Source organism: Rhododendron vialii, chromosome 6a (assembly GCF_030253575.1).
Source record: "Rhododendron vialii isolate Sample 1 chromosome 6a, ASM3025357v1".
NCBI classification, from domain to species: domain Eukaryota; kingdom Viridiplantae; phylum Streptophyta; class Magnoliopsida; order Ericales; family Ericaceae; genus Rhododendron; species Rhododendron vialii.
The window spans coordinates 31,823,209-31,879,577 of record NC_080562.1 but is presented as its reverse complement, the minus strand read 5'-3'; the positions used below and the strand labels follow the sequence as shown (position 1 = coordinate 31,879,577).

The window sequence follows — 56,369 nt, the reverse complement described above, 5'->3', positions numbered from 1 at the left end:
TTCCGGGGCTTCGACAGAGCTCCATTGGACTCCGCTATCGCTCCGTTTATACCCCATGGGTCCCCGAAGACCGAGAGATCAGCTCATGGCGTAAAATCCGCCTTATAAAAGAAAAGAGCCTGCAAACACCATAAAAAGCAACCTTTGCGCAATATCAATCAAAAACATAGAGTTATGCGCGCGCGCGAATCAAAATGAGCGAGATAAGCCCAAATATAACCACAATTGTGGGCTTATCACCCCCCCCCCCCAGTTGCATGTAATGCGAGTCATATGAAGAGGCAACATTGCGTTATAACTCAAGTTACAGATCATGTAATAAAAAGATCCAAACTGATCGGTAAATTAGTTGCACGTACACAAATTCGGGTTGTGCATAGCACATGGATTGCACGAATATAGCACGTGCATTGCCTCTCACGCGCCTACCCTTTTTCCCTCTCTTTTCTCTCCCTACCATGTGCCCACTGCACACAAGTACAGTACTGACAACACTCCCTCCCTCTCTCTCTCTCTCTCTCTCTCATCTATTTCTTCTTCTCTCTCTCTCCCCCTCTCTCATGCCTCATCCCCATTCCCCTCCCCCCTCTCTCTCTCTCATTATAATCTTCTAATATTTGTAACTTTTTTTTTTGTAAATATCTATTTTTTATAAAATTTATATTTTTGAAATCTCCTCAGCGATATGTATCAAATAAGACTAATATTGAATGTAAAATTATGTGTAAAAAATAATTTTTAAGTTTAGGTTCTTTTTTTTTTTTGGTGTTTTGCACTATGGATTGTTGATTGAGAATTTACACCGTCAGTTACAAATTTACACTATTAATTATTAATTGAACATTATTAACTATTAATTACTATTTTTAATTGAACATTATTAACTGTTAATTACCATTGCTAACTTTGAATTTAAACTATTAATTAAAAATTTAGACAAAAAAATGTACATCAAAACAATAAAAAAATTACATTTTCATAATTTTATATCTAATATTGGTCTCATTAGTTAGATCTCTACGAGTAAATTTAAAAAATGTAAATTTTATAATAAAAAAAAGTAAATGTGTAAACAAAATTTATAAATATTATAAAATTTTAAGCTTTAAAATCATAGAAGGAGAGAGTAGAGAGAGAGAGAGAGGAGAGGAGAGAGGCAGAGGAATTCGTAAGAGAGAGGAGAGAGTGGGTCAAACGGAAAAAGAGTGAGTGAGGAGAAAAATATAATGCGGTAAAGTGGTGCGCGCACAGGAGAGGAGAGAGAGAGAGAGAGAGGAAGATTGGGCGCGTGCAATAGGACTGTATGGAAAAAGTACTTGTGGGCATTTGTGCACAAAGACTTGATGGAACATAATTCACTCCCATATGACAGGCCCGGAAGAACCCCATTCGTCATTCATGACAAATTAAAAATTGAATCAAATAATCAATCTTGGTTCATGACAAATTTACCCAGCATTCATCATAAATTTATGAAGAACCTGTAAAAAGTATAAATAAACAAAAACAAAAACAAAGCTAGCTGTTATTGTCTAATTTGCACATTTGATTACAATTCATCCCCCAAAACTCTTGATTGATACGAAAATCAATTGATGGTAGTTGTTCCAATTTCTTTAATAAATTACTCAAACCTTACTTGCCTGGTCTAATATTACATCCTATGTGAGAGTCACTTCCAAAATTTGAAGAGTGAAGGTCTATAGGCCGTCGCATCTGTCATTGTTGAGTATGCTTCTGTTATTTTTTGGGGTTGTTTACAGAGTTGTGTTTTATTGTCATGTGTCTCTATATAATTTGATTCTCGGATCTTTTTGATGATGACAATGACATTAATCTTCTTCTCAAAAGGTGACTCTAAATAATTAAATGTGCAAAATATTGGCTATGATGCTTCCCAAAGGACCAATTTGAAACCATGAGAGGTTCTTATTAGGGCTGTCAATGGGCCGGATCCGATCCGGATCCAACAGATCCGGATCTGATAAGATCCAAATCCGATAATGATAATCCTGATTCGAATCCGAAAACTTCGGATCCGATCCGAAAATCTGAATCCGATCCGAAAACTTTTTTTACTTCAAAATTTTTAGCAAAAAAAAAAAAAAAAAATTTCAAAAAAAAAAAATTTTCCGAAAAAAAATTTTAAAAAAATTAAAATAAAAAGTAAAAATAAAAATACAACTTCTTAAACATTTTTTTTTTTAAAAAAATAAAGTTCGGATTCGGATTGATAACGGATTTAATCTGAATCCGTATTTGAATACGGATTCGGATTATCGGATTTCGGATTGACATTATCGGATTTGGATCCGGATCCGATCCGATCCATTGACAGACCTAGTTCTTATACCGAGTTAGGTGGTAACACGTCAGATCGGCCTAAATTTTGACCTGCCGAAATCATGTGCACAAAACATGGGACGATTTTGTCCATAATTAGTTGAAATCTAATAGTTAAGTGACCAAATATGAGCAATTAAAAACTAAGAAGTACTAAACAATATCAGAATTGTACAGGGTCTATAAGTGAAATTGAGCCGTAATTAAGCCGCTTCATTTCTTGTCCTATTAAGTCTTTACATCAAATCGGAGCGTCGGTAAGAGCCGTTTAGCATCCAACGGCCAAGGACGGAGAGCGGATACTCAACGTCTACTTTTTTCTCAACGGTCACAAAACTCAAATCATAGAAATTCCCCTATTGAACCCCTTTCCCTGAGATTCTCTCTCTCTCTCTCTCTCTCTCTCAAGAACGCTCCAAGATTCCAACCTCTTTCTCCCCATCTACGAATTCTTCACACCCGTTTCAAGAAAATGAGTGTTCTCCAATACCCAGAAGCCATGAACGCTTCAGATCTCCAGATATGGAACAACGCCGCCTTCGACAACGGCGAGTCAGAAGACACTTCGATTACAAGAAGATCTTCTTTTTCCCCATTGAAACCCATCTTCGTTAACCGGTCCGAGTCTCTCGATTCCGTCTCGAGTAAAGAAAATCACAGCCCTGTGCCAAGAAAGCCCCTGGTTTCCGTCAAGACCCCGTTACCGGTCAAGCCACTCCTTTCGAACGGCGTTCTCGGAAACTCGCAAGGGATCCCGAAAAAGCCCCTTTTGAAGAACCCTGTCTTGAAGGTTGATAAAAAGGAAGAAGAAGTTCATGATGAAACGAAGATCGATGCGGAGATTGAGGAGATTCAGGTGGAGATTACTCGGTTGTCCTCGAGGCTAGAGGCGTTGAGGCTTGAAAAAGCTGAGCAGAAGCTGAAGTTGTTGGAAAAAAGGGGAAGGGTAATTTCGGCAAAGTTTATGGAGCAGAAACAGATTGTGAAGAACCCAGATGGAGTGAAAAAGATTGAAGAAGTTTCGTCATTTAGTAGTACAAGAAAAGTGGAGAGAAGGGGGTTCAGTTTGGGTCCATCTGAAATTGCTGCCGGGATCCGAAGAGGGGCGAGTCTGGGTCCATCGGAGATTGTGAAGCAATTGGGTAAGCAAGAAATTGTGAAGCAATTGGGTAAGCAAGAAATTGTGAAGCAATTGGGTAAGCAAGAAATCATCATCACTCCTGGTCAGTCCATAACAAATAGGAGAAAGTCATGTTTTTGGAAGTTGAATGAGATTGATGAATTGAAAGTGACAAAAGAGAGGGGGAAGAGTTCGAGCATTAGTCCCAAGTTGAGGAAAACCATTCCCAAGACTCAACCTTTGAGGCAAGCAGTTACAACGGTGGGGTCGAAAAAGGCGGTGAAGAAAGAGGATGGGGTTATTTCTGCAATTCAGCCAAAGAAACTGTTGTTCAAAGATGGGGAGAAATCAGTTCCTAATAAGAAGGTATCGAAACCGGGTAGGGTGGTGGCTAGCAGGTATAGTCAGTCTAGTGGGAGTTCAGTTATGAGGAAGAGGTCATTACCGGAAAATGAGGAGAGTGAGAGGTGCGAAAAGAAGAGGGCTTCGTCGATTGGGACACCACGGGGGTCTGATTCAGACATAATCCAGAATCAAGGGACTCAGAGCAGGGTGAAGAAGCGGTGGGAGATACCAAGTGAGTTGGTGGTGGTTTGTAGGAATTTGGTGAACGAGGAAGAGGAAACACCGTTATCGGTTGCGAAGATTCCTGAGATTCTCCCAAGGATTAGGACTTTGAGGTGTCCCAGTGAGACTCCAAGGGACTCAGGACCAGCTAAAAGAGTGGCCGAGTTGATTGGGAGGAAATCATACTTCTGCGACGATGAGATCGCGGAGGAACCAGTTTGTCAGGCTTTGAGTTTTGCTGAAGATGGTGAAGAGAATTGATAAATGGGAAGTGTAAAAATAGAGTTTCTTCCTCCATTCCTGGTTGGTCTAACGGTGGTGGGTAAGCATTCTTTTGCTTCCTCTAGGTGATATGGATGAAGTGTCTAGTTTTTTTTTTTTTTTTAACCCTCTTGTAATATGCCATAATGGGATATGATAAGCTGTTTTCTTATGATTCTATTTTGGGTTGTGGTGTTGTTGCTGGGGGAAATGAGGTGAGCTTACTTTTGCTACCTCTTAGTGATTTCTGAGATTGGGTTTTTGTATTCTTCGGTATTGCTTAATGCAAGAAGTTTTTTTTCTCTAAATTGACTCATGTGATTCATATAATGACAACAGAGGAGCAATTCCATGTCTTGTGTTCTAATTTTGTTTGGTGGCATTGAGTTCTTTTCATCTTTCATGAACATTAAAATTCAAACTTGACAAGTACTGTACTTTTTTTGAGGCCATGTGATTGATTGCAGTTTTTCAGGCAAGGCTTTGAGTCTTTTGAATGATTGGTTTAAGGGTCCCATTTTGACCTAGCTGAGAAGTAGGTATTTTTTTGAAGTCGCAAAGGATGCCACTGATACTACTTTTCATCTTTTGGGAAAAAAAATACTCCTTTTCACCTGTTACTTTATCTAATCTTCAAAGGTAAAGGCCAATAAAGGGTAACCCTGATGTCAAAAGTAAATTTGTTCCAAGTTCGTATCAAGTTATGAGGATTTTATAAGAGAGATGTCTACGGAATAAAAATGGGGAGAAGTTCCAACGATGACTAATTCCATCTCACACAAGCATATAGCTTTTTCATATTGAAGAAAATAAACTTTTATCTGACTTGAAGAAAATTGTTCAATACCTTATATGTTGTTTCAGTATAAGAGTTCCAACGATGACGAATTCCATCTCACACAAGCATATAGCTTTTTCATATTGTGTGAATACAAAGTCCATTGCAGAATTGCTGATTGTAAAAATGTTCCATGCAGAACCGTGGGGTATTTCATATTTCATATTGGAGAAAATTGTAAAATACCTTAATATTTCATTGGAGAATATTGTAAAATACCTTGATTAGGTGAATACAAGTCCACTGCAGAATTGCAGAATGCTATCTGTTACAGGAAAAAACTTCGATTTTTATAGTTAAGAGGATAGATTTCTGCGACTCAATTTGTTTGGATTTGACACAGCTTGTGAATTTACCCCCAAAAAACACAGAGCTTGTGAAAGGAATAGTCTCAGTCACACATAGCAAATACGTATAGTGGCAGTAAAACTATATTGATCTAATACTCACAGGCTGCAACAACCGAGTTCAATATCCGACCAAGGGAGAAGTTGAAAGCAGAATGAAGTGTGTAAGAAATATTAATGAAATACATAATCCAGGAATGTCACACCAATGGAATTGTAACTGCTGATATAAGCTTGACAAAAAATTTAAGTATTAATCGCAGTCAAAATTTTAATGTGAAATGAGAACAAAATTTGCTTTACTACAGCTCTGTAACAGCTCGTGTGATCGAATGAATTTTATTGTATTAAGCAGTGGCTGTGGTCTCAGATTCGGCTTGAGTCCCTTCCAAAAATAAAGCGCCTTCCCCAGTCAGATATTACCAGCATTCTTGTGCGCCAGCTGACCAGTTTGCTGGATGTCAAGAGAAACAGTCATGGTCACAATATCATCAGAAAGAGTGTACAAGCATGTTAAAGACACAGTGCGATACTTCAGGCACAGTAAACATATTTTGAGGAGTGTTTTGATTATGACTTTTTACCTTGCATACACAGAATACCAAAGCCACTGGGTGCTATGACCGATTGAGACCCAATCCCCAGGAAGTTGAGCTGCAGTTTGTTCTCCACCCAGCGGAGCAAATTGGCCAAGATGCTTGTACCTAGATCATAAGACAGACCACAAGAAGTTCAATCATGGAACAAACAGATTTTCTGGCTTGCCACGAACATAAATAAGCAAATATATATGCAGTTCATGGTTTGTGCAAGTCGCCAGCATATCAGAATAAGAAGGGATTCAAGAGAACCAAGAGTTTTTACATGCAAAAAGCACATTATCCAACTTGACATTTCTCTTCAGTTTTCCTACACCAATGCTACGCCATAAAATCTAAGAGTAGACATTTAGGAACTAAACTTTAAGTTCAAGAGGCCCAAAAGTTTTTTCCTTTTAAAATTTCAATATCCGCAGCAATTTGCTCAGAAAAGCAACCAAGCCTCATTCTTTGGAAACCAAATACTGCTCTTAGATCAAAATCAATCTGCAAATGTATAAACCGCTTAAGCATTTGGTGTCCAGTACTTCAATCTAACTGAGCCAACGATTTTCCTTCTCAGTTTCCGAAATTTTTGGCAAGAACGGCCTTTTTTAATATTTTGGCTAGATGATGCTCAATTACCTTTTTCTTTCATCTCTTTTATTCCTGCATTTATGTTGGGACAGGTGGCATTGGGACTACAAGCAGTCACATTCGTACTACGCAAAAAATGTACCTGAAGGGATGAAACCTATGGCGTCCAGACCCCCTGAACCTTAGTGGACCTTCAGGATACGTTTCACACCTTTCCATGCGGTTAAAACAGTTGGCAAGGTAAGCACCTTGTTGAGCAGCAACCTACAATAATAGATGCATAAGAGAGAGAATGAAGTTGCAGAACAATATCAGTACAAATGATTCTGCACTAGATAACCTGTGCAGTTGCTGGAAGATTTTTCATTTGTGCATCCACTTCAGAAAGAGCTTCTTTGAACAGTTCGATATCAATGATTTCCTTTTGGGCATTTCCTTGATAGTTCTTCAGTAAATTAACAAAATTCTTCAACTGCTTCCTCTTCAAATAGATTTCCACTTGAGGATACCTTTCACATATATCTTTAATGACATCTTTAAAATCTGCCACAGTTAGCGTACCAGATTGATTCTTGTCTGCCTTACTAAATATGGCCATAATGTCTTCCTGAAGAAAACAAAAAGCCAGGATTCAGGACATTGTAGTGTTAACTCTGGCAAAACACTTCCTTGTTTACAAACTTCACAGAGGTTGGAACCATAGATGCAAGAATACTATTGCATTCTGTGGCTATCATAGACTCATATATGCTTCAGGGAATAGTAAACATGTTAGAAAAAAGAATATCTGACAAGAAGAAGGCGAGCAACCCCCACTTTGCAAACAAAAGATACTGAGATTTCGTCCGAGGGCGTTAATGCAATCTTAACTAGCTTCATAAGCGCACTTTAGTTCTGGAAGCAATGGGCATGTTAGAACTATCTCAGAATTTGTTCACACAGCGTAACAAAAGTCCTCTATTAACTCTATCGTTCCATTGGAAAAGAATGATCATTTAGGAATGGAGTGAACATGAAATATCTGTATCAATGTGACACAGGATGTCAACGAACTTATGAAGATTAGCTTCAGTTGTCAAAATACAAAGGCAATATGAATATCACAAGATTCAGAACAACGTTTGGTAAAAGAGCTGCATCAATTGCAAGGGACACTGCAACATACATGTGGTGACTGGTGAGTAAGGACCATCATGTACGAACTTGCAATATGCAATGATATCTAATTTGCAGACCTCATGCAAGCGGTTTAAAAATAAGGCAGATGATACATACCATGACTCTGCGTTGGTTAATTGTAGCACAATCACCTAGCGCATATATGTTATCACATCCTTCCACCCTGAGCCACTCATCAGTTGCTAAAGCACGCCTGTTACCCTGAGCATAAAGGAATAGATTCCTCACATTAAGGACAGCTTAGAAAATGGGTACTCGTAAATGATCCGAGAAAGACAGGTTCAGAGAACCAACCTGACCAATTTGCTTCATAAAATCCATAACGACTGGGCGAGTTCCAATACCAGTTGACCAGACGACCATTCCATATGGTATCGACTGGTTCTCACCAGTTGCTCTTTCTTTAGTAGAGATTTCACTATCAGTTACTTTAACAACCATTGACCCTGTTTTCAAATCAATGCCATCTCTTTGGAACTTCTCTTCAGCAAAGGCAGTAATTCTTTTGTCAAACCTGCAAGGTGAAAACAAGTGAAATCTTTAGACAAAATTACCCTTCCAAATAATTGCCCTTTATGCGGAACAAAGAAAGATACAAACCAAAAGAAAAATGATGACAATACTAGTCATCACTCAAATATCGTGAATCAATCACCCACACTTTGTAGTATTCGTTTTTCTAAAGTTTTGGGATCATTGAAGACGTCATACTCGCTAGTTCTGAGTCCTGCAGATAGAATTTCATGTATTATTTTCTAGAAGGCGGTTCTACTATGCTTGTAAATTTACAATGGCAGCCAAATAATTGGATGACGATGACACACATACTAAATGTGAAATCCCACCTGAGAGAGTCCCACAATGGATGGGAGTCCCAGGCCAATATGATTTCTAAGTGACACCTAGGCCTTGTCAACCTGAGGTTAACCTTGTGAGGCCACGTGGCTCAGGCCCAAGGAGAGTGCTGGTTGGCAGTACCAGAACCCCCAACCTAAGTGCGTAGCAGGTCCCGCGAAGAAAAGTTACAAGGGACAAGCTTGAGGTGCTTGTCATGCTTGGGCTGGTCCCCTATAAGACGAGCTTGACGTGCTTAAGCAAGTACTTGTCCAACATTGCTTGGTGAGTGAAAGTTGTTGGACCGTGGGGCGCAACCATGATGTTTCGATCTCAAGTATGGAAATTTGTGAAATCCCTCCTAACTCCTAAGAGAGTCCCACATCAAATGGAAGTCCCAGGCAAATTTTGGATATAAGTGACTCACCTAGGCTACTTGTCAACCGGAGGGTAACCTTTTGAGGCGCGTGGTTCAGGCCAGGGGGTAACTTTAGCTAGGGTGCAGTTTGTTACACTAAAGTTGCATTTGTTTCACCATCAGTTTTTAAACATGTTCCCGCATTTATCTCTTGATCCTGTCAAGATTTCCCTTTACAATGCACATAATTCCAAGTTCACGACTACCACCCTTGGTAAGCTGCCTTATAGAATCTAGTTATGAAAGCAGTATCAAACATGGATAGCCACTTTCCCTTTTGGCAATTAATATTTATAACTTCTTCACAAAAATACTATGAGTATATGACATCAAATTGTATGAATTACTTGATATGTAGAGTCTCGGAAAACCAAAGAGTCTAGGAATTACATGTTGAGTATGTGATCTGCAGCCTCAAGAAGTGTTATTTTGACATCATCTTTGGCTGTAGGATATAACTTGGCCAAATCTTCAGTGACGAAGTCATGAAGCTCAGCCGCAAACTCCACCCCAGTAGGACCTCCACCGACAATTACAAAATGTAGAATTTTCTTCCTCTCTTCTTCACTTATGGATGGAAGGGTTGCCTTTTCAAAACAATCAATCACTGTCCTTCGGATTTTCTGAGCATCTTCTACTTCCTGTATGAAGACAGCTTTTCTTTAGATCTAGCCACAAAGTGGGTTTTAATGTTTTATCAAACTACCACATGAAACTGTTAAGGATGTGAATAACTGATAAGACTTGGAGTTCTCTATATTATGGCCTAATATCATAGCAGTCGTTTCGTTCAAGAGGCATTTAAATTGAAAGGAAGCGATTGATTAGTTTGAACTCAGTAGGTCAGTCAACATACCTTCAAGAAGTGGCAATTCTCCTCAACTCCAGGAGTGTTGAATGTATTTGAACGGGCTCCCATAGCTATCACCAGGTAGTCATAGTCGACTGTAAAATTTTGTTCCCCACCCAAATTGTTATCTGGATTCGATCGACAATAGACTTTTTTGTTCACTGCATCGATTTGGAGACATTCAGCTTCCCTAAATTTAACATCTAAACCTTTCTGCCAAAATAAATACAAGAACCAGGTAAATATTCATGGTTATGTAATAAAAGAGAATGATGACCCAAAAATGTATCAAATTGCTCAAAAAATGCATGTAAGTATGAAACTGATTCCTTCATTGCTTTAGAGTTTAACATCATGGATACTGTGCACTTTATAAGTAAACAAACATATTAGCAGATTCCAGTCTTTTATGAGACAGCAAGGAAACATCTGAAAAACAAGTGAAAAATTCCAGGTTTTTCCCCTTATATGTAACTTGACATGCCTTGAAACCCCATGTGTTCTATGTAAAATGTTGCACCTAATTTCCGGGGATCATCATGTTTTGCAACATTATATTTTTGTTCCCCTTCCAAATGACAACATCCATTTCTGAGAATGGGGCAGGCAGCATGGATAATTAAAGCCTTGAAGGAAATCAAATGACAACATCCTTTTTATATTCACACGCCTCAAGGCATTTGTTGCCAAGAGGTGAACCGATCAAACAATGCACTCCATAGGTTTTCGGGATTATTGGAGACAAAATTACTTCGCCGCAGCCTTAATTGGATAATTGGGGATGGACCGATGGAGCTTAAGTTAAATACAAATTGCCCAAAATGGAGCACATTGACATGAATTGTGCTACTGGTACCGAGGATAAATTCAGCTGATACAGACATTAATAGTTCAACAATGCATGTGTACCTTCTTAACAATGTTGCGAACTGGTTCAACAATGCTTCTTGCTTCCACTGTACCACATGTAACACTAGGTAGCAGAGGAGTAAATGCAAAATAGTTACGAGGTGACACCACCTGAACTTCATATGAAGGATCTTTCAGATTTTTCAAAAAACTTGTGCCAGCCCAGCCAGTCCCAAGTACAACCACTCTCTTTTTCTTGTGATCCACTGGAATGGCATCAGCATAAGCACCATGGAATGGTCTGGCATCAGAAAAAGCCAGAAGACCTCCACCACTGCACAAGCCGGAATAAAGTAGATGACATGTTGAACATACAACTATGAAATAGATGTTATCAAGAGTACAAGAAACATGACAGTGTAGTGAGGCAGAGAAAGCCAGCCTAGAATTTAATGACAGAATCAAAAGAAAAGAGGTTCCTCAACTCCAAATCTAGAACCAAACATTAAAGTAAAGCACTTACAATGACTGGTATACCAGGAATAACATCCACTAGTAAACATGTCATAAATAATGAACTTGCATGACTCATACAACTGATAAGAGTGAAATAAGTAACAAATGATTCAAATGGATTCATTGTCTCCAGTAGGTTATGGGCAGTGGTTATTAGCTGTAACACTGCATTGAGTATAAACATATTGAAAATTCTCACACTAACCCCTTAACCAGTCAATGAGAAAATTTAAAAAGATGGAGACAATCACAAAAAAACGAGTAACAATTTCTTCCCCAATGAACATCAACTTGCACAATCTACCTTTAACATCTTCTTCGTAAACAAATTGCGTAACCGCTTGTGAGATCTAATTCAGCTGGGTGTCAAATATGTAAAGATAAAACAGAACTCAGTATTTTCACAAAAAAAAAAAAAATCTTCAAGCCATCTATCCTGGTGTTCACGACATATTTGACAGTAAGCCAATAAGCATTGAAGTGAAGTAGAGTAAATGAAGGCATGTTGGATCCACCCCAGGATGGCAAGACGCATTTAAATCAAAACTTAAGCATATTTATCAAAAAATTACACGCAATCAACTATAACTTGGAGATGGATATCTTGTCGTAGGATATGTAAATGAAACAGAATAAGCTCAATTAATTCCACGAAATGTCCAAGTGGCCGAAAAACCGTAGGGTTACTTGGATTCATTATGGACACATTTCAAACCAACAAGTCATCATAAATGTTGGACACATAACCACGCATGCAGCTCACATTAACCATCGCATTTATATGTACAGCTTTGGTAAGTTATCAAGGCAAAAGCACCGACTCTGCATCGAGGCGGTGCAAATTGATCTACACAAGTTGAATCTCAGTTCTCCCTTCAACTAAATTTTCACACTTAAATCATGGCCAATCGGATAAAAAATACCACTGAGTCACTGACAGTCCTCTGTAATCTATGGTTGCGCTAGATTATCATTGACTAATTGAGTGGAACACACTGAGTCAAGTCCTCATATCTATCTTCTTCTTTATTTTATTTTTTGCTAAGTTTGTTCTCGGATAGATCACTTCTACAGAAAATATGAATAGCAATGTAATCATTTGTTTTTTATTCATTCGCCTCATTCAATTGTCAGATTGTTAAATAAAAGGAAACAGAGTTCTTCAACAAACAAAAAAAATTACAGGGACTTTTTTTTTATTCTATATATTCAATCCAAAAAAAAAACACATACAGCGTATAAGGAGAAGAAACTCAACAGAACCCAAGCAAAAAAGAATATTGAAATAAAAATGCAGTGCATAAGAAATCAACTCGGAGTCTCGGACATATTCCATTTTTAATGACATTTGGCCTAAAATTTCTCGGACAAAGCTAAGCCTGAAAATCTGTGCTACTACATCACAACAGATCCATTTAAACCAACAAAAACATCTCACGAAAATACCAATAACCAATAAGTAAAAACAGGGCATACAGAGCGGAGATCTACAAAACGGAGTCATGAGATTCAAAAAAACCTGACGGTGAAGAGAACGGCGAGTTTCGTAATGGAAGGGTAGTCGTGAGAGGCTCTCGAGGCCCTCTGGTAAAACGCGTACCAACTCATTGCCGGCCACAAACCCTAGTTTTTCTCTCTTTCGTTCACGCAGAAGAGAGGCAGAGAGAGATAGACTCCAAAATGGAAACTCTGTTTTTTAGAGAGAGAGAGAGAGAGAGAGAGAGAAACAAATGTGGTTTGCGATTTTATATGAGGCGCGGGGGCAGTGGAGTAACTGTCAAGTAATGTAAGGCATTTTGTGAGCTGTTATTTTATTTTATTTTATTTTATTTTTGTTTATTTGAATTGACTTGTTAAACTTGGAAAGTGGGCACGTGTCTTTTTGGGGAGGAGGTGATCTCCTCTTTTCGTGGAGGAGTGCTAGTTGGCTTCTTTTCGTTGATTTTTCCGACCACACAGAGCGAGCTGATTTCTCGGCAGCCGTTGATTTCGGTGCCGGGTTGGAAGAGCGTTGATCGGACGGTTACTCGTGTGGTTACTGTAAGGATTCCGTGGGACCCGCTGCGAATGAGTCCGACAATTCCGGCCGCGTGCTTTCTGATGCTACGTATAATGCATAATAATTACACTACACGTTACACTATATTTTATATAGAGTCTATTTTGGGTCTTATAAAAATTTAAAAAAATATTCATAAATTTTAAAATATTATTTTATGATGTCCTTTAAAAACTCAGCTCCAATGGATATCGATAAGTATTACTATTTGATTCATGGAGATGAAATTGCTCAATTATGCAGCAGTTTCGCTACTACAAATCTAGAAATGATATTTACCGATATTTGTTGGAGCTAATTTTTTACAGGACCCCATAAAATAATATTTTAAATTTATTTGTATTTTTATAAATTTTTCTAAGATCCGAAATTGATACAATGTAACTATGTAGTGTAAAAAGACAGTATACCTATCTTTAGTGTTCTCTGTTTTTGTAAACCTTTAAATACTATAGAATCTTCCCTTCGTAAGGCTGTGTGTGGCTGAGCGTGATATTGCATGAATCTTATTTTATTTTTGTTAAACCAACTCTAGACCATTCAGCCTTTTTTTTTTTTTATTCAGCTTCGTAATCCCAATTTATTAAATAGATATTATGTTATCATTATTACACATTTCATATTAAATTTTACCTACACTTTTCAAAATTATCATTTGCTTTTACGTATTAACTTTTACTCATTAACTTTTCAAAATGAAAAAATGATAATTGTACAATCTTTTGCCCATTAACTTTTCGAATTAACACTAAATAAGGGAAAACGCAAAATAAAATACCTGACTCTTATTTTGCGGCGTTAGGTAACATTTTTATTTTCTATTTTTTTATTTTTGTAAAAACCAGAAAGTAGAATCATGTTTAAAAAAAAATTAGTCGGCAAAAGAAGATATTTTGATAAGAAAATAAATTCTTTCACTTTTCCACCGCCGCCTTTTTCGATCCTCGTACTGTGTGTTAATTGTTAATCTGAACCGTTCATCTTGTAGACCCCACATAATAATATTCAACGCAAAAAATGAATTTGATCGAATATCGATAGGAGTATCAAAAATTGAATTTTACTTCGCAAAATGGACAGTTTATCGTTATTATTATTGATGACAAAATCAAATCGTCCATTTTATAAACCAAAATTCAAATTTTGATATATCTATCAACTTCCGATCAAGCTGATTTTTTGCATGATAATACTAGACTATGGGTCTTAAAATATAAACGGTTCAGATTATAACAATAGACGTTCGGTGGAGCCAAGAAAGGACAGTGGTGGAAAAGTGAGATTTTATACTGGTAATGGATAGAATTTATTCTCTTTTAATAAAAACAACGGTCTTGCTATTGTGAGCTGACGATAAGCACATTATAAGATAAGGAAAACACGTATTTTTGTGTATTTTGTATACCCTTTAATACACATTCAGTTTATGGGTGGCAAATTGAACCCAGACCCATTAACAAATTCAGACCCATCAACTAGAAAATAGACCCAACCCAACCCATTTATTAGTTGAGTAAGAATGAGTTCAAACCCAGCTAACCCATTATTAATTGGGTCATAATTGGACATCAATTGGGTCAACTTAAATGACCCAATGGGCAATGAAAGTAACCCACCAAATTTCATCTCTTAATTTGTCTCTTTTGCAATTGGGAAGTGGAGGAGTACGGCCCCCCCCTCCCTCCCTCTCTCTCTCTCTCTCTCTCTCTCTCTCTCCCCGCCTCCCCCCCGCACCCACCCCCCCCCCCCCCCCCCCCCCCAAATCTCCTGGAGCGCTCTCTCTCTCTCTCTCCCCCCATCCCAACCCAAATCTCCAGGAGCTCTCTCTCTCTCCCTCTCTCTCCTCCTCCTCCTCCCCCCCAATCTCCAGGAGCATGGCTTTCTCTCTCTTTTATTAGATTGGAGAATGGCTTTCTCTCTCTTTTATTCAATTATTTTGTGTTAAATCACACGCGTCCAAAAATATTTTGAATGGTTCGAATTAAAAATCAATTGTAACCGGTAATAATTAAAAACACATCTCATCCATTAATTGTGCGAATGGACCCGTGAAATTGTGTTTCGCCATGAATAAATTTCTCTCATGGTACTCCCGCAAAAGGTTTGGATTAAAAAATTGACTTATTTTTTTGTCCTTATTCAAATTTTTTTTGCATTTTTTTTGTTTTGTGTCGTATTTTTGTGACTTATTAATTTGTTTTGATGAGAGGAATCAAAAAAGTAAAAAAATTTGATCGAAACTTATAATTTTTTGAATAAAGACAAAAAAAAATCAATAAGACAAAAAAAATTACTTATTCTCGTCTTTTTGAAAAAATTTATGAGTTTCGATCATAATTTTTTTTTACTTTTCTAATTTTTCGATCATAATTTTTAGTATATATGTAATTGGGTTAATGGGCGGGTCGGGTTTGCTTTAAAATAAATGGGTCGGGTTGGGTATGAATAATTAGACTTATAGTTAATGGGTCTAAATGGGTCAATGACCCATTAAAGACCCAACCTACTAACAACTTACCCAATTTGACCCAAACCCGCCCGTTTGCCACCCCTAACATTCACACACTCACTATTGTCAGCCCATACGGCTGATTTTAGAATTTTCCGTGAAACCTAAAAGGGAAAATGATGGCCCAGAACGTATTTTGATAATTAATACCCGTCAAAGACATGCTAAGAATATTTGTTAATGCTAAAAATGTTCTTAACATAAATTAATTATCAAAACACGTCCTTGACCGTCATTTTCCCAAACAACCTTTGCCGCTACTCTAACCCTAACAACCCTTGCCGCTACCATCTCACCACCGGCCACCACCTGCAGAAAACCTACCACCACCAGAAAAACCCATCATGGCCGAGAATAAAAGAAAACAACCGACGCTGGCACGACGGCCATAGACGCTGCAGACCCACACGATTCCAATGATGACCGTCAAGATCCTGCCGGAGCAAATCTCACGAATGACCTGAGAGAGGGCAAAACACAAAAAACATGTTTGGTAACCTCCGTCTGCATTTGTTTGTTCATTTTCATTATTTCACACACCTTAAAAAATTGTACAAAAACATAAAACTTGTTTGGGAATATTAAAGTGTCGAATTCCCATTTTCTAAAGTAGTTATTGATCTAATAAATATAGCAATCAATATTTCAAATTGTTCACAACACACGTCACACGCTATACATAGCGATATAAAAAGTTGTTTCCTTGTAAAAGAGATCATGACTAGTCTATATAAATTTTAAAACTTGATTTATAAATCTCAATATTCTAAAAATTGATTCAACGATTGTACATATCTTATGAAGTACCCAAGCATTTCATTCTAAACTCATGACCCAATTGAATGGAGATCAGTTATTAAATGATATATTGCTATGGCACACAATTAATAAAAAGGCATAAATAGAGAAAATTTATTGGAGACCGTGTCCAAAAATTTTTGACATTCCAAAACGAACGAAGGCATGATTCTATCAACTAATTTTTTGAAAATATGAAACGTCGTTTGGGGCTTGTTTAGATTAAATTCATCACACATCCAACACGTAAGATTACGTAAAATAAAATTAAAAAAAAAATCATTCATGAAAATTCCAATACCTAAGATTTTATGTCAGATTTTGACCCCGCTATGCAAGATTTTCACCTCGGCCGTTGCTTTTATGGACCCTTTTTGGAGGGCTCATTTAGATGTTTGGTCCCCAATGTACTGGGCACGTTTCATTTTGGTCTCTAACTTAACAATTGTAAATATTTGGTCTATGAAACTTCTAATTTCTGTTTAATAGGTCCCAAACCAAGGCACCATTTATTTTGCCCGTTTCATGCAGGAGCAATATAGGCATTTTGAAATATAACTCATCCAAGAATGACGTATTTACCTTTTCGGTCCCTAGTTTATAAGGCGAGTGATATTTTAGTCCCAGAAACCAATTGTAGAAATCGAGTCCCGAAGTTTGGAATTTGCGGTTACGAAGTCCTAACTCCGAAGGAGTTGGGATTCTTTCTGTCAAACGCAGCAGCATTTTGGGGATCCATCACAAATTATTGGAGCACATAAAGGCGCATCTTTCTTCTCCTCGATGCAAACACCTCCTTTTTAAAAATCTCGAAAAGTTTATTTTTTCTCAACATCTCAAATTCACCCTCCCCGCCGCGACCTTTGGGTGGTGGATTTCTCTCTCTTCTCTCTGTGTTCTCTCTACCCTTGTCTCATGTACAAACATGGCAGCAACGAATGAGGAGTTGAGACTGCTAGGGCGGAGAAGAGAGGTCACAACAGAGGCAGCAAAGTATTAGTACTACAGTAGCTTTTGTTGTTTCCAAACAATTACTTGTAATGCAATTTTCATAACCAAATTGAAATTTGCACAAAAGAGTTTACACAACTCGTTACATCATTATTCACGACACTTGTGTTTCATTTTTCCGTTTTCACAACGCAACCTAAATGGAAGCGAAAACAGCAAGAACCAAATTTTCCAGATAACGAAAAACTTGAGTGCTCACAAACGATTTTTACGAACACTTGTAATAGAAAACTAGAAATCAACATACTGACTTCAAACATAGGCTATCCTCAACGAAAAAGGGAAGAAAAAAAATTACTAAATTATCTCATGCAATAGCTGCTCCTGAAAAATGAGTACCCGGAAAAAAAACGAAAGGAAAAAAATATCGAAATAGCAGCTGAGTACGCTCCTGAAATCCGTTAAATGTAGGGACTAGGGATGTCCCCAACCGTAAATAAGAGGGAACCAAAACTAAGTCGGTTAAATAAATGAGTGCAAAAACCCAAAAAATCATTGTGCATGTAAATCATGCTTCTCTAGTTCTGAAAGAATGAGAGATACATAGGTAGATTTCAACACTAGTGGGACTCGAGTAAATATTGTTCGAGTAGTTACATAACTCAAACTAACAACAGAAAACTCCGGACAGCAAACAGCGCTGTGTTCATGAGCATCATTAACAGCATCATTTTTGCAGTACGGGCATTACAACTAATCGTAGAAAATAATTGAGTGCATTGCACGACACCTACTTGTTGAACACTCAATGAGAGAGAGAGAGATAGAGAGCATATACATCGGATTGGGAGCTGGATTTTCTCTGCACATGCGCGAAAACAGCATGCCTCTGGAAAAAGAAACTAGAGTTTGATTGTCACCTCAGAATCTCAGATACGGCTTGAATCTCTCCCGAAAATGAATCTCCTCGTCCAATCAAATACCACTAAGATCCTCGTGCGCCAACTGACTTGTTTGCTGAATGTTGAAAAAACAAAATGGCATAAATGAGTTAGATTCACTAACATTTTCTGCTCTAGCTCTAACGAAAGCACACGCAATTCAAGCTGCAGTAAGTGATCATCACCTTGCATAAACAGAATACCACAGCCACTGGGTGCTATGACCCATTGAAACCCAGTCTCCAGGCAGTTCTGCTGCTGCCTGCTCTCCACCAAGGGGAGCAAATTGGCCTAGATGCTTGTACCTTGTGAGCAAAAGTTGCCATCAAGCCACAAGTTATGAAATAATAAAAGTAAATGGCAGGGAAAAATATATGAACAAGATTTTGTCATGCATATACGGTTTAATGAAATTTGGCGCCATAACCTTTAGTGGAGAATGAAAAGAACTAAAGACAAGAAAAAATATATGAAAGTTGGCTTAAAAGCATTTTCCAAACTCGTCTAATCCTCTGTTGGAGAACACGAAACAGATGGCTCGCCGGCCTCTGCCTAACAGTGATTGACAGCGCTTACATCAAGTCGTACTACACAGTCAAGGGGAAAAAAGGCATCCCATTGAAAGTAAACAATAAGACTGCAGCATACTTATGATGATTCAACCCAACTGCTTTAGGTCTTTCAACGAATGACCAAAGATCTGAACAGAGGACTAACCGACTAAGAAATCACGTTAACCAGAGTAAATTATATAGGAAGTTCTTGGCAGATTAATCTGTTAATGATCCCTTAAACAAAAGTACAGTCAAAATGATAATCCAAAAGCAATTGATAATCCAATAGTATGATTACCGAAAGGGACGGAATTGATGCCGTCCAACACCTGTAAAGCGGCGAGGGCCTTCAGGACTAGTTTCACACTTCTCCCTAAGGTTAAAGCACCTAGAAAGATATGCACCTTGTTGAGCAGCAACCTAAGATGCCAAAATCCAGCAGGATCAAGAGGTTTCCACATTCTCCTTGGCCACAGAAAGCGACAAAACACTACGGCAGTGTTTGAGAGGTTGACTGGAATGAAGCTGGAATGGAATTATCATTTCTTGCAACACTTGTTTCGATGTTTGACTTGCTAAAAATCAACTGAGTGTATGCCAAGATGGAATCGTCATTCACCGATTAGCTGAATGGCCATTCCATCTGGCAAGCATTCCATTCGTGCCCAAATCATTCTAGCGCACCAAACACTAGCATAAGAAGTTATTAGCAAAGAAATCAACAGCTAAAGACCTGAGCAGTTGCCGGAAGACTCTTTGTCTGAGAGTCAACAAGACAAAGTGCTGACTTGAACTCTTCGTAATTAACTTCTTCTCTTTCATTTCCCATTGTAGCTTGCAAGAGACTTCTGATATCAGGTAGGTGGTTTCTCTTTAAATAGAGGTCTACTTGGGGGTACCTTTCAAGGATGTCATCAATCACGTCTTCAAACTCTTCCATGGTCAGGGTGCCAGAAATGTCCTTGTCCGCAGCCTTAAATATGTTCAACATATCTACCTAAAATGGTAGAGATATCAAATAAATGCAGCATTGTAAGAATATGAAGTACAATGATCGAGGATGACGCGCTCGATTAAGCGTAATCTCATTTCAAGGACAATGAACCAGAATAACCAGAAGAGACTTCTGAATGTACGAGCCATATGTGGTTCATTCATATTGTCTGAAATATCACCTCCACATCCTTGCAAAAGACATTCGTGTAGAATAACCTATGTTTCTGAACCATTCATCTATCTAATAAAACAGAAGGGTGTTTGTCCTATGTGGCACCTTTGTCCTATGTGGCACCCATGTGGCACCTATTATGCACATGCACACACGTTCACACATGCTGGTACACACGTTCACAAATGAAAAATGTTATTAAAAAATTAAGTGCTTTATTTTTTAATCCGGTTGAATCCAGTGCGAAGATTTTATTATCCTACTTGGTCATAATAAAATTTTGTTTCTAAGTCCTTTCAACGAGCATCCTAAGACTTTTTATTTAGTTTCATGACTCTCTTAGGGTGCCCATTGAAATCTCTTCGAGCCAAAATTCAATTATGACTATTTAAGATAAAAATTATCAGAAAAATAAGATTTTCGCACTGGTTCAATCGGATTTTGAAAATTAGAACACTTAATATTTTAACTATATATTTTTAATATATAATATATTAAAAATGTGATTAAAAATTTAAGTGCTCCATTTTTCAATCTGGTTGAACCGGTGCGAAGATTTTGTTTTTATGATCATTTTATCCTACTTGGTCATAATAAATTTTTGTCTCTAAGTCCTTTCAATAAGTATCCTAAGACTCTTTATTTAATTTCATGACTCTCTTAGGCAGCCTATTGAAAGCCCTTCGAGCCAAAATTCCATTATGACTATTTAAGATAAAATTATCAAAAAAACTTCATCCAAAATTTGAACCTCACCCATCCCCACGCGTATTCTCCTCCCTTGAACACACTCCACACCCCCCCCCCCCCCCCCCGAAGCAACCCGGACTCTCCCTAATGTGCCACGACTACGTATTGGTCTCTAGCGACACCACCGTACTCTTTCAAATCGTTCTCTAGATGAAACTGGGAGTCTTCGTTGTTGAGGTTTCGAAGCCCCTAGCTGTGGTTTTTGTGAGGTTTGAATTGCTCCTTATTTTCTGTCTTTTTTTTCATTTAAAGGACGTTCACATCGATTTCGCCACTGTCACCACTTCCATTGCTCTCAGAGGAAACCGGGAGGCTTGATTTCTTGGACTCCATTCAGCCCATTGATTTTGTGTCGGATTCTCAAGTAAGAAATCGGTTTCTATGGTTTTTGTGAGGTTTGAATTGCTCCTTATTTTCTGTCTTTTTTTTCAGTTAAATGACGTTCACATCGATTTCGCCACCGTCACCACTTCCGTTGCTCTCAGAGGAAATCGGGAGGCTTGATTTCTTGGACTCCATTCAGCCCATTGATTTTGTATCGGGTTCTCAAGTAAGAAATCGGTTTCTCTCTCCTCTTCGTTAAATGAGTTCACTTGAGGTTGTTCTCGAGTTTTCAATTGATTGGAGATTTTTTCTTTCTTTCTTACTGTTTGCTTGGAATTTGAAGGAATTACAGATAAATGAGTACTCACCACCTGTTTGTAAAAAGGCCACTTTTACGATTGAACATACGTGATGGTCTAGCCTTGGTCTGTTTGGTTTGTGATTTCTGGAAATAAGTTTCTCCTTATTTTAGAAAATAATTTGATTTATCTTATTTAGTTTTTCTATTCTCTTACCATTTCCAATCAGCAAAAGAAAAGGCCTAAGAGTGAATTCTGTAAGCAAGTTGATAGTTCATTGTAGCTAGCTTAAATGTATAGTTGGGGGAGTGCCGTAAGTACGGGTAATTCTCTTTCGTGCCACTAAAAAGAGGATCACATACTACACACTAATGAATCGATAGTGTTTGAGCCACTAGCTAGCAAGTGCCGTAGGCACGGGCAATTCCAACCGGCGTGCGTAGTGCCGTAGGCACGGGTAAGCACTAGTCTTATATAAAACAGGGCACAGTATGACACCATAAACTGTGCTCTCGACATGTTATCATGGTTCTACTTAGTTTGATATGGTCTTCTGACAGCATATTAAACCCTTACTCTTGAGGGAGGTCATGATATATATGTATGCATGAACTTTTCGTAGACATATCTGCAATTATATGCGGAATCGCCATAGTTCGTGAGATTTAGTAGAAAGGTAGTGATCGATTTATGTCACAGACTCGTGAATAATCAGGCGCGTCATTTGGCATTTTAGCTAATCGAATAACAAATGAAGTACAAGCTTACTCACCATTATTTTACGTTGATCTATAGTAGCACAATCTCCAAGTGCATACACCTCTTCGCATCCTTTTACTCGTAACCACTCATCAGTCGCCAGAACCCGTCTGTTACCCTGCAAACAGACAAAACCGCAAACTATAACTAAGAAAATTTGCCTATTCACAAATTGTCAATGTACTCAGCCGTACAAAATCTCAGAAGATGTATTGCCATGCATCAAGAGAAGCTAATCTTAGAGACCGAAAGATTGGTAATGAGTGGATAAAGACATCTATAATCCAGAAAATTTGAAGGACAAAATAACAACCTGGCCAATTTGTTCCATGAAGCTCTTCACAACTGGACGGGGACCAACGCCAGTTGACCAAAGCACCATTCCATGGGGCACAGAAAAAACCTCGCCACTTGACTTCATCTTCATGTTTATAAATTTATCAGAAACATTTACAACGCGAGATCCTGTCAAAACTTCAATGCCATCTCTTCGAAATTTTTGTTCAGCAAATGAACTGATTCTTTCATCAAATCTACAGAGACGGGAAAAGGCTTGGTCAGTTCTGAGCTCAACTTTTATTGCAAGATTGCACTTTAGAGTAGAGAAACAATCATGTGAAGAAAATTAGATGAGCTACACTAATTGATAAGACTTAAGAAAACTTGACTGGATCATGGATTTGATATACACCTTATATATAACAGATACTTGAAGTAATACTAATACACAACGGAAAATCCCAAAGGGAGGCTGGACCAGGAAAAGTACTTAATAATTACAGATGTACAAAGCAAAGGAAACCTCATAATTTACTTTTTGAAATTAAATAATCCTAATAGTTCAAATATATAGCACGTGATAAATGATATAGGACTATCTCATTTTCAATGCATTCAAGAGAAGGGCCAAAGAAGTCGTTGATCAAAGTAGTAGTAAGATTGAGATCCAAAAAACAAGTAGTACTAGTAAGATTTATTAGGATACCATAGTGCTCATTTTGAGAAAATAAAACACCAACTTAAAGCTGGTAATCTTCAATTCTTACGTGTTTAAGATATGATCTCCAGATTGAATCACTGATATTTTCACTAGATCTTTAACCGAAGGATATAACTTGATCAAGTCTTCCCGGACAAAGTCATGCAGTTCTGCAGCAAATTCCACTCCAGTTGGACCGCCACCGACAATAATAAAATGGAGATTTGTCCGCCGCTCTTCCTCACTCAGGTCCGGGAGTACAGCCTTTTCGAAACAATCTATCACAGTTCTACGGATCCTTTGAGCATCCTCTACCTCCTGCAGGAAATGTTGTATTATCTTTTTAGTTTTGGAAACCTCCAAACTTGCAAAAGAGCTTAATAGGATTTCACCATTATTCTCTCATCGAGAGTTTTGGTCTTACTATCATTTCAAAATAAGGGGCATATAACAAGTTGGAGGGAAAATAAAGAGGATCCATCTCTAATATCATACATGTACATATAATGGAAATTCTGGATAAACCATCCTCAATGAACCAAGGATACCTTCAGAAAATGGCAATACTCCAAGACACCAGGTGTGTTAAAAGTATTTACTTCTGCTCCTATCGCAATGACCAAGTAGTCATACTCTAAACTGAATTCATTATTTCCCACCATATTCTCATCCAGATTAGACTTGCAGAATATTTTTTTGTTAGCTGCATCTATTTTGAGACATTCTGCTTCCCAAAAGTTGATTTCTCCGCTTCTCTGTCAGGTAAGAAACAGAAATGCATCAGCACTGTAACGTACGATAAATTGTGCACAAAATATTCTGAAATTTCCATGCAGCAAGGTCAACTTAACCCAGAGAAAACTGTAGCGAGCACTCATCGTGAGCTCAGGAAACCAAAGGGTGTTGACTAGAGTGCGAGTATAATTTTCCCAACTTTCTCCAAACAATATGCATGAAAACTGAAGCTGAGTTATATAGTTGATTTGTTTTCTCAGTAATCTTATGCAGAATATATACCCACCAAAAAATATTTGTACTGAATCATGGTATCCAATCATTTCCACCAAGAATGCTCTGAAAATTTTCTGATGCATAAAGTCAAACTGACCTTCTTTATCATATTCCGAATGGGCTCCACAATGCTTCGTGCCTCCACTGTTCCGCATGTGACGCTGGGGAGCAAAGGAGTGAATGCGAAGTAGTTACGAGGGGAAACTACCTGAACATCATATTTTGAGATGTCCAGATCTTTTAGAAAACTGGTACCAGCCCAGCCTGTCCCAAGCACCACCACCCTCTTCTTCTTGCATTCTGTTTGGCTAAGCTCAACATTTGGTCTATCAGTTTCTGCTTGCGACTCCGAATATGCCAAGAGACTTCCACTACTGCAGTGATTACCATTTATAAGAACTAAGAAGTGAAATGCAAAAAACAGATGACTAAAACTGAATCGTAGATTCTCCATTCACCGAGAAACTGGCTATTAGTATTCTTGCCTGTCAAGTTCAACTGGAATATCAAATCAAGCCAATCTCCTCAGCAAGACCCAGCAGGGCAACACATTTTTTTAGGGATAAAAATGTTTTATATTATGAGACTTCAGCTATTAAATCAACCCAGTCCTCTTTAAAAAGAAAATTTTCAGTAAAGAGGTACGAGGGATAAGGTAGACCATGGATTCTAGCTCTTTCAAGGTAAGTGAGACTAACGTGGATAGAGCTATCTTATATCCGAAACCACGAGGAACATATAATAATCAAAAATCTCCAATTCCATGAGTCCCCACGAAGGAATGAAAAACTAAATAAAAATCATCCACTGTCAATGTGATTTCCTTTTTCCGTGTCTATTGCCTTGATCTTTGGGGCATCAAGTGGTCGATTTTCATGTCTGCATTCAGGAGACTTACCTTCGAAGTTGGACACTATGTAAACAGTTGATTTAAGCAGAAAATCGATGTGGTCCTCTTCAAAGAGAAACATACATCCAAGTAACAAATCTTCATCTAAAGGAGACTGAAGAGGAACTGGTGCTTGCACCAAGGGATAGAAACTCAGACACACAGAAACAATGAAACAAGTTGAATGGCAGACCAACCAAATCGGTTCTTGTGGCCTTAGGCTAAAGTATTTTATTTGGGATTAATGGAGGGAAAGGAAAGATAAAGGAAGAGACGAAAAGGAAAGGACTTAATAAATTTTACTATTCTTTGGTGACCCCATCAATATCTTTTTCCTTGAAAATCCCTCACATTGATCCAAGTACAGTTTGTTGTTCTACCAAGGACATGCCAAGGCTTTGGTACAGATCTATCACATGTTATAATGTATTACAAAATGCAAAAGGAAAAGGAAAATTTGTGGTCAAACAGTACCCCAAGAGAAATAATAAACAAAACCAATTTGAAGCCGGATCAACTTCCATTGATGGCTCACATGACTAATTATCCATTTTAAGAAAAAAAAACAATATCCACTTCGCAAATTCAAGAGGGAAAAAATTACTTCTGTTTTTATAAAACAAAACATTATTTAACTCACACAATATTTCTGTTTCCTGCTAATTAGATGAAGATCAAAACTCTAAACCATCAAACCTCCCATCGTGGTCTTCCAAGTACAGAAAAAGATTCTTACGAAAAAGTAGATCTGATTAATCCCTTTTGACCCAACTGAAAAAATAAATCCCATCACATCACTAGGCATTACGTGTTGAAACATCAAAACGGAGAAAAAGAATCAAACAAAAGTTGAGCGTAGAACAAAACACGGGTATTCAATAACGAAAAGATTAAGCAAAAAGAAAGGGTAGATCTAATAAATTTGAACAAACAGGAAAAAAGATACCATCACTATTCATGACAGGGTGAAACTTCAAAAGCCAGAAAAGAAACAAACAAAAGTGGGTCTACAAACCAAAGATAGGTGTTCCAATAACGAAAAGAAAACAACCCAACTACTCAATTCACATTGGAATATCATGAAAATGTGGATCGGATTAACAAGAAATGAAAAGAAAACAAAAAGGGATCAGGAGATTCAGAACCTGGCAGAGAAGAGAACCAGGAGTTTAGAGCAGGTGGAGTTGCCATGGATCACTCTGTTGATGAACGAGAAGACAGTCATGTTTTCGTTTGCCTGAATTGTTGGAGAGCTCCTCTTCAGAGGCAGAGACCAAAAGTGTATGAAACGTAGATGCAGATGCAAAATGCCTTTTTTTTTTTTGGGTACTTCGGGATATAAAAATGTAGTTATGTGTGAATCTCGGTTTGGTTTAGTTTATGGATGAGAGCTGTTTTTTCAGACCTGTTTAGATTAGATATTTCTGCTTCTGCTAACGTGGGGCAAGCCTTTTTAGTTTTGCTTCCACACTGTCAGGACTACTACTCTACTCCTTATTTAACTGGAGTTTAAGGTGGAGCATTTTTTTTTAGGGGGGTTGCTCCTGAACCGAGGGATCCCGCGGTGCAGTCTGCACTGCACGGCTATAGGTTGGCGATTCTATTATTCATTTTGGTGATGGACGGCTTGAATTTTAATCAAAAGAATGTACGGTTCAAATCAATATAAGTTTAGATTAAATTCAAGTCATCGATGCTGAAATGAACGGCCGGATCGGCAGCCTAACAAACCCTGTAGGATTTCTCATTCTGTGGCTCCTCTGCAGTTAGAGGTGGTTCTACACGGGCTACAGTTCCACCGTTTCGGACACAATTTCGTCTTCACATCGATGGTCGAATGCACTCATATTACATATCTTGGTAGGTAGAATGACCGTGTAAGAAATCAAGTTGAGCAAATTCCATCGAATACTCAATCGGAGAATATTTATTTTGACAAAAATAAGTTGTCGGCACAATAGTTTAAATTAAAGAACCATTTTATAAGATAAGTATGCTTTCATCAGTTATTGAATGATATGCAATCAACTTGATATTTTATGTCAACATTCTACTCAATGAAATTTATAAGCTTGGAAAGGGTGGAACATTATTAAAGCAACTGCTCTGGATAGCATCACCGTTACCCAAAGATGAGGTCAAAGGGAAGAGTTAAAGTTTAGATAAAGGTCGCTTTCCAAATCGTTAGTGTTCACTGCCTCTTTTTAGTTCCACAAATCTATACTCCCCCGTTTACATTTAATAATTTCTTTCGAAAGTTCGTACCACTTTTCAATAGATTATATATTGTAAGTTATAATGTATTATGTGATTTTAAAAATATTATCTTATAGATTATAAAAATTTAGCAAACAAGATTTACGGTTGTGCTATTATCCGCCTTCTGGGCGGAGTCTAAAATTAAACTTTCTCGCCGTCCAATGCATAACTGACACCCCAGTCTTCTGTCTTCTTTTACCCTATTTAAAACAAGTCATTCATGCTTCTGAACTAACAATTATACCCTTTACTTTTATGTTAATCTTATAAGTGAACTAGAGTTTGTCCGTATCTGAAGGCACGGCGCAATATGAGATCTAATTAGTTGCAATTGTGCAATTAATATTATTGAGAGAGAGAGACGAAGAGCCGTAAGATTTATGGAGCAAATCAATGGTTAGAATTTATATAGAGATAAGATTCAAAAACCGTTCTCCCGTATTATAAGTAAATTGGCGAAATGATTGTGATTTAGGCACTCCAAAATTTGATGGAGGAGCTTCAAAATTGAACGGTGTTAATATACAAAACGACATTGTTTTAGAACATTTTCATCAATTTTTGGAGTACTAAAATCAATTTCTTTAGTGAAATTCATACACTATCGATGCGCAGGTGGGTTCGGATTAAAAAGTTGAGTGACTTATTTTTTTGTCCTTATTAAAAAAAATTGCATTCGTTTGTTTTGCGTCAAAATTTTGTGACTTAATCGAAAAAGTAAAAAAAAATTGATCGAAACTCATAATTTTTTGAATAAAGAAAAAAATAAGTCAATAAGACAATTTTTTTTTTACTTATTTTTTTCTTTTTTAAAAAATTTATGAGTTTCGACCAAAATTTTTACTTTTCCGATTCTTCTCACCGATATGAATCAATAAGTCTCAAAAGTTTGATTCAAAACTAACAAATACGATTTTTTTTTTGAATAAAGACAAAAAAAATTACTATTCTACTTTTCAATCCAAATCACCATTTAGAGTCCCAACGGAGCGATTCAAAAATTGAATGGGTCCGTAAAAAATCAGCTCAATCTGCTATGGGAACCGATGGGTTGAAGTATTGATCCCCTTGTTCGCCCACCTTAAATCTCACATAAAGAAATTGAATTGTCAAATAATTTTTTGACGTTACTTTAAGAAATTAACTCAATCGACTAATTATAAGCGCTTCAATCAATTATTCATTTCTTCATTTAATGGTCTTCAAATCTTAATAAATTTCCAACTGATTTAATTGTCTAATTTTTTTAATTAGAATTAGAAATATAAATTAAAACTAATGATGAAACTGATTTTTGTGGACAATTTGAAAATTTTGGGCTCCACGCAAGTGGGAGATAGAATTAAGTTCTAGGATTAGTCAAGATAAGCGTAAGCAAGTCCGAACATCTAAATTATAAAAAAATTTGAATCTGAATCAACGAGGAATGTTGGCGAAGGTTGAAATATTGAATACATTTAGAAAAAAACAGAGAACATATGGAAGGAAACGTCGAAGTGGAGTGGGTTGTTATGTCTTGTGAATTCTACGGGGACGGGTCTCCAAATGGGTGTGCTTGGAGCAGTACTATCTTTTGCTAGGGGAGGGGAGTAGTGGTTAATTTGGTCATTTAAGTCTGAAAGATAAGCATTTCAGTACCGCTTGACAGGTGTACTGGGCTGACGACAAATTCTATGAAAAACTGGGCGCGTGTATCTCACTATCCTCCACCCTTTGGGCTGATTTTAGCATTTGTCAAAGTTCAAAATTGAGGCTAGAGAAGTAGGAGTAGATTCTGATCAAAAAAAAAAAGTAGGAGTAGAAAACTAGGTAAATTGCTAATCCCCCCTGACACATCCCCCGGCCCTACCTCCTTTTTCCCATTATACCCCCGCCTCTCTCTCTCTCTCTTTTCTTTTTTTCTTTTTTTACCGTTTGTTTCTTCTTCTTCTTTTTTTCTTTTTTTTTCTTTTTCTTTTTTTTTTTCGTTTTTTTTTCAATTTCGTTTTTTTTTTCATTTTATTTCCTTTTCTTTCTTTTCAGTTTGAATTTTTTTTTCTTTTTAATAATAGGTTCAAGTCTAATTCTAGGCTTTGTAAAGTAATTGAGAGAAAAAAAAGTGTTTCAATTAATCATGTTTATCCGACCGTTTTATTTTTATTTTTTTGTCCTTTATAGATTAAAAAATATAGTTACTAAAATAAGTGTTTCAATTTTCAATCCGTTTGAACCGGCGCAAAGTTGTTATTTTTTTGATCATTTCATCCTAAATGGTCCTAATAAATTTGTGACTCCAAGGCCTTTCAATGGACACCCTAAGAGAGTTTTGAAACTAAATAATGAGTCTTAGGGTATTTGTTGAAAGGCTTTAAACCAAAAAATTCATTATGACCATTTAAAATAAAATAATTAAAAAAAACGATCCTTGCTCTGATTTAACTGAATTGAAAATTAAAGCACTTAATTCTTCAATTATATTTTTAAATATACAAAGGGTGTATTTATAGAAATTAAATAAATGAGGTATAAGTAAATAAAAAATTAAATTAAGGATCAAAAAAAAAATTCTCTCTCCTCCTCGCTTCAGTTCCTGTCTCCTCTTTTCAGGTTATGCATATTTTTTAAAAAGGTGTTCTGGAACAGGGTCCGCTCTCCAATCTTCATAGACTGTTTTAGACAGTTTGTAAGTTTGAACTAATGGTCATAATTAATTTTTTTGAACCAACGGGCAACTTTGAACCAATGTTTAATTTTTTTAACTTTTTAGACAGTTTATATATTTAAAAATATAGTTAAAAAATTAAGTGTTCCAAATTTTAATATATTTAAACCGGTGGAAAGATTTTATTTTTTTAATCATTTTATTCTAGATGGTCATAATTGAATTTTGACTCTAGAACTCTCATTGAATAGCCTTAAGAAAGTCTTAGAATCAAATATCTATTAGGGCTAATCAATGAGAGCTACAAAGTTAAAATTTAATTATGATCATTTAGGATAAAATAATCAAAAAATTAAAATCTTTCTACCGGTTCAAACGGATTGAAATTTGGAACACTTAATTTTTTTAACATTTTCAAACAGTTTATATATTTAAAAATATAGTTAAAAAATTAAGTGTTCCAAATTTCAATCCGTCTGAACCAGTGGAAAGATTTTAGTTTCCTAATCATTCTATCCTAAATGGCCATAATTAAATTTTGACTTTGGGGCTCTCGTTGATTAGCCCTAAGAGATATTTGATTCTATGAGTTCAAAAATTCATTATGACCATTAAAGATAAAATGATAAAGAAAACAAGATCTTTTCACCAATTCAACCGGATTAAAAATTGGAACACTAAAATAATTTTAAATAAATAAAAAAGAAAAAATATAGAGGAACCGGAAAGAAAAGGAAAAAAAAAGAAAGAAAGAAGAAACTGGAAAGAAGGAAGGAAGGAAAGAAAGAAAGGAAGAAAAGGAAGAGAGAGAGAGAGAGAGAGGGGGAGAGAGGGGGTAATTTCGGGAAAGGGAGGTGGGGCCGGGGAGGGGGGTGTGTCAGGGGGGGGAGTAGCAGCTCTCGAAAACTAGTAGGTGTATCTGGCTTTAAGAATCTTGGACAGTCCAAACTGAAGTGATTCCATTAAAATATAGTACTACCTGTTAGATTTGACTAGTGAGAATGTACCTACACGCCGGATTCTACAAAAAGTTGTTCCCGAAAGTAAAAAATTTATAGATTTTTATTTGTAGTTGAAAAATTATTAAATATTTTTAGTAGTGAATAAATTATTGAAAAATGTCAAATTATTTTTGATAATGAATTAGTTGTTGATAGGTTTGTGAATAGAGTTACTGTAATAAAAACAGTTTTCCTTGATAATTTTTTTGTTAGTTGTAACGAGATGATAAAATACTGAAACTTTTTTGAAACAAGATGGTTAAATGCGTTAAATTTTTAATATTTTTTATTAGTGGAACGGAGCCACGACCCCATTTCAAAACACCTTCTTAAAAAATATGTACTTATTTTACATTTTCAAATTCAAAAATAATGTAACTGAAAATTAATTTTTTAATTTTTTTTACACCGTATAAAATATTTCAATGAGATCTATCAAACAAAATTCATGTTAAAATAAAAATTATTTGTATAAGCACTTAATTTTTGAGTTTGAAATTACTTTTTTAAAAAATAAATACTTATTTTCCTTCCCGAAAAAAGGGTCTAACTCTTTTTCTTTTTTTTTTTTGGAACTAGGGGTCTTAGACTGATGGAAAGTTTGATTCCCAAGTACTAGGACTTTTCAATCAGTTTTTTTTTAGACAGTCACTTTTCAATCAGTTGTCCTGTGCATTTTTCTGCTACTCCGTATTTTGTTGAGTTTAGGTCGCTGGTATCAAAGATATCCATTGGATCTAGCTTCTCTGCAGTTCAACTGCAGAAAATTCATGCAGTTGTATTAAAGTTGTTTATTTTTATATTTAATGATTTAGATTTAAAAAATAAATTTGGGAAATTTTTTTTTATTTAATCTCAATCGTTAAAAATACCATTCGACGGTTGAGAACACTCTAACCGCACCTCTTCAGTCCAAACGGTTTGAAATGCATCACAATTCTCTTGCTTCAAATACTTGGAAAGTCCAGTTCAGTGAACTATTGCTTCAACCCAGTTTAGTGATTCCAATAATATACTTATAAGATTTGACCAGTGACAATGTTTTGTGAGTCACCTAGGCCAACTTGACTAGTGAAAAGGTTTTATTCCCAAGTACTTGGATATTGCAATAACAAAAAAAAAGACTTTGGGTTGTTGCTGTGCAATAATTAGGTGCACAGTACTGTATTGCGCATTTTTGAGTCGTCAGATTGTGCATCCGATTACTTGGATCTTATCTCAGAAAAAAAAACGATCGAGAGTTGTTTATTGACGAGATGAGATCCGAGCCGTCAAATGCACGATCCGATGGCTCGGAGGTACACTACACAGTTCTATGCATACCACTGCACAGCATCATCCTCCAATTGAAAAAAAAGCCCGATGGTTTTTACTATTTTTGTTTATTTTATGTGGCCTATTTTTCCTGTTTGATTAAGAGAGAGATATTCTCTCATATTGTCAACTCTATCCAAAGCCCAAACGTTAATTTCACTATTGCCATAAGGTATTAACTGTTCATCATCCCTCTTACCTATGGCTTTAGATTTCTTATGATCAACTATATAGCACAGAAATGAGACTTTTCTTACAGATTGAACCCAAAAAAAGATTATATATATATAGACATCAAGAAACTTCGCAGTCAATAGAAGAAACATTCACTTGCAATATTTTTTAATTTGTTGTGTTACGCAAAATTTCACATCTAAAACAGAAACTAAAAAGGCGGGAAAAAAGGGTGAAAGAATAGGTTAGTAGAAGCTAAGGTCAAATATTATAGTAGCAAGAATTATTTTTAAGACTTTTTTTTTTTTGTTGCAAACGCAATAATTTAAAATTTTAAAATACAATCGAAAAATGAAAGAATAAGTTAGGAGACGGAAATGCCAAATCTTATAAGAATTATGTTAAGAAAACGTAACTTTAGTGGTTGAGACGTTCTTTTTCAAGGCCTGGGCAATGATAAATTGATACCATTGCACCCTTCATCCTATATTGTTCGTCTGTTCTCAAAATTCTAACTTATATTATAGTTTCATTACGCTATTATATTTTTCAATACCTTGTTATCCTCGAACGGGAAATGAGACATCATTATTCTATGGTTTTTACCTTCTAATATTACTCCATTTGAAAATGAATGTCCGTTAATTTTTGAAGAGGAATTATATTTTGAGAATTACAAAAAATAAAAGAATAGATCGAGGGAGAGAAAAGGTTCACGATGTTTAAAACAACCCCCCACCCGGCCCCCCGAAAAAAAAAAAAGGTGCATGTTAAGCTTAATTAAACATAAACATGCCCTTCTTAGAAGGACAATGATTATTATCAAATGTGGTAAGAAAAGTACCGAGTTTCTACCAATGAAAAATGGAAAAAATTTAGGCGTGTTTTGCAAGTCGTTCACACTAATCAACAAGTTTCAACATTTTACCGGCCATCTCCTTCGCACTAACAAAAAAATTATTAGCAACAACTTCTTTTTCAAAAACTTTTTCACTTACATATCTATCAACAACTTATTCATTAGTGAAAACAACTTGACGTTTTTTGCTAACTTATTCACTATCGAAAACAACCAAACAACTCTTTGAACAACAAAGGAAATTCTTCAAGTTTTCCTTAGTGGAACCCCAGAAAAGATTTTGAAGGATAGAACAGGACATATTGGCCGTGGATGACAATGAATGAGTGGGCCAGATTAAAGGACCACAGCTTCTCTAATTGGTCAAGCATGTAGGAAAAATTAGTGAGAACACCAACACCTCCTATAGTGCTCAGTAGTAGGAGAAATCAAAAGGTATATATATCGGGTCTTCAGGTATTTGGGCCTCTTGTCTTGCTTTCTATTAGACGAAACTCTAGGGATGGCAATCTCGACCGACCCGTTCGAACCCGCATCATTCCCCGTCCCGAAAATTCCCTAACTTTGGAGATTCGTTTGGGAATTGGGTAGGGTATGGGGAATTTTAAAAAAAAAATTCGGGGATCGGGTAGGAGACGGGGATAGGTCTGTCCCCGCCCCAAACCCTACCCGTCCCCGTTCGTTACCCTCCCCGCCCCGTCCCCGAATTCCCGAAATATATATATATATATATATATATATATATATATATATATATATATATATATATATATATATATATAATGTGATAAATATAGCCGTTCTTGATACCTTACTTTATTTTATTTTGTTGGCTTTTCTAATTCTGTTTGTAGAACTTTGTTGGCTTCTAACTCTTGGCCAACCGACAACCATTACTAGTACTGTTTCCTCGGCCCTTTTCCCTGAAAAAAAATACAAAACAATCCAAGTCCTTTCGGCTTTCACATGCTAGTATATGCTACTAGGTGCTGAAATTGTGAAATACAGGTACCCAAATTCCGAATCCCCGTTTTGGATCCCCGTTTCCCGTTTGGGTCAGAGATGGAGGAAAAAAACAAATCCCTATTGGGGATCGGGTCGAGGATGGGGATCGGGTAAGGAGTAATGGGTAGGGGGTGGAGGTAGTACCCCGTCCCTGACCCGTCCCCATTGCCATCCCTAAGAAACTCTTTTTACCGCAGGGACACATGTAAAGACTTCTGCTATGAAAAGGCTTGTGATACGAATAGGCTCTCGATATGGTTAAGCGATCCTTTTAGTATATTTCATCCGATCGCTATAATAGAGAATTTGTTCTGAAGGTCTTTTCGCTATCCAAATTATTTTGCCTTTTTTCCTCTTTCAATCGACGAAGATAGCTCCAGTGGCCCTCGCTTCTGCCTCCATTAGGTGGTGATAGCCCCTAGCTTTCCCTCCCACGCTTCCCTTAAATAGATGTCATACGCAGTAGGCGATGTATTTCGTAGTTTCTTCCTTCGCGATTACATGGTAGAATTAGCGTGAGCGGTAGATATACTCGACTAGACGAGAATTATTCAATGCTTCTAGGACATCCTAACCCCAATTTCCACAACTCATTTAGTGAGGCTCAAAAACAGGTGTGTTGACCCATCCAAATATGCGGTAGAAAAGGCCATGAGGCATCACGTGGTAGTGTCCTAGCGGCACTTAATAATCTCTCCAACTACATAGTTGAGGAGCCCCGTGAAAATGTTTTTGTCTTCCGTTATTGTTTTCTGTTCTTAATTATCTTTGTGCATTGCTTAGCAAAAAAACAAAAAAAAAAAACTTTGCGCGTTGTGTGTTTTTGCTTTCCCCAATTTTCTCAATAAAAGTGCTTTATGAATTGGTATTGGTCCTCACTATGAGTAATTGGTATTACTACATCATGTAATGCGGCTCGAATTTAATCCGAACTCTTATAAATCCTAGTCATTCATTGTTCAAATGAAAATCTAAGCCGTCTATTGTTCAAATAAAAATTCAAGCCTTCCATGCAGCCAGATTGACCGCACTTCATGCACTACAGCACCCCGGATCCACATTTATGATCACGACTGGACATCGCTCTCGATGAGTAATTTCTTTGATTTTTGTCCTTTGAAAACGTGAATCATGGAATTTCAGTGTGTAGTAAACACTCACCCGATAAAACGTAGTTTCCCGTTATGCTTTCTCCACAAATGAATTTTTAACTTCGCAATAACGAAACAAGCAAGGTGGAGCCCAAGCACCTTCACATCAGCCAATATGTACACCAGTGACAACCACCCCTAAACATAATTTCCCTCACTCCCCACGTGTAACTCGTGAGAATCCCGAGTTTGATCAAGTGAGCATGATAAAAAAAAACTAAAGACTTGCTCTCCAAAAGGTTGTAAGTTCGAATCTCTCGAAGGCCAAAGTTTTATTTGGATTAGAATTTGAAATTTTTTTTGAAAAATAGTAGAGATAATAAGTGGAGAGAGATAGAGAGGAAAATGCTGAGAGTATGAGAAATCTAGGGGGAATCTTTTGAAAAATTCTTTTTAAGTTGCAAAGAGAACAAAGCGCAAATGTTTCAAAATCTTGGGACCACTAAGGTTTGTCCAGTCGTTAACTTAAGAGCCCTTAGTCGAGATGCGCACAAGCTCACTCGAATAACCAGTTAACTAAAAAGAAAAAAAAAAACTCACGACTCGTGAGTGGGGATAGGAATCTTTTTGTGGCGGACTCCTCATTGACATGGGGATCCCAAATTCTCAGTCCACCGAGGCTCACAACTTATATTTTCAACTCATATTCCAAAAGAGAATTACACAAATAGGCTGAACCTCATAGTTCCTACCTAGATCTGTCAACGGACTGGATTAGATCCGCCCAATTCGAATCCATTCGGAAATTCTGTTTTTCACTTCCATTCTGAAAATCTCGGTGTGTGTTGTTGAAGAGCTACGGATTTAGTTCCATGCTCAGGTATTGAATTGCTTCTGGTTCTTGTTTACTGGCACTTGATGGAAGTTAAAAGTGGCCAGTGTGAATCACAAAAATAGGAAGAAAAAAAAAACCAGTGACCTTTGGTCGGAGGGGTTTATTGCACAAAAATGCCGGGACGATTGCTTTTCCTTTCTTCCTGTGTGAACGCCAAGCTAGAGAGGCTTTTTTATGTCGAAAGGCCCGGAACCTTGTCCTACTACAGGTGCTGCGACAACCTTTACCAAGTCCAAACAACTGTCGACTGCCATATCAGACCAATACACAACCCAGCCGACAAGCACAAACCCGATTCACTAGGCCGACCGAAAGGGAGGGAATTAGAACCAACCTTTGTTACACAGGACTTCTCATGCCTATTCTTTGTACAAAAGCGAGGGAATTAGAACCAACCTTAATATGTTACCCGGCGTCTGTTTTGTTTTGTTGACAATTGTTCTAATTAGTTGTTGGCTATTGATTAATTTTACTTTTTGTTTTACGAAGTACGTATTTGAATACAATATGGCCCAATGATTTTCTGGTGGACTAAGAGAGTAGCTGATTCAGTAGCATAGGCTTCAATCAAAACACACAAATAAACTCTTAATTCTACAAGGTTGAATAAAAATTTGCTTGACCTTTCTTAAACTTGGACATGGGTAATGATTTCTAGGAGCTGAACTTTTGGGCATAATTTCGTAATTTTTGAATTGGTTAAAAACAGTCAGATCATATATTCTACTAGTGGATGAGCCCGTGCCTGAAGGCACGGCGCAACACGTTTTGAAAACAATTAAATTGAGTTACCATTATATGCTTCTAACCAACTCAATAACGAACCTGTCTTTTTCAAGAATTATTTTTTTAAATATGTTTCAAACAGAGTACATCTAATCAATTTCAAATAAGTGAATTTCAAAGATGTCAACAACAAAAAAAGAGCTGTCTAAGTTTCACAAAAAAAAAAAAAATGATCATAACCTAACCAAATTAAATCACTGCATTACGATCTGTTCTTTCAACCTCCCTAATCTCCGCGAAATATGCATAGAGCAGTTCGAACATTTCATCAATTAAGTTAGATACAAAAAACTTGCACATTCATCAAACCCCTCCAGAGAATGCTAACTAAGATATAATTCTAATAGCAAATGGGCCTATGCCTGAAGACACTAATTCAAATGCATTGACCAACAACCCTGGCTCATTTAATTCTCAAAAATTCTACATAGGATCATCAAAATTTAGTGCATTGAATTCCAATTCAATCAAGCAAATTTTTTTTTAAGTTAGGGAATACAAATCAAATAAACTGTACAATTGTATGTGCTATGCCTCGTACTAATCTAAACCAACTACTCTATTTTACTATTGACCTCATCTGTCTAACAAAGGACCTAATAGCTCCATCTCCAAAATCATTAACAACTGAAAAAATAAAATAAAAATCATACTTATGTCAGTAAGAAGGGTTACCAGCTTAAAATGCGAGGCAAAATATGATTTTTTTTTTATACTTTACTTCATCGAAGAATTGCCAAAGTCAAAGAATGCAAATCAATCTTGTGTATTTGATGTGTATTATAGAAAGCCAATGGGGCCATTATACTTTTGAGGCTAATGCTCGTGCGTTTTATAGAAAAATCATACAATCTGTAACGGTCCGAATGATCAAGTCTTAGCATAGGTATGCTTTCCATGTTAACAAAAAAAAATGCTAAACTAACAAATGTCACGTGTTGGACACTACGGAGACATGCACCATGTTGACGACGCATATGGGCGTGCCAATTAAATTTAAAAGAATGTTGAATTTTTTATTAAAAAGGACCACAGTGTTGGATTTCTCGTCGGCCCTCCCTGAATGGACTAAAGAGATCATACAACACCCCCTTTTGAATCCACTACAACTAAAGCATAGAATGCTCTACATTTTGTCAAGCACTTCGAACATACAAAAGGTTGAAGTTTTGTGAAGTATTACTTGGTGGAGCTTAGACGTGCTATAAATGAATAACAATGGATGGTTAACTATTTAGAAATCTTGTTTCAAGAGCGACTACATACATGTCCAAATAAAAAACTTTTGTATTAAAAACCGAAACCATAGTAATCTATGCTAGTGCTAATAGACAGAACAAATAGGCACTCTAACAATTCAGAATCTTAGATAATTGCGATAGCTGTAGACTGCCATCTAAAGGAGAGAAAGAACACAAAGAAAAACCCCACCTATGCACTTCCTCCCACATAAAAAACCTCCACAAAGTCACAAAATTGCTCAAGAGAGGAAACCTTTCTTAAGAGGTAAGACTAACTATATACAATATGTGGCAAAGATCTGCTAGGTCAATATTCCCATAGCAAAAGAACAAACCAGAAGAACATGGACATAAAGGCCAGTGCAACCTCACTTTACCTCCTCGACCAATGACTTTATCTTCGAAGTTGTGTCTTTCTTAAGCCGTTTCTTCCTCTTTGCTTAAGGTCTTATGCAGTACATTTCATAGGGACAAACAAAAATTAGCTCGTATAATGGCCGCTATTATCAACATTTTAAAGAAACTTGATGATTTTTGTTTAGAAGAATGTGCAGTGCATAACCACCATTCTGGTCTGCATTGTCTAACGTGTACCCAATGATGATTTTTTATTTTCAAATCCGAACATGAAAATTGCTACAAAGTATAGCACAAATCACTATACAAAAATTGCGAAAGTGTTTCTGTACATTAACGGGCCATGGCAAGGAAATCAAGCTGATACCCAATGATTCAAAAGTAGCAATGTAAAGTCTACAATAATGGAATAGCAAATGAGCCATTAGATGTAAAACAAAATCATCTGATTAATAGGAAAGTTATACCTGTTAGATTCTCCTGAAATGCATGGGTTTGGCCACAACGATTTCCTCTGAGAGCAACAGAAGTGGTCGACTTTTGGCGGGATTGATGGTTCACCAAACACCCTGTTAACCACCAATTTCTGATAAAAAAAAGATCATGCCATGCTGGATGTGAATGATAAAACTCCTTTAACTGAAAAAAGAGACAGAAAAAATAAGGAGAAGAATTCAAACCTCACAAAAACTATAGCTAGGGCTTCGAAACCTCAACCATGAAGCCTCCTGGTTTCAATCTCAGCCCTTAACCACTTCCTTCTTTTGACATTTAAAAAATACAGATTATTTACCAAACTGCCATTCAAAAGGTAATTTGTGAGAGGGACATTTTGGACCCTTGGATGTGTAGAATTGGAGAGTCAAGATTGAAAGAAAAGGAATTTTCTTTTGGATATATACTACGCATTCTCTCCCTTAGAACTGTTTATGTCTAATGCAACTTCAAGAAGGCCACAAATGCACAAAAGAATCAACTCTTGGAGGGGACAAAAAGATCTGAAAAAGAAATGAAAAAATAGCCAACAAAAGTACTAACAAAATTCATATTTGCCCAAGGGATTTCGACTCATTTCTTTTTACCAAATAAATTTTCACAAATACCAAGACCCTACAAAAAAGGCCATGGGTTGTATTCTCGCTGTTGGAACTTGAGAAAATGGAGGAGAAACTTACTCGAAATTGAAATAGAAGAGCGAGGGGCGATCTCTCTTAAAAGTAGAGATCGCAATTCACTTTTTTTTTGTGTGTGTTTAATCCTTGTTCTTTATTTCACAGATGATAACATCCAAACACAAAAGGGTCACCCAATCTCATGTAAGCAACATGTCAACACCAATGGAGAAAAATAGCATCCTTTCTTTTTAACAAACTAAATAAAGTATCACAATTGACTAAGCAAAAACCATTTTATGCATGATCAAGAGATATAAAAGATGAACAGAGAAATGATACGAATAAGTAAATGTGGAAAAGAAGCCCAAAAATACTACCTGAAGTTGCAAAGATCGGAACATCAGCATCTCATCTTCCCCGCTAAACGCGGACGCCTCATTTAATTCTCCTGTATAAAAAAACCCAATGATATTGATATGCAGAGAGATATAAAGTCTCTTGTAATCCTCCTAAAGTCTCGTTTCATGTAATAAATACAATTTCTTCACCGTGTGTGTGCGAAGGAAAGATGGAGGAGGAATAGATGAAAAAAAGAGTTGCTTGTAACATATTTTGCAACCTATAACTGAATTCCATTGCTAATGTTGAAAAACGTGTTAATTTATTATGAATAAACATGAAATCGGGTCCAATAGATCAAATAGTGACGGGGGTTTTCAATTGTTTACCCTTCATACCAGTGTGTTGGAATAGAAATACAAAGCACGAAGCGAAAGTCATACATGAGGATATTATATAAGACATCTAACGTGCATATAATGATGAACATGAATTTCCGTTTGACCGGGAAAAAAAAATATAATGATGAACATGAAAAAGAGAAAACCATGTGAATTTGGCAAACAAACGCAGAGCCAAGACAGACACGATACAACACAAAAGAAAATTTTCCATACACCCAATTCATACATCCAATTAATTCCAAATCCCAAAATCTGTAAAACGAACTCAACAGTCAATGTTGCAGTTTGGGCAGTGTAGGTATGGTGGTGTCCGTAAAAGATTAGGAGAAGAAGTAGATATGGAGAAAAAGAGGAGATAGAAGAGTGTTCTGCTAGTCCTTCCTTGACCTCGCTCCCATGCCGATGGGAGACAAAGGAGAAGGGGAAATGGACCAGATGCACTCTGCACTCAAAGTATAAAAAAAATTGAAGTAATGATTGATTGTATATGAAAGTCAATGTGGCACTCGATTTTCCATCCACAGCTTCGGGAATTACATTCAATGGCGTCAATCTGTACTTTTGAGTAATAAGGCCAATGATAAAAGAAACCAAAGCAAACTAAGAAAAATTAAAAGTGAACTTCACATCTAAAATCTCTCAAACAAATGAACCAACTGACTTACCTATTCAATGGTGTCCACACCATTTCTTTCTCCATTTCCTAAAGCGTGAGGATTCAAATTCCCATTGTCCTTGCTAAGAGAAGAAAACTGTGTGCACAAACTGGTTAGAATAACCTAACCAAAATACACAAACGAAGAAACTTGTAGCCAACGAACTAATATTAATACTCAAGGACAATACTCTAGTTTACAGCTTACTAATCACAGTAAATTGTAGAAAGCAAAATAGAATGACTATAGCTTCTCACAGCCAGTCCTACTTAGGCTCCAAGTAACATTCTACCCTGCTTGTGCCTACATGAGAGTATTGGTACAGTTATGGATTTTCTAAGGAACTTTTTATTTAATCGGTAGTTTTCTAAGAGTATATGTATGGGTTCAAATTGGCCCTTGACTGAAAGCCACAATCCAGATTGCCTTCGATTTCAAAATTTTCGAGTGAAAGAAAATATAACCACCATGTGGTCAATTTCAGGAATTGCTTCCATTGTGGACTTTTACCGAACATGTGGTGAGCAAGTAACAATAAAAATTTCGACCATGCACTTTAGCACAACCACGAACTACACAGCTCCGAAGCCAAAAATTTCAACCATGCACTTTAGCACAACCACAAACTACACTACTCCAAAGCCTGAGTAACAATAAAAATCACAAAACTTGAGAAAATAATTTCGTAGAACTTACCAAGAGTGATTTCCGGAGTCTCCGGAGGTGGCGAACGGGATGAGCTTGGAATCGAGCAGCTCATAGATCGAGGAGAGCTAGAGGTGGCAACATGGACGGCGTTGCCGCAGAACTCCTCCTTCTGGTCAATGGAGGAAATGATGCGCCAGGAGGCGCGGCGGGCGCCCATGATATTCTTGTCGGCGACGGAGAGGAGGTTGCGCTCCACCACGGTGAGCTCCTCGTTCGTTCGTTCAGACCGGAGACCTTCTACATGAACGTTGTTCCTCGGTGAGAGAGAGAGAGATAAGGTAGAAAGGGGAAAGTAAAAGCAATTTTAGGAACATTTACGTGTTTTTCAAATTTTGAAAACAAAATCAGAGTTTTTACCAAAATGCCATTTGCCACTTTTATAGAATTGCCCTAAATCAAATTGATATTTACTGAAATGCCATCTTTGTTCTTAGCCCCAGTATGACACACTATTTACGAAAATGCCATCCAAAAGTTAGTTTGTGAGAGGGATAAAATTAGACCATTGGATTTTTAAGAATGGAGGGTTGAAATTTGTTTGGGGAGCAAATATTATATTGGAAAAATCCCTCCCTTGTTATATGGATTTTTCAAAACTTGGTTCCAGATTTGCCTTCAAACGGATATGCAGAAGTCAAATCCTGATTACTCCTATTTTGAACTGAAATCAGATTCGGATCAAATATAGCCGCAACAGAATTTGGTCCATGGACAAGCCTAACCCAATGTTTAAGGCTGTAAATACCGACTTTTTTTCCCCCACAAAGTTGTATATCAGCAGATAGTACATAAAATGATTGATAGGACTCAAAATCACTCTCCAAACATCATCGTCACAGTGACAAAAGCACCTTGTAGACAACTCTGTCCCTCGAAATCATTTTGCATTTACATAACCTTGACACTTGACATAAACTCGAAATCGCTTGCACCTTAATCTGCCACAGCATGTTGAAAGATATTACCTTCTCGCGCGTGATCATCCAACCTTTTCTGAACCACTTCACCAGCGACATCCTCTTTATAGGAATCCAGCTTTCCTTTCGCATCAAAATTAAGGTCGCCAGAAATGGATGTGATAATGTTTGTTCAAAATTATCTCGCACCATGCAGTAAGATTCAACAAACATCCAAACTCTGAATATGGATCTGAGTCACAGGTTACATATACTCATACTCTTGTTAGTCCCACTACCCTTTCTGTTGCAGTTGGCATTGTCAAGTTTTGCATTCGAATTCCTTGTCATCTTGCCATTTTCCTCCAGATCTCTTATTCTCCCTACCCTCGACCTCATTAGTACTTAGAACCGGCAACAACTTGTCTTGCAAAGTAAATAGGCAGCAAAGCAATATATAAAAGCAAGGCAGCTAACCACATTCATCGGAATCATCAGAAAGTTAGAAAGCATGATCTTGTCACCGACATAGAGCAATTAGCAAAGCAAGGAAAAACTACTGTTGTAACTCATCCTAGAGACCAGCCATCAGTGTATAGGAACTGTACACAAACCTCAGACACAGTACAACATTCCAGGGCCTGGCTGCACAATGTGCACTCCAATAAATAGGGCCGGGAAATTACACCAACGTTCAAGAGTTCACAAATGACTAAAACATCAACAACAAAAAAATGAGTTCCCAAATAAATAAAACAACACACACGAGACCTATTTTCTAACATAAACTGTAGCCGTTTACAACAAAATATAACTACGACCCCTTAAAACCAATGCAATGTTGTGTTGTGATTTAACTCCATCCTCGTGGCATTAGCAAGAGAAGAAGCTGATAAACAACACAAAATCTACGAGTTTTTTCAGGCCCTACACCCACAAATTATTTAGAAGTGTAGAGTATAGTTAAACTCATTTCTTAAAAATGTTATCAGCAAGTTAACGTAATTAAAACATGTTACAGAACAGAGGTGGTTCACGTACTTTCCACACATGCAAAACAGTACTCTTTGACTCCAAGTGACTAACCAAATTAGTATTGCAATTTCAAACATGTTTTGTCCATTAAAAATCACAGCAACAGAAATACATAAGCATTTGATGTTGAAAGGAAACAGATATTGAGCCTGTTGCCTCAGTGTAATCCAGTAATATCCGGTGGAATGTAGCTTCACCAAGTAGGTTCTCCCTGTGAAGACAGGGTCTTGGATCCGCAACACCTCAAACAACATGGATTATATCATCACTGGCTCTGGCAGCCAAAAGATATTACAACCACAAATCTGACACAAGATTGTCATACAGAAAATACAATCCAAAGCCTGTTCAAATCAAGCATTAACTAAAAACCATATGCTTAATGTCTCAATAAGTTCAATATTTGATGCTTAAATCTCGTAAAAATCAAGTAAGTTCTCCCCCAAAATAGGGAACTTGAGGCTAAATTTAAGTCATAATGAGAGCCAAATCTTATCTCCCTGATCTCCACTGTCTCGTGTCCAAAACCCCCTCTCTACCAACAATCAATCATTCTATTCTGATAATGTGATCGGGAGGAGTTTAGAATAGGGGAATAAGAGAGATTGGAGATGAACCAAAATGGATAACTCGTCGTAGACATCTATTCTCGCGTTTTCAAAAACAACGTACCCATGTACATACAGAAATAGAGGCGCACTCATATGATGGTTCTCAGAATTAAAACTGAAAACTAAATCTAAGCAATGGGAATCACATCAAGGGTATAGAGGCTCACATCAAGGGTGTAGAGGCTCAGACTATACAACAGCTCTATCAATCAAGAATTTTCTGAAGCAGAACTGGCGTTTAAAGCTGTAAACTAATCGTCATTGCCAAAAATGAATCAAAACTCTTTAGAATTCTGCTAAAATCAGCTCTTATCAAGAAACTCAACCATCTAATTTTATTATGCTTCAACAATTGCTCAATCAAACACAACTTATCAATAAGACGAACATTTTGGGATTATGCAATGGGGAAAAACCTGGATCACGTAAAAAGAAACTATAAAGTGCAAAAACGAAAAACTGTGAATATAAAAAAGATGATATTTTTTTTTGGTTGCTGTAGTACTATATGTTGCCGTCGGATTTGACACAGAAATAGCCAAGGGAAAGTGAGGTACAGAGGCTAAACTGCAACACAGACGGCTTGCGTTGTAGCACAAGCTTTGGGGCATTCTTCGTCAAAACTTATATTCATTCAGAGATGCCCGGGGGCTCGTGCGATTCACTAGAGATTTGCGGAAAAACCAGAGTCTACGCGTCTATACATCACACAAACGAATTCATGAACTTACCAATATGTATATGTACACACACAGGAACAATTTTAGAAGGGAAAATTTCTTTTGATGAAATGGGTAGCCCTAACTCTTGGAGAAGACACAAATGGGGGCGGAAGAGAGGTGAGAGTTAAGGCTGCATTTTGTTAAAGAGGACGGTGGAATCCTGGTTTTTATATAGAGGGATGTTTTCTGAAACCCTAAAAACCCTAATCACGCTTTTTTCTTTTTCGTTTCCTCTTTTTTGGGTGAATAACATAAAAAATTCAGCTATGGTACCCGTCACACAATACCAATATTTTTATTTTCATTAAAATTGGTCAAAATATTAGATGAACTATGAAACCGGTCCGGACCAATCTGATCCGTACCTTTCAAATTTTGCCAGTGAATTAATGGTTCGGACACGGATTGAAAAATCAAAAATCCGTGTCTCGCAGTTCGTTCCACAAATTTTCATTACGAAATCGTGAATTAACCAAACCGAATAGTGCAATATTTATTATATATAATAAATAAATAAATATTTTTTATATTAAATGTATATATATGTTTAATTTTCAGTATTGTTTAAAAAAAATTAAATATCAATTTTAGTATCTTACCTTAATAATGAGATATAGTGTAGGTCTACATAAAACCTAAGGGGTATACCGTCGCTCTTTGTAATGGGATAAGTAACCCTAGTTCAGTAGTTCTTTAACTTATTTTCCTAATTTCTATTCCTAGTTCAGAAGCCGGTGCCGCATCGCTCTTGCATTTTGATGAAAGATCTTCTTTGGTGTTTATTTGTTGTCCCACTTTGATTTTTTTTTTTTTTTGGACGGGGGCGGGGGGATTTCATGTATTGAATTGTAATGATGTCTAAAAAGTAGAAACCATATTGGTGTTTGGTTTGGTTGAATATTTAGGGTGGAATATATGCTTCAGCTTCATTTTTGCTTGCTTATGTAACATAATTTGTTGATAAAACTGTAACCGATCCGCGAGTCAATAATTGAATTTGATTGGAACTAGACCGTATGACTTTTAGTCCAGACTCGGATTCATTTTGTAAAAATTGAGACTATCGGTTCGATCTGATCCTATTCAATCCGCGAGCAATCCTAATTTGTATGAGACCCCATCGCACCATGTCGAGTTCGAAGTGAAAGTTCCATCACTTTGGGAGTATATTTAACCCGATAGAAAATTATGAGGATGCAAAACCTTAACCTTGTCCATGCCTTGAGTGTTTTCCGCTAAACTAACCAACCCCTCATTTGTGCGTATACAGTATTTGCTTTTGGTTTCTGAAAGGGCCGAGAACTCCCGAGTTTGAAGTCTGCCTTTATATGATTTAGGCCCAATCCAAAGCCTACAAAATCCAAACCTTACTGAGTGGCAGGATTCAAATAACTAACAACTTTTGGCCCATGTTTCAAAGGTGCATATAATATAGGTTCCGTCCCTATTTAATGGTCTCTCGTTATATTTTAACCGGATAAAGAATGAGTTCTATTTCTAAATCGGTTATAAATTTACAGTGTTCTTGAAATAAAAGTTCTAATAAAATGAACAGCCATAATGGAATAATAATTGAACCCTCAATATGTCGAAAACCCTCGATCTCTTTTGTGCCAAAAACTTCTGTGCCTTTGTGCTGAAAGATTTTTCAGCCGTTGGATTTAGAACATAAAAAAATTACACAATACAATGGCTAGAAACAGAGACACAAGGGTTTTTGGGATAGAGGAGATCGGACCCATCTATACATGGTTAAGTGTTGTTCATAGTTAGCCGGCTTTCATTGAGGAATTGAGAGAATTGTCTCTGAGACTCTTCCCCACACTCTTAAGCATGAATCAACTGATTCAACACTCGCCATTTCTAGAATTGGAACTTGCTAAAAAGTGTGTGTTTATTTCTGGAACGGGGTGGCACGTGCCACTCCCCCCACTTGCTAGCTCCGTCCCTGCACATCGAGGAGATGGTGTTTCAAAAACATTAATTAAAACACCCAGCTGCTGTTTCACATAACTTTTTTATTGGATTTTTGGAATTTTTTATTTTTGTCCTTATTCAATTTTTTTTTTTCACATTTGTTAATTTTGTGTCAAATTTTTATGGATTATTGGATCCTCCTCCAAAAAAAAACTAGAGTATGTGAAACAAGAGCTCAGCCATGGTGCATTAAGAAATCGTCCTTGCTGTGGTGGGGTACAGGTACAGCTCAAATAACCAATTGAACAGCAAGGATTCGTCAAGAGAGTTTATTCCAAAATCTTCTTATTCATTAAATGCACAAAAAACTGCTCTTTCCTTTCATATGGTAACAGAAATACTTTTAATAGATTTAGGCCAGTTTTAATAGTTTTCTTGTTTTTCGACGAACAAGTTCAATGCATTGTATTAAAACCAAAACAGAAACAGTAAAAAAAGGGGACACTATCGGTCCCAAATACAAAAACTAACAAAAAGAAAAAACAGGAAAAAACAACAACAGAAAACAAAAAGAAAAACCCGCATGGAACCCCGACGTCGGAGTTGGACCCATCGAACACACTCGTGAGGAGGGGTTGGAGAGATCGAAGTTGAGAGGCCTGGATGACCCGCCGCTCCAACTCGAACTCGTCTCGCCGCAGACCGGAGGCAGAAGCCACTGCAGACGCCGCCTTCGTCGCCAAAATCCAGCGAGGACTATTTCTACGATTAAGGGGGAATTATTTGTGGGGCCCTTTTTGAGCCCATTTTATAATTTAAATCATATTCTACACCGTATAGAGGCCATCCACACTTCGGGTTGGTGTTGTGTAGTGAGGTGCATAGCACCGTGCTGCGCAATGTTGAGCTGTCGAATCTTGCATCCGACGGCTCGAATCTCATATTGGCAATCAACGATCGAGATCTGTTTATTACCGAGATGAGATCTGAGCCGTCGGATGCACGATCCGATGGCTCGGAGCTGCGCAGCACGGTGCTGCGCACATCACTATCACCCAATTCAGGCCATCAGCCGTATAGTCATGTTGATCGGATTCCGCTAAATTTGATTACAAAGTGTATTTATTATGACAAAATTGTGTTACAATTACTAGAACACGTTATATCAAAGATAAATTTATAGCGATCATGTGTTAGTTGCTATCCGCTCAACATTATTTGAAATGATTGATGGTCTAAACAAGCTCTAAACAATTTGATCATTAAAGTAAACTAAGAGGAAAACGACAAATAGACAAAATCGGACGCTCTAGTACATTTTAGAGAGGAGTTGCTCCCAAAACCGGGGAGAGTAATGAGCATTATTTCATCTCCTTCAGCATCAGACGATATTGGAGTATCATTGGAATATACTTGGTGTTTTTGTCGACCTATATTTAAGGAGTCATTAGAAAATTATTCAATACTCCGCGAGTATATTCTCTCTCCTTATATAACATGTGGGGTTCACACAGAGCTCATGTGTAGGCTCCACATGTTTTGTGAGGGAAGAAAGTATATGCTCAGAGTACCGAATAATTACCCATGATGAATGCTAGAAAATGAGCGCTCTGAACCGGGTGTTATGAACATGCACCCAGACCATTATCCTCTTTTATGGTTTTCTAGTCATTTGATTAAGGACGAATGGTACATTTAGGTGATTATCTTATGTGCCTGTATTTTCTATCAACAATCCAATTTTTTTGGGCTTATCTTGGATATTTCCTAGAATATTTGGGTAAAAATCATACTTACCCATTATCATCACACTTTTACTCACTAACTCTTTTCAAAATGAAATATACTTTTAGGGACAAAATAGACAATGTACCAACTTTTACCTCCCTAACTTTACAAATTGGACATTTATTAAGGGACAGCTCAAAATGGAATACTGGACACAAAAAAAGGGACGGAGGGAGTAATATTTTATATTTCTGATTTCTTTCGGCGAGACAAACCAATAATCTACGTACAAAAATTTGACGTAAAACTAATAGTTATGAAAAAGGATAAAAACCAAAAATCCTCCAAAAAGGCAAAAGCTATGCGAAACAAGAGCTCAGCCATGGTGCATTAAGAAATTGTCCTTGCTGGTGTTGGGGTACAGCTCAAGCCTCAAATAACCAATTGAATAGCAAGGATTTGTTCAGAGAGTTTATTCCAAAATCTTCTTACATTCATTAAATGCACAAAAAACTGCTCTTTTATGTAACAGAAATACTTTTAATAGAGATTTAGTCCCGTTTTAATAGTTTTCTTGTTTTGTTTTGGCTATCTTTTTTTCCCCAGCAAGGACTATTTCTATGGTAAGGGGGAATTATTTGTCCCACAGCATTTAGTTTGTCTATTTGTGGGTCCTTTCTAAGCCCACTTTTATAATTCAAATCGTTTATATTCTACACCGCATGGAGGCCATCAACTATAGCAAGAGTAATGTTGATCGGATTCCGCTAAATTTGATTACGAAGTGTATTTATTATGACAAAAATCTGTCGCAATTATTGAAACACATTATATCAAGATAAGTTTGTAGCGATCATGTGTTAGTTGCTATATGCTCAGCATTACTTGGAATGATTGATGGTCTAAACGAGCTCTAAACAATAACTGATTTCGATCATTGTCGGATTTCGCTAAATTTGATTACGAAGCGCATTTATCATGACAAAAATCTATCGCAATTAGTGGAACACATTATATCAAGATAAATTGTAGCGATCATGTGTTATATAGTTGCTATCCGCTCAATATTATTGATGGTCTAAACGAGCTCTAAATAATGAATAATTTCAATCATTATCGGATTCTGCTAAATTTGATTACAAAATGCATTTATCATGACAAAAATCTATTGCAATTATTGAAACACGTTATATCAAGATAAATTTGTAGCGATCATGTGTTGGTTGCTATCCGTTGAGTATTACTTGAAATGATTGATGGTCTAAACGAGCTCCAACCAATGAATTATTTCGATCATTAAAGTGAACTCAGAGGAAAACGACAAATAGACAAAATTGGACGCTCTAGTCCATTTTAGGAGAGGAGTAGCTCCCAAAACCCGGGAGAATAATGAGCATTATTTCATCTCCTACTGCTCAGACGATATTGGAGTGTCATTGGTGTTCTAGTCATTTGATTAAGAACGAATGCTACTTGACGAATACTGCTTTTAAGTGATTATCTTATGTACCAGTATTTTCTATCAATAAGTTGGGCCCGATGAAGCCTATACGAGTATCCAACAGGAGAAAACTTGTTGCACACTATTAAGAAACTGAATAGTCTAGAACCGAGCTTTTCATTGATGTGTAATATTGGCTGTCTCGAAAATATAACCCTAACTTTTATATACGCTGTAAGACTTGACGACAAAGAAACCTAAACCAACTAACAAACTTGCATAATAACGAACCCGAGACTAACAAGAAAACACGAATAACATAACCTAGACGAAACAGGAAACACAATAATAACAAAAGCAAAATTAGAAAAATGAGAAGAAGGCCATAAATCAAAAGAAAAACGGTTTTTCCTAGGCCCATTAATAAATTTCCGTATTCCTCTCAGCATATTCGGCTTTGACCTGTTGCATCAGGGACTCTTTCCTAATCCATTCACAATTCAAACGCATGCATTTAGAAAAGCCAAATTCACAGGTGTTCATTACCATATGCACAGATAATACATAATTAATGTGTTCTTACTCGTGCAAGCCAAACCCTGTATAAGAATCGAGGATGGTTGATTCCCTTCTCCTGCGCTTTTGGTTCGGATTCGGATTTCACCTCATCGAATTCACCAACTCCATCCTACCTGAAGCATATCTTCTCCCAATTATCATGCCCGATCGAACCAAGTCCTCGAAAACCGTGGCGGACGGGGACCGGATCTCGGGCTTGCCCGAACCCATCGTCCACCACATCATGTCATTCCTGCCGTCGGAAGACGTTGCCCGGGCGGGGTCCCTGTCGAAGACCTGGCAGAGCCTCGGGAGTACCAACCCGAATCTCTACTTTGATCAAACCGCCTTCCAGCGGGCGCTGCCCGAGACCCTTTCTGCCGTTGAGAAACTAGACCTGTTCTTGACGTCCCTGAACCGGTCCCTCCAGGGCCTCGAAGAGAGGTCCATGAATGTTCACAAGCTCAAACTCCACGCAATCGTGCAGGATCCGCGTCTGTTCGAGTTGGCTGTCAAACGGGCGTTGAAGAGCAATGCACAAGAGATAGAACTCGATTATTATGACCTGGATAATCGGTACTACAAAATTCCGCAGTGCCTGTACTCTGCTAAACCGGTTAAGCGTATGAAGTTGACGGGATTCGAGGCGGGCATTGTGGATCTTCTTTCAGGTTGTCCTTCGATCGAGGAATTGGATTTGGTATGGTGTAATTCATCAGAGGGCGTGAAATTCTCAAGTGACAAACTTTTGAAATTTCACGTCGAGCTTCAGGTCTGTGGTGGGTTGAAGAGCATTGAGTTGGATGCATGCAATCTTCAATCTTTTAGCTATTATGGTGAGTCATTCTTATTCTATAGTATAATAACTTAGGAAAATAACTTTCACACTTTTTTTTTATATATGCACTATATTTCTTATCTTGTAGTGAAAAAATTACACGTAAAAATTTCACTGAATGACAAAAAACGTACTGCATTTATTAAAAAAAAAAGAGCGCGAAAATCACTACCCTGTAATTTATGCAGCTACTTTCTATTAAAAAGATGCATGCTTTTATACTTTATAAGTGTTTCGTATAGCATTCTTTCGAATCTTTGTTGGATTTTCTTAACGGTACCCCCTCCGTCCCCGTTTGTTGGTCCCTTTTGAGAATTCTAAATTAATTAATAAGGGGACACGATCATTGCGTAACAAAAGAATTTTTGCTGTTTTTTCTTCTAAAGAAACCACTGTAGGCGAACCTAACATACATCTTGCCTGTAAAACATGTATTTTCAGGGTACGCAATCGACTACAATGCAGTACGTGCGGCGTCATCCGTCACCCGGAGGACTTGCACCATCAATCTCTCTACATGTACATTTCTCAGAAAACTCTCCCTGAAGAACGCCAAAGTCTCGGACCAGTGGTTGGAACGCCATATCTCCGCACTTGCCCATCTCGAGGATCTCTCTCTGGTCCGTTGTGGCGGTTTGGCAATTGTGAGAATTTTTCACGAAAAGCTAAAGAGACTGCACTTGATCTCGTGCATTAAGGTGGAGGAGGCGGAGATCGACTGTCCAAAACTGCGTCGCTTTGTGTTCGAGGGTGGTCTGCCGCGTTTTGGATTCCTAAATTCCTCAGGGTCACTGGTTGCTACACTCACTGTGCAAAAGGGAACAACCATTTGGTGGTTCCACCAGTTTCGCAGACTCCTCGGATTGTTCGACCATTGCAAGACCCTCGAAATCGTCTGCGATTCCTACGAGGTACATGTTCGCGTTCCTCTACTTTTTTTTCTCTAGTCTCAATCTGTCGCTTCGATTTAATCAGTATTTCTTGTTTGGCTTACGGTGGATTTTCTTTTGTTGTTTTTTAAGGAATTGGTTTTCCCCGAAGAAGCGCGAGAGAGTTTTCTTCCTCCGTTGCATGATCTTAAGCATTTGAAGATCAATTGTAGATCTTCTACAGTAGATTATACTGAATTGGTGGACAACTTGCTCTGGCTTTCACCTCATCTGGAGATAATGTTCCTCAATTCCGAAGTCGAAAAACATTGCTTGAAGGTTCAAAATCCAGACCGCGTTTTTTCCTTTTAAATTCTTGACAAATTTGCTTCAAATTCTGAGCTCATTTAAATCAGAGTAGTTCTACACAAACATAAATCATCTATGCAATTTACTTATGCAATTATGTAGGGAGGATAATTTTGTCATTAAATTACATTTTGACTGGTTAGATGAAACTGCTTTCTAATTCATAAACAGAGAGAGGCCAAGTCCAAGTTTTTATGTACCATATATACCAGGCAGTACTCCTAGAGTACCATGTGGCATCACTTACGTGGTACTCTTGGTCAATGAGTTATCACAACACACATTATGTGGGTCTTCTCTTGTCTTCCTACAGAAATTAGCGTTGATGTTGCACATCGCTACGTGATTTGTTGAGAGTATCATGTGAAAATGCCACATGGTATTTTCGCATGATACTCCGGGAGCGTCGATGGTTTTGCTAAATGCTCTACTCTAGTTCTTGATTTTTAACCTATCATATTCTTACGTAGTATCATATTTGGGCAAAATATATTACGTTTCAAAGCCCCATAAGTTGTTAGTCCAACAACAAGAGAAATTGACTCGTTAACTTTACTGAAATTAGATAAATGCTGACATCTTGACAAGCTTTGTGTATCTTCAAAATAGTCGACAGTTTATTTACTCAGAAACTTTTCTTTTTTTGGCAGTTCCAGTACAAGAAGATATCTGAAGAGAAAGGTGAGGAGGATATACTCTGCTGCTGCAGAGCATACCCTAAAGAGTGTTGGAGGCACTGCTTGGAGAGAGTGATAATCGACAACCTTGATGGTTCTGCTAATGGAAATGACAACCGGAAAAACTTATTGAATTTTTTTTGTGAGAATGCAAAGGGGCTGGAATCAATTCAAGACTAGTCGAGAACTTTCAAAGTAGCAGAGGGAAATTTTTTGAACAATCAATGAATCTATTGTAATAGCAGCATGCGGCAGGATTCAAGCTTTGGCTCCGATGTAGAGGCGGTGTAGTTCCTTGTAGATTGGTTAGGTAACGACAATACTTCCTTACACATACTTGGATTAGCCTGCATATCTATTTTTGGGTACCAAGAAAAGAGTGATATTTTGGCATGTAAGTTGGATTAGTCGAGTCACATGATCACTTGTTCTTTGCTTGTGAGTACTCTGGTACAGTATGAAATATACTCTTGCAGAGGAACAATGTTAACCATATGAGTTCTGGGTTTTTGTCTACTGGATTTGGAGAGAAAGAAACAAGAGGCTCTTTCAGAGATGTGTTATTTCTACTTCAGTTTTGGGTGCCCTGATCATCGAGGAAGTCCGAGCTTGCTTACGCTCGTGGAGAGGCTTGAAATCTTGTGATAGTACTAGGTTGTTAGCTGGGTCATGGTGTCTTAGTCCTCACAGTTTCGCACATGTAATCTATCAGTATCTGTTTCTTTGTATTTCCTGTCTTCCTAGGCAGTTAGGAATTGTGTTAGTTTGTGCCTGGCTGTTTCTGTTGTAAGTTGGGTTTTTCCATTGTTCTTGGTTGGTTTGCTTTATAAAATGGTTCAATTACCCCCAAAAAAATAAAAATAAAATTGAGATCTACCTCTAGGTGTTATTTGCTATCACTAATGGATTTGTGGTAGATGATAGGTATTTGAAGTAGCTCGCTGTGTTGCGATAATAAGGTATGCTTATTATGGACCAACTATTTGTAAGTCCACATACGGCAAACAGGAATGATACATACACTATCACATCCACTACACCATCCATTACCTCCTCCAAAACATCGTTTTGGAGAGTTCAAAAAAAAAAAAGCGAAAATCCAAAATCCAAGAAACGGCACCTCATTAATAAGGCCATTTCCAGTGCAACGGCGTCGTTTTCCTGAGAACGGCAACTTGAAGGGAACACTTCTCCCGTTTCCATTTTTAAAAGTTAACCCAAATCTCAACTCTCTCTCTTTCTCTCTCTGATTCATCAACGGAAAATTCATCTGGCGGTTCGATGAAGAAGATGATCGGCCGATCCATAACTAGAGCCCCTCTAATTGTGTCCGTTCTGAGGGAGTGTTGTCTGAATATTTTCCTTTTGTTTCCTCTGATAAGTTCTCACCCGTGTCAAAGAAAACCCTAATTCTCTCTCTGACTACAAATTGCAGAAGCAAAGTATTACATCAGGAAATGATACAAAACAACAATTTTCTTAGTTCATATCAATTATGGATCATTATTGATTCATGTAACAAAAATTTTGCCGTCAATTTCTTCAAGTAAACAGAGTGCAAAATCCTTTCTACCAGTCTACTCCCATTGTTTTTTCATTTTTGATTTCAAAGGCTGGCTTAGTGTTTCCAGAAAAATCCCACCACATTTGGAGTCTCAAAACGTCAAACAACCCCATAAATACAGGGGATAGAAACTAGAGCATTCAGAATTTTTTGAATGTTTACAGTAATCAAACGCCATTAAACTTGAAAGCTCTCTCTTCATATCTCTCTAAAAACAATTTCTTTTAAATCACGGAAGAGTAGTTGGGTTTGGGGAGGTGGTATGAATACTGTTTTATTGAGATCGGGGGTGTGAAGTAGGTTGGTCCTCTTGTATTATTGTATGTATGTAGGTTTAAGTGTGGACTTTAGTCTGTAAATACAGTAGCATGATAGGTGAACCAATTATATACAATACTATTCAATGATATAAGCTATGATGCAAGTCACCCCGCCTTACGCCTATAAAAAGAGGACTCTTCCCGTTGTAAGAACCAAGGGAATAAAAACCAGTATTTTCAAAAGAATATTCTGTGTCTTGTGTTCTCTTTTTGATCCTACACTCCTACCGCCATGGTGGTGCTGAGAGAGAGAGACTCTGTAATTTAGTCAAAAAGCAAATAAGGAAAACAAAAGAAAGGGAGCACCCACCCCGTTAGTTGTCGTTTTCCTCAAAAAGCTAATACCCCTCTTGAAAACAGAAAGTCTACAGTTACCGATCGGGAAATCCCGATCGGAATCCCGACGTCCCGCTGGGCACTCTCCGGTCACCAGATAGCCGATCCGATCCGTCCAATAATTCTAAAAAAAAAAACCGAGTAGGCTTGCTCAAGAATAAATGGCATCCGACGTGTGTAAGTGGCCGATCCAAGCACTCCTTTTTTGGCCGATCCAAACACTCTGTTTTTGGCTGATCCAAACACAAAAATGGAGTGCTTGGATCGGCCACTTACACACGTCGGATGCCGTTTATTCTCGCGCAAGCCCACTCGATTTTTTTTTTTAGAATTATTGGACGGATCGGATCAGCCG

At 37.3% G+C, this 56,369-nt stretch overlaps 4 protein-coding genes, 1 long non-coding RNA gene and 4 other non-coding genes across 10 annotated transcripts; 2 read left to right on the top strand and 7 right to left on the bottom strand.

Moving 5' to 3' along the window:
* Positions 1-2,623: 2,623 nt before the first annotated feature.
* Positions 2,624-4,599, top strand: LOC131330562 (uncharacterized). The gene has a single exon (XM_058364186.1). It carries the CDS (start codon positions 2,816-2,818, stop codon positions 4,289-4,291), a length of 1,476 nt encoding a protein of 491 aa, XP_058220169.1. The 5' UTR covers positions 2,624-2,815; the 3' UTR covers positions 4,292-4,599.
* Positions 4,600-5,620: 1,021 nt separating this feature from the next.
* Positions 5,621-13,022, bottom strand: LOC131330561 (external alternative NAD(P)H-ubiquinone oxidoreductase B3, mitochondrial-like). The gene is made up of 10 exons (XM_058364185.1): positions 12,817-13,022; positions 10,842-11,115; positions 9,939-10,145; positions 9,473-9,723; positions 8,125-8,344; positions 7,927-8,031; positions 6,992-7,258; positions 6,794-6,915; positions 6,061-6,180; positions 5,621-5,930 (listed from the first exon to the last, which is right to left on the bottom strand). Exons 1-10 carry the CDS (start codon positions 12,903-12,905, stop codon positions 5,843-5,845), a joined length of 1,743 nt encoding a protein of 580 aa, XP_058220168.1. The 5' UTR covers positions 12,906-13,022; the 3' UTR covers positions 5,621-5,842.
* A 5,096-nt stretch (positions 13,023-18,118) lies between these two features.
* Positions 18,119-26,760, bottom strand: LOC131330560 (external alternative NAD(P)H-ubiquinone oxidoreductase B1, mitochondrial). Of its 2 annotated transcripts, XM_058364183.1 has the most exons (10): positions 26,434-26,760; positions 24,497-24,773; positions 23,937-24,143; positions 23,456-23,706; positions 22,723-22,942; positions 22,423-22,527; positions 19,843-20,106; positions 19,408-19,529; positions 18,741-18,860; positions 18,119-18,631 (listed from the first exon to the last, which is right to left on the bottom strand). In XM_058364183.1, exons 1-10 carry the CDS (start codon positions 26,511-26,513, stop codon positions 18,544-18,546), a joined length of 1,734 nt encoding a protein of 577 aa, XP_058220166.1. In that variant the 5' UTR covers positions 26,514-26,760; the 3' UTR covers positions 18,119-18,543. The 2 variants fall into 2 exon arrangements, with proteins under 2 accessions (XP_058220166.1, XP_058220167.1); XM_058364184.1 differs by lacking the exon at positions 26,434-26,760 and having other exon boundaries at positions 24,410-24,541.
* Positions 26,761-37,698: 10,938 nt separating this feature from the next.
* On the bottom strand, positions 37,699-45,575 carry LOC131330559 (uncharacterized). The gene is made up of 3 exons (XR_009201141.1): positions 42,122-45,575; positions 41,435-41,521; positions 37,699-40,474 (listed from the first exon to the last, which is right to left on the bottom strand). It is a non-coding gene; the product is annotated as an uncharacterized LOC131330559 (long non-coding RNA).
* Positions 43,866-43,974, bottom strand: LOC131331598 (small nucleolar RNA snoR97). The gene has a single exon (XR_009201412.1). It is a non-coding gene; the product is annotated as a small nucleolar RNA snoR97 (small nucleolar RNA).
* Positions 44,219-44,337, bottom strand: LOC131331709 (small nucleolar RNA Z278). The gene has a single exon (XR_009201508.1). It is a non-coding gene; the product is annotated as a small nucleolar RNA Z278 (small nucleolar RNA).
* On the bottom strand, positions 44,853-44,945 carry LOC131331701 (small nucleolar RNA Z223). Its single transcript, XR_009201500.1, has one exon. It is a non-coding gene; the product is annotated as a small nucleolar RNA Z223 (small nucleolar RNA).
* Positions 45,182-45,335, bottom strand: LOC131331672 (small nucleolar RNA snoR134). The gene has a single exon (XR_009201474.1). It is a non-coding gene; the product is annotated as a small nucleolar RNA snoR134 (small nucleolar RNA).
* A 5,212-nt stretch (positions 45,576-50,787) lies between the features above and the next one.
* On the top strand, positions 50,788-54,738 carry LOC131330558 (putative F-box/LRR-repeat protein At4g00320). The gene is made up of 4 exons (XM_058364182.1): positions 50,788-51,877; positions 52,321-52,790; positions 52,902-53,087; positions 53,768-54,738. Exons 1-4 carry the CDS (start codon positions 51,100-51,102, stop codon positions 53,972-53,974), a joined length of 1,641 nt encoding a protein of 546 aa, XP_058220165.1. The 5' UTR covers positions 50,788-51,099; the 3' UTR covers positions 53,975-54,738.
* The last annotated feature ends 1,631 nt before the right edge of the window (positions 54,739-56,369 follow it).

What these genes read in the sequence shown, in the direction of transcription:
- LOC131330562 (XM_058364186.1), top strand. Translation starts at nt 2,816, where the DNA reads ATGAGTGTTCTCCAATACCCAGAAGCCATGAACGCTTCAGATCTCCAG.
- LOC131330560 (XM_058364183.1), bottom strand. Translation starts at nt 26,513, where the DNA reads ATGACTGTCTTCTCGTTCATCAACAGAGTGATCCATGGCAACTCCACC. An exon ending in CTGGTTCTCTTCTCTGCCAG is followed by an intron (nt 24,774 to 26,433) that starts GTTCTGAATCTC and finishes TAATCACTGCAG; the next exon opens with TAGTGGAAGTCTCTTGGCAT. An exon ending in GTCTTCCGGCAACTGCTCAG is followed by an intron (nt 19,530 to 19,842) that starts GTCTTTAGCTGT and finishes TTGGCATCTTAG; the next exon opens with GTTGCTGCTCAACAAGGTGC.
- LOC131330561 (XM_058364185.1), bottom strand. Translation starts at nt 12,905, where the DNA reads ATGAGTTGGTACGCGTTTTACCAGAGGGCCTCGAGAGCCTCTCACGAC. An exon ending in AGAATTGCCACTTCTTGAAG is followed by an intron (nt 9,724 to 9,938) that starts GTATGTTGACTG and finishes GTCTTCATACAG; the next exon opens with GAAGTAGAAGATGCTCAGAA. An exon ending in TTAACCAACGCAGAGTCATG is followed by an intron (nt 7,259 to 7,926) that starts GTATGTATCATC and finishes TGTTTTCTTCAG; the next exon opens with GAAGACATTATGGCCATATT.
- LOC131330558 (XM_058364182.1), top strand. Translation starts at nt 51,100, where the DNA reads ATGGTTGATTCCCTTCTCCTGCGCTTTTGGTTCGGATTCGGATTTCAC. An exon ending in TCGTCTGCGATTCCTACGAG is followed by an intron (nt 52,791 to 52,901) that starts GTACATGTTCGC and finishes TTGTTTTTTAAG; the next exon opens with GAATTGGTTTTCCCCGAAGA. An exon ending in TCGAAAAACATTGCTTGAAG is followed by an intron (nt 53,088 to 53,767) that starts GTTCAAAATCCA and finishes TTTTTTTGGCAG; the next exon opens with TTCCAGTACAAGAAGATATC.